The 72089-nt window shown below is 42.9% G+C and overlaps 1 protein-coding gene across 1 annotated transcript; it reads left to right on the top strand.

The window, feature by feature from the left end:
• The first annotated feature begins 26389 nt into the window (after positions 1-26389).
• Positions 26390-62275, top strand: NOM1 (nucleolar protein with MIF4G domain 1). The gene is made up of 11 exons (XM_073629938.1): positions 26390-27433; positions 32326-32450; positions 40990-41185; positions 46203-46526; positions 48608-48718; positions 51772-51936; positions 54084-54205; positions 55984-56116; positions 58151-58282; positions 58427-58536; positions 60471-62275. The coding sequence occupies exons 1-11, from the start codon at positions 26537-26539 to the stop codon at positions 60640-60642; spliced, it is 2487 nt and encodes an 828-aa protein (XP_073486039.1). The 5' UTR covers positions 26390-26536; the 3' UTR covers positions 60643-62275.
• Positions 62276-72089: the final 9814 nt, after the last annotated feature.

Genomic DNA, 72089 nt, shown 5'->3' with positions numbered 1-72089 from the left:
CATGGCAGAGGTGGTGGCTTTCCTGCACCTCCAGGGAGTGGCATTGATTCCCTACTTAGACGACATTTTGATTTACAATCTGATACAATCAGGACCAATTACTTCTGAATATATCCAGAGTAATGGAGACTTTAGAAGCCCTGGGATGGGTCATCAGCAGGGAAAAGTCCTCGCTGACTCCTGCCCAGACAAAGTTGTATCTAGGTTTCTTGGTGGAGTCCTCAGAACAAAAGTTAGTTTTACCTCAGGGCAAAGTAGAGGGCCTCATATCAGCAGTCACATCACTGTCACAGGCAAGGACCATCTCCTACAGAGGTATCATGAGAATACTGGGTCTGATGACGGCATCTATCCCAGCAGTTCCGTGGGCACAGCTACATTCCAGGACCCTCCAGCATTTCCTCCTATCCTCTTGGGACAGGAAAAGAGACTCTCTGGACATAGAGATTGCCATTTCGGTCGAAGTAAAGGACTCTTCACTGGTGGCTTCTTCCTCAGAGACTTCAGGGGGGTCTCCTTTGGAGCCAAATTCAGCCTCTCAGGATAACTACGGACGCAAGTTCCTGGGCTTGGGGGGCCCACCTGGGGGATCTAATAGCTCAGGGGTCCTGGGATCCAAAGCAGAGAAGGGCCTCCTCCAACTTTCGGGAGCTTTTGGCCATAGGGGAAGCGCTAAAGGCTTTCGAGGGAAGGATCAGGGACCAGGAGGTGCAGGTCCTATCAGACAATGCCACAGCAGTAGCGTTTCTGAATCATCAGGGAGGTACCAGATCCACAACACTCCTATCCCTATCAGCGGAGATCCTGTCCTGGGCGGAGAGTCGGATTCTTTCCATCTCCGCAATCAACATAAAGGGAACATTGAATGTAGAGGCAGACTACCTCAGTCGGCAGCCGATTCTGCAGGGGGAGAGGGAACTGAATCCAGAGGTCTTTACCCTGGTAAGTCAGCAGTTCGGCGTTCCAGAAATAGATCTCTTTGCCGCAGAAAAAGCAGAAGGGTAAGGAGGGTAAGGGATAGATGCATTGGCACAAGTCTGGGACTTCCGACTGGCCTATGCCTTTCCCCCTCTGGGGTTAATTCCGAGGGCTCTTCAAAAACTGTTCCTCTCGGAAAGCAAATTGATTCTGATAGCCCCTTGGTGGCCCAAGAGAGCCTGGTTTCCAACCCTGCAGGGTTGGTCCATAGCCCCACCACTTCACCTCCCTGTCCGGTGCGACCTTCTTCTTCAGGGTCCAGTCCACCATCCAGACCCCAGCTTCTTCAAGCTGATGGCCTGGCTCTTGAAAGGCAGAACCTGCGGGAGAGGGGCCTATCGGACAGAGTAGTGGATACACTGCTCCTTAGTAGAAAGCCAATCACAAGGCGTATTTACGCCAAGACCTAGGCAATTTTCTCTCGCTGGTGTCAGGAGAGAGAGATCCCTGCTATTTTAGAATTTTTCCAGGATGGAGCAGATCTGGGCTTGGCAACCAAGACCCTTAAGGCGCAGGTCTCAGCCTTGTCCTGTTTCCTCGAGAAACGTTTGGCATTACACCCCCTGATCAAGAGATTTCTCTTGGTCAGAGAGAGGTTGTCCCCTGTTCAAATGTCTAGGTGTCCTCCTTGGGACCTTACCTTAGCACTAGATGGGTTAACAAGGGCCCCATTTGAACCGATAAATCAGATCCCCCTTAGGATCCTGACCTTTAGGTTGGCCTTTTTACTGGCAATCACCTCAGCTAGGAGAGTAGGTGACATTCAGGCCTTTTCTATTAAAGAACCATTTTTTACTTTATTCGAGGACAGGGTTACACTTAGGCAGGACCCCCTATACCTCCCTAAGGTAGCATCAAAGTTCCATAGGACTCAAAAGGTAGCGCTACCTTCCTTTTGTAGTAACCCCAAGAATGAAGGGGAAGTTTCCTTTCATTGTCTGGACGTCAGACGCTGTTTATTATCCTACTCAGAAAAAGTTAAGGAATTCAGAAAGTCCAGCCATCTTTTAGTTAATTCTTCTGGCCAAAAGAAGGGCCAACAGGCATCCAAGGCTTCTATAGCTAGATGGATTAAACATACCATTTCTTTAGCCTATGAGCAGTCCGGTAGGGCAGCTCCTAGAAACCTTAAAGTGCATTCCACGCGATCTCTGGCAACCTCCTGGGCGGAAAGGGCCGGAGCTTCGGTGGAGCAGATTTGTAGAGCCGCTACATGGTCAAGCCAGAACACGTTCCTGAGGCATTACAGAGTGGAATTACTATCCCCTCAGGACCTGGCATTTGGCAGGAAAGTCCTGCAAGCGGTTGTCCCGCCCTAAAGGTAGGCCTGAGCTACTTGCTCTTCTCTCAGGGTGCCGTCCTGGAAGACGACTTGAGAAAATAACCAGTTACACTTACCGGTAACAGTGTTTCTGGGAAGTCTTCCAGGACGGCAGGCCTACTTCCCACCCATTCTATTTAGGTATATAAAGCAAGAGAAATTCCCCTAGCGGACTTTAAAGGCACATTTGAGAAAATATTTAGAAAGGTATGTAAAGTAGGTAACAGTTTATTAATTACAAAAAATAATCAAGTAAGTCACATAATCACATAGTTAAAAACAAGGAATGCAGTTCCATAAATACAAAGATTAATGATACCAATACATTTGCACCCGACGCGTTTCGGAGTTACTTATGCCTCCTTCTTCAGGGGTGATTGTAGGGTTTGCAACAAGAATTTTCTATATGGGAAATAGTATGTATAACATAAACATGGTAAGTGCACAGTGAAAAGATCATAAGGACAAAATCTATAGTTGTATGAATCTGTATATATACACATACATTTTTCTGTTTACACTTACATTGGTATCTATGGATATAGATTATGCATTCCAAGACGAGTTTAAAAGAAACATAGAAGTATTGACGTACTGTCCATCGGACGCGTTCCCTGGTCGTAATGTGTGGAGCTTTAGTAAAGTATAACAGCAGTATTCACAAAGCCACTGTCGAGGTGGAGATAGGAAGGTATGGATATGTAAGATGGTTTTATTCTTCCTTCCAATGGGAAGGAGGGCCCATTGTTAACGGGCGTATGGTAGTTTAGATCTGAGATCACACTGGGGCCAAATGTGTATCCTGTAAATCATGAAGATATATATATATATGTAAGGATGTGCGTACATAAGGATAGCCAAAGTAATACATGGAAAATCCAAAAAATGTGTCCTACCTGGTCCGCCTAAAATTATAAAGAGCAGTAACTGATGGTAAGTATGGATCAAGTGTGGTCCAAGTAGCTGGAAAGTCAACATGGAAATGAGAGGTAAATTAAAACCCTGATTTGTGAAAAACAGGGGGGGAAAGAAAAGAGAAGGGGAGAGGGGGGGGGTGGAAGAAATAAGGGGGGGGGGGAAGGGGGGGGGGGGAAGGAGGGGGGGGGGGAAAGAGGAGGGGGGGAGATAGAAAGGGAGGAAGGGAAAGAAAAAAGAAGGGGAATAAGAAAGGGGGGGGGGAAAAGAAACAGAAAGAAAAGGATGGTAAATAAAAAGACAGAAAAAAGAAAAAATGTAGGGCATCCAAGTAGCATGAATGGCTAATAGTTTCAATGGAAGAGACTAGATCATTGGATGTATTATAAGAGAAAAGGGTAAACCCCAGAACATAACAGATAGCGGATGAAGCAAGTGAAGCATGACGGACAACAAGCAGGATTTACAGCCAATAGTTCCAACATAAAAATCCATGTCAATAAATATGTGGTGGGTTACTAACCAAGTGTTACAGCACCTCACACCGAAAGCGTCCTGTCAGCAGCAGATGACGCCTGGTGTGGGCTAGAGCCGGATATATAAAGCCGGGAGGGCTTTATATATCCGGCTCTAGCCCACACCAGGCGTCATCTGCTGCTGACAGGACGCTTTCGGTGTGAGGTGCTGTAACACTTGGTTAGTAACCCACCACATATTTATTGACATGGATTTTTATGTTGGAACTATTGGCTGTAAATCCTGCTTGTTGTCCGTCATGCTTCACTTGCTTCATCCGCTATCTGTTATGTTCTGGGGTTTACCCTTTTCTCTTATAATACATCCAATGATCTAGTCTCTTCCATTGAAACTATTAGCCATTCATGCTACTTGGATGCCCTACATTTTTTCTTTTTTCTGTCTTTTTATTTACCATCCTTTTCTTTCTGTTTCTTTTTCCCCCCCTTTCTTATTCCCCTTCTTTTTTCTTTCCCTTCCTCCCTTTCTATCTCCCCCCCTCCTCTTTCCCCCCCCCCCCCCCCCCCCCCCCCCCCTCATTTCTTTCCCCCCCCCTCCCCCTCTCCCCTTCTCTTTTCTTTCCCCCCCTGTTTTTCACAAATCAGGGTTTTAATTTACCTCTCATTTCCATGTTGACTTTCCAGCTACTTGGACCACACTTGATCCATACTTACCATCAGTTACTGCTCTTTATAATTTTAGGCGGACCAGGTAGGACACATTTTTTGGATTTTCCATGTATTACTTTGGCTATCCTTATGTACGCACATCCTTACATATATATATATATCTTCATGATTTACAGGATACACATTTGGCCCCAGTGTGATCTCAGATCTAAACTACCATACGCCCGTTAACAATGGGCCCTCCTTCCCATTGGAAGGAAGAATAAAACTATCTTACATATCCATACCTTCCTATCTCCACCTCGACAGTGGCTTTGTGAATACTGCTGTTATACTTTACTAAAGCTCCACACATTACGACCAGGGAACGCGTCCGATGGACAGTACGTCAATACTTCTATGTTTCTTTTAAACTCGTCTTGGAATGCATAATCTATATCCATAGATACCAATGTAAGTGTAAACAGAAAAATGTATGTGTATATATACAGATTCATACAACTATAGATTTTGTCCTTATGATCTTTTCACTGTGCACTTACCATGTTTATGTTATACATACTATTTCCCATATAGAAAATTCTTGTTGCAAACCCTACAATCACCCCTGAAGAAGGAGGCATAAGTAACTCCGAAACGCGTCGGGTGCAAATGTATTGGTATCATTAATCTTTGTATTTATGGAACTGCATTCCTTGTTTTTAACTATGTGATTATGTGACTTACTTGATTATTTTTTGTAATTAATAAACTGTTACCTACTTTACATACCTTTCTAAATATTTTCTCAAATGTGCCTTTAAAGTCCGCTAGGGGAATTTCTCTTGCTTTAAATTCGAAATTTAGGATGTGGCACAACCAGTAGATAATTGATCGATCAAATTTCTTGTTCTATTTAGGTATAATGCAATGTTTAGAGTGTGGTGGTGGTTATGTTTTTCACTCTCGTGCACTGGTGTGGGTCAATACTTTGTCACAACTGAGGAGCACCAGGAGGGGCGGGGGCCTTTAACCTCTTGATTGATTGTGTTTCCTGTCAGGTGGACCAGTCATCTCTCAGGGTGCCATCCTGGAAGACTTCCCAGAAACACCGTTACCGGTAAGTGTAACTGGTTATTTTTTGTCTCATCAGACCACATGACCTTCTCCCATTCCTCCTCTGGATCATCTAGATGGTCATTGGCAAACTTCAGACTGGCCTGGACTTGCGCTGGATTGAGCAGGTCTACAACTTTATCCCTGCTTTCCTTACACAGCTCTCTGGTCTTGGCCATTTTGGAGAGGTTGGAGTTTGTTTGATCGAGTGTGTGGACAAGTGTCTTTTATACAGGTAACGAGTTCAAACTGATGCAGTTAATACAGGTAATGAGTGGAGAACAGGAGGGCTTCTTAAAGAAAAAATAACAAGTCTGTGAGAGCTGGAATGCTTACTTTTTTTCAAAAATCATACAATGTAATTTTCTGGATTTTTGTTTTAAATTCTGTCTCTCACAGTTGAAGAGTACCTATGATAATAATTACAGACCTCTACATGATTTGTAAGTAGGAAAACCTGCAAAATCGTCAGTGTATTAAATACTTGTTCTCCACACTCCACACAATTTAGCGGCCCCTTCCTTTTTTTGAGTAAACACAGTGAGCGATCTGTACTAATCGCTCCTGTGTGCATTCTTAACTGAAGCATAGTAAACTATGTTTACTATGCTTCTGTCTGTGAATGAACAGGAAACTGCTCAGCACAACACTTCCCATTCATTCACTGTCCAGTGCAGCTGAGTCTGCAAAGAAAGGGCGTGGGAAGTCTCTGTCCTCAGTCCCTTTCTCGGTCTCAAAAGTGAGACATCAGGGGTCTCTTTAGACTCTTGATATTTCACCAAAGTCCCTAACAGGGCTGCTAAAATAAAAAATAATATTGTAAAAAATAATAAAAATAAAAAACTACTGACACGGTCCACTGCCCTATTGACACCAATCTCTGCTCTACTGACATCATCCACTGATCTGCTCATATACACGAATGTGCATTTGTGCTCTGAGGTGCACACCCTAATGCAACAGACTGCGCACATCAGCGACCGATAGGCAGCACTGGCAGCACTAATGGGCACAGATTGGCACACATGGTAAATTGCTGCTGTGATTGGCCCTTTACCCTGATCTTTGATCAGCTGAGTCCAAAACACGATCACGGGAGGATGTCCACAAACACCTTCCTGGCATTGGAAGCCAATGCTGTAGCTGTCTTTCGGCTATAGCATGGGCGGCCAACACTCAGAGCTTTTTCTATAATGTGCAAATATACAGCAGATGCTGCACAAACTGTTGGAATGCATTGTTCATGTATTTTGTGCAACAACTACATCAGCCAGTAGATGGCAATGTTTATAAGTTTTGTAGTTGCATCTATGGTAAACTCAATGTCTTTTCTGTTCCTGTTCCTGTTTCCTGTCTGCAGTTAACACCTTGGCGCCGGCCGCACGCAAATATGCGGACTCTCAGCGGGTGGGCTTTGGCGCTAAGCGGCCGCATGCTTGCGTGAATTGGTGCAAATACAGCAGTGTCGAGAGCACGCTTACCAGCGGCTAACGTAAAGTTCCTGATCACTGCTTACGATCGGGAGCTTTCTGATCATGTGACCACCATGACAGCCAATCACAGCGGTCACATGATCATAAACCCATCCTTACTTCCCGACATCCTAAACCTCTTAAAGAGCCCGGAGGCACCAAGAGATTAAAGTGGTTCTAAAGTCAGAAGGTGTTTTATCCCAATGTATTCTATGCACCCCCCTAATACTTACCCAAGCCCCATCTCGATCCAGCAATGATGCAGGAGAGTCTCAGCTGGCCGGGACTCTCTCTCGCTATTGGCTTAGACAGCAGTGGGGCGCCATTGGCTCCCGCTGCTTTCAAAGTATTTGAGCAAATGAGGAGAGAGAGGGGGCGGGGCCATGCCACGGCTCAATATCTGAATGGACACAGAGCAGCGGCTCAGCTCAGCCCGAGGGGAGCCTGATCGTTGTCAGTGGTAAAGGAGAAGCAGTTGCCACAAAGAGACGACCACTCCTGTTACCAGAGGCAAGTTTAGAAGGGATGAACTTCTGAAGGTGTACCAGAGCAGACACTTCACTAGCCGGGGACGGTGAAGTAAGTGGGAAAGCTTCAGTGGAGACTCATCCAGGAATAGGGTAGCTATGAGTAAGCCCGGGTTCACACCTAATGCGAATTAGATGTGCGTTTCCCCACATCTAATTCGCATAGTAGGAGAATGTGACTGGCTCCCTATGGAGCCGGTTCACATATCTCCGGGGCGGCTGCGGAGCGCACTGCACAAAAACGCTGTGCATCTTTGGCTCCGTTTCAGGGCCGAATTCAGGCATAGAATCGGCCCTGATTCGTCCCTGAAACGGGGAACAGGGACGCACAGCGCTCCTGTGCGATCCACAGCCCGGTATAGCGTGAACCCGGGCTAAAGCTTGAAGTTAAGTACAGCGGTTAGCTATGGGTGAAGCTTGAGGGATCCAGCAGGTAGCTGAGAGTCCAAGAAGTCTAGTGAGAGACGGCGAGCTGAGCTTAAGGATCTATAGGAGGATACTGTGATTTAAACTGGAAGATCTACAGTAGGATACTGTGAGAGAAGTTGTTACTATAGGAGACAGTATTGTATTGTATCAGTACTGTCGCCCATTATTTTGTAAGTGCTGTGCAGATAGCTGTGGCTATAAAAAGAACTGTATCATAGTAAAAATATAATATTAATAATATTTTTTTTTACCACATTTTTAGTGGTTTTGTATAGAGTATGTAGCATTTTTTGGTTACTGCCTGGCGCCATGAATTGTGGGCAAGACATGGTATCCAATATAAGCATACCTCCCAACTTTTGAACTTCAGAACAAGGGACACACGAGGAAAGAAGTGACTTGCGGCGATCATGGTCTGCTGTGGCAAAATGTGGGTGTTGCCAAATTCTTAAGAGTGGGACTTAAGGGGTGTGGTTAAACTGAACCTGGGCTTCCTTGTACCTATAAAATATAATTTGATTGCTTTTTTGAGCCTACCCTAAAAGAAGTTAATTAAAATAGTCAGGGACTGCTTAGCAACCAGCAACTGTTGAGACAATGAACACTTTGGAGAGGAATATATAATATACAGTATTGTGTATATAGTGCAGTAGTCTGTAATGCACAGCACCAGGGTTGGCTAGTGCTGCAGTTAGTGTGGGGTTTAGGATGCACAACGTAGACTGCAGGGGTTCAGGGTGTGTTCAAGGATTAGGAGTATGTAATGTACAGAGAACTGTAATTAGTGCCAGGTTTGGGATTACACAACACACAGAGAGCAGGGTCCAGGAGTACATAATGCAGAGAACAGGAGTATAATGCACAGAATGCAGAGAACAGGAGTATAATGCACAGAATGCAGAGAACAGGAGTATAATGCACAGAATGCAGGAGACAGGAGTGTAATGCAGGGAACAGGAGTATAATGCACAGAATTCAGGGGACAAGAGTGTAATGAAAGAATGCAGGGGACAAGAGTGTAATGAAAGAATGCAGGGGACAGGAGTGCGTGTTGCATAAAAGAGTCAGGTACAAAACAAAAAGAGTGTAGGAGTCAGGGGCGTGTAATGCACAGTGTTGGGGTAAGGAGAGGTCAAAATTCCCCCCACTCAACCAAACCCACAAGCAATACTTTCCCCCATAGTTCCTCAAAGACTGAGTTGCACGCTCACCGCCTACCCCAGGACAAATCCTTTCTCCTCCCCCCAGAACAAATACCACTATGCAAATCCCTCCTCCTAACACATAGTTCCAACCCACAGCACAAATCCTTCTGCCCCCAGTACCTCTCACAGAATAAATCCTCTTCCACCCCCCCAAATCACTTGTCCCAGCACAACCCCCCTATTTTAGTACAAATCATCTCCCACCCCATTCCCCTCTCCAAATCCCTCCAGCACAAATATGTGTTAACTTAACACCCCAAACGTAGGTCGCAAACACATTTGTCTGAACCGAATCACATGGTACAGTAATACGCTGTGATCCAGTTGCTGTGCATGCACTACTTTTGGTGCAGTCTGGGGCAATTTCAGCTCATTCAAATGAATGGGCTGAAATTGCACTTCACCTGTATCTCATGTTAACCACACAAGAACGCACAGCGTGTTCCTGTGCGATTCATGGTGTGAACCAGGCCTGGACTCCAGTGCCAGAACAAATACTGTCAGTTGGCTACACTAACTTTCCTGGCAGGGGGACATTAGCTTAGGCATCTGTGGCAATTGTCCTGCATCTCTTGCAGGGTGCTTGGGGTCCCAGGCAACACGATCACCCCCTCTTTGATTTGGTGGGGGAGAGGATATGTGATGTGTGCTGGGAGGGTGGGGGCAAAGATTTCATATCCAACCTTCTTTCTAGTGCCCCCTAGCACATAGCCTCTTCCCTGCCCCAGATCATTCCAAGTATAGTTCTTTGTTTCCACACATCACCCCCCTTCCCAGTCACTGTGTCCTGTGTGTACACTAATGTACATTTTCACAGACTTTAGATCAGTGCGTGCAGAGCAGTGTCCCTCCTCCTGTCTGTATACAGGAAGACATCAGAGCCGGGGAGGAGGAGGCAGGTTCTCTGCACTGTGAGAGGCAACAAGCTGCAAGAGGTGGGCTCCGCTACGGGACTCAGGCTAGATTGCACGGGACTCTGGGATTTACATCAAATCCTGGGACGGTCCCAGCGAATCTGGAACAGTTTGTAGGTATGTATATGTGAGACCCAGAGCTTTTATTTATTTTGTTTACAGGTCAATGGATCAAAACAATTGTATATATAAACAAATAAAAAACCTAACCTAGGGGAGGATCAGAGAAGACAGGATCGAGCTGCCTTTTTACATAATGTGCAGGATTAACCCCTTAGGTTCCACAGTGAGTATAACAAGCATGCTTTACTGCATATACAGACTGATTTTACTGTTGTGGGTTTAGTAAGACTAACAAAAAAGTTCCTGCAATCCACACTTAGCCTTCTACCAAAAAATAACTCAACAGTAGTTTGCTCTGCATCATATTCACTACAAAGTGGGTAATTTTCCACTTTATTAAAGCTGCACTTTCGCTAAAAAATAAAAATCCAGACGATGACCTTCCTTCTTCTTCTTCCTCCTCCACTGAGAAATTCATTGCATTTACTGCCTATAACATAATCCCTGAATGGGGGAGAGAATCCTGTGACTCATCAGACTCTCCCCCATTTACAGATCATGTTATGTGCAGTGTAATCAATGGAGAAGGAGGGAAGTGGGTACTGGGTCCTTTTCTCTCAAGCCGGAAGTTCAGCAGCAGGAAGAGGACGGGGCATCATCCCTGCAAGGAAGATTTTTACAGGATCCAGCTATCTGCACTACATGGAACATCCTTCATTACAGGAAACTTAGTTCACTAAAGGGAATTTTGTTTTAACGTTAAACTTCTGCTTTAAAGAAGAATTTGTGGTATGGCATTTTTTACATAGTGACATTGGTTTGACTTAGTCCAATGTAGCTATGGATATACACAGGGCTTTTTTTCTCAAAGATTAGGTGCAGGAACGCCCCCTTTCTGAGTCACCCCATTTCTCCTCCCCTACCCACCTCCGAGGACCGTTCCTTGGCTCCACCCTCTGCCCACCTTCCAGTACTGTCCTTTATAGAGAATACAGAACCAAGTATAAATTTTTGGTACCAAGTAATTTATGGAATTTGTTAATGATAACAAGAACAGCAGTAAAATAGATGCCCTGTAGCTGGCAACAACAATAGAACCTCCAGCAACAATAGATCCTACTCCAATTACAATGGGCCACCCACAGCAAAATATCCCCAAGCAACTATAGACCCCAGCAGCAACAACAATCTTCCCACAGCCAGCTTCAATAGACCCTCCAGCAGCCAGCAAAATAGACCCTTCCCTCAACAATAGATCTGTCCCAGCAACAACTGACCCCCCCCCAGCAACATAAGACCCACCCCCACCAACATTAGATCCCCTACCAGTAACAATAGACTTCACCAGCGACAATAGACCCCCCCCGGTGCAAAAACTAAGAGTTGAATATCAAATACTTACTGCAATTTTCCTTTCCTGACTGGCTCCATGTCAGCACACACATGGGTATGGGCCCTGCCCACCCCCACAATGATAGGACGTTTAACTCATAAATCTTAGCCCTTGAGCCCATACCCATGTGTGCGCTGACATGGAGCCAGTCAGGAAAGGAAAATTGTGGTAAGTATTTAATGTTCAGTTTTCCGTTTTCCTGACAGCTCCATGTCAGTACACACATGGGAGATAACTACAGAAAACACAAGGTGGGTATGCTTGCAGAACAATTTTAATCAATGTGAAACAAAGCCCACAACTCTCCGCCCAAACTGCACTGTAGTTAGGGCAGCTGGCTCAATACAATAGTGAGTACGAAAGGTATATCTTGAGGACCAAGTGGCCGCTTTGCAGATAGTTTAGATGGACACACGATTCACTGCTGCCCAGGACGTAGATATGCTGCGAGTAGAATGTGCTGTGATGTCACCAGGCAATGCCAACCCCCCCTTATAGGCCAAGGCTATAGCTTTAACTATCCAGGAAGCGATGAGTCTGCTGGATGCTTTTTGAGCCCTTGCTTTTTCCTGTTGGAACCACAAAGAGGTGATCCGCAGACCTAAGGGAGAATGTGGCCTCTATATAAGAGTACAGGGTTCTCCCAACGTCAAGAGGACTGACTTGGCTATTTCTGTCTGAGAAGAATGTCGGCAGAATGATTTTGTGGTTTAGATGGAATACCGTAGGCACCTTCGGCATGAATCCTAGCATTGGAACCAGGACCACCCTGTCCGCATAAAAGGTTGTGAAATGCTCCTTGTAGCCCAGGTCTGCTATCTCTGAGACTCTCCTTGCGGAGGTGATGGCAACCAGAAAGGCTGCTTTCAAGGTCAGGCGCCAAAGGGACATATTTTGCGAGAATGTATCCAAAGCCAGAAAGTCCAGGACCATGGGTAGGTCCCACTTAGGAAAGCAAAGTTTTCTTGGAGGCTTTAACCTCAGGACCGCTTTTAAAAATCCAATAACAAGGCAATTGGCGGCCCACAGAATCCCTGTAAAAGGCCAACTGGGCAGAAACATGACCCTTAAGAGTACTAAGACTTAAGTTCATAGCTAGGCCTTTTTGAAGAAAGTCCAAAATACTACTTATTTGGGGAAGCCTTGAGTGGAAGCAAAGTCCTGGAACTTGATTCACGCTTTGTTGTAAGTTGCGTTAGTGCTCGTTTTCCTAGACTTTAGCAGGGTACCAATTACAGCATTTGACCAGTCTGCCTCAATCAGCCTCTGCCTTTCAAAATCCAGGCCTGCAACTGCAGCCTCTGAGGACATGGATGAAGCATTGGACCTTGAGACAGTAGACCTGGGGTTACTGGAATTGACTTCAGTGGCCTCTAACTCAGTAGACACAAGAACAGAAATCTCGGACGTTTGGGTTAGTTGGGTATCACTGCCAGAACTGTGACTTTCTCCTTCATTAGTCTTCTGAGAAAGTTGAAGATCAGTGGTATCGGTGGAAAGGACCATGCTGCTGTCAGAGCATCTGTCGCTGCTGCCTGTGGGCAAGGTAGTCTGGTGTAAAACACTGGCAGTTTGGCATTTGCTGGGGATGCAAATAGGTCCACCTCCGGCTGGATAGCCCAACTCATTAACATCTGAAAGGTTTGTTGATCCGAGGACCACTCGTTGTTGTCTACCTGATGTTTTGACATATAGTCTGCTTCGAGATTGGAGGGACCCGGAATATAGGCTGCCCACAGATGAAGAAGATTCGACTGTACCCAAGTCATTATGGGCGTCACTTCCACCAGAAGTGAATGGCTGCGAGTCCTTCCTTGTTTCTGGATATAAACCACCGCCGTGGCATTGTCCATCTGCAACAGGACTGAACATACCCGAACTATATCTTGAAAGGTGAGATGGACTTGCGGTGCTGGCTCAAGGGCTAATATTTATGAGTTAAACGTCCTATCATTGTGGGGGTGGGCGGGGCCCATAACCATGTGTGTGCTGACATGCATACCCTTTCATACATGTAGTTTTGGAGGTGCCGGATTGCGTTCCCCTGCCTTCCTGCTGAAAAAAGCCCTGGATATACAGTGCAATACCTGAGGTATTAGACACTGCAGCTCCAGTGATCTCCACTAGCTCCCTGATCCAATGCTGAGTGGCTGTTCTGATGCATTGTGCATACAGGAGGTTGGCCACTTGGCAGGGGTGCCATTCAGAGAATGCTTTGCATTCTCTCAATGACGACAAAGCGTTCTCTGATTGGATGAGGTGTAGAGGCGAGGTAGTGACTTCACAGTCTCCACCTCATCCAATCATCTGTGTTTCGGATCACTCTTCAGAGAGCATTTGACAGGTAGTGAGGAGGCCTTGTATCTCCTCACCACCTGCTTTTACCCCTTGAACCCCGCACTAGTGTGCCGCAGCCACATGCATTGCACATGGTTGTGGGGCACTTGCAGAGTGGCCTCATTCACTTAAAGTGTAACTCCACTTTTGTTAAGAAAAAAACATTTCCCTCTGGGTGATCTATGTACATTGCAAGGATTATAACAACCATTGTTGCAGATTCCTACCTTTTGTTATTCTGAAGAAATCCCTGTGTGTTTGGGATCTTTCACACGTTTATTTGTTTTCATGGACTCCGCTTTCTCAGCAGGGATCGCTCCGTTGATCCCTGCTGACAAGTTCGTCTCTGCTCACTGTGCAGAGATGGACCTGTCAGAGCCCTGCTCTCCTCTATGGGGAATCGGATGAAAACGGATTCGCCTGTCCGTTTTTATCTGATCCGATCCACCAGGCGGATGGAAAATAGGGTTTCCATCCATCTGTATTTAGCGGATCAGATGTAAGCAGACATGTCGCCGCTGACATCCGTCGCTCCATAGAGGTGCATGGAGCGTCCGTTCAGGTCCGCCTGAAAAACTGACAGGCGGACCTGAACGGTCCACATGTGTGAAAGGACCCTTTTGTCTGTGCCTCTATGCTGAGTAGGTCTAATGGGAGTGGTTTCATAATTATCAGTCACATTTTTGTTGCAGGGGATGCCTGAAATCTGACTTGTGTCTAAGGCAAAAAAAAATTGGGAAAATTGGTGAGCCAATCACACAAGCAGGAAATTATGTTTCTGGGGAGTGGTCAGTACACATTCTGTGTAAAGAACAACTCCATGTAGCCATATTGCAATGCATTTATAGAAAATATCTGCTGTTGGCTGATGTCACAGAGCCAATCCAGGCTTGGGAAAGATCATGACCATACGGTTGAGATCCGCCCACATTCCTGGATCGGCACCCGGCTCAGCCACCTAGCAAGCCGCTGAAAGCCAGAGCCTGCTGCTCCCGCCTCCTCCACAGCCCAGCACTCCAGTGAGGAGGGGTGGGGGCAGAGCAGAGAGCCACCAGCTGTCTGCTCATGGAGCTCTGAGAACCAAGCGATCAGCGGTGTTTAATCACTCGGTTTTCAGTCTTAGAGCCGGTGGGAGACAGATGCAGCATCTGACCAATGCTGCATCCACCTAGGTAAGTATGATTCCAAAAAAAAAACATTCCCATACTTCTCTCTGCTGAAAGCGGCAGCATGTGTACCCCCAGCCACTGTGTCTGCAGCCAAAGGGGGAGTGGTTGGGGGGGCGATAAAAATGCAGCTCACCCACAAGGTTTTACTGCCTCTCAACCACTAGCATGAGACCTAACATGGTCATTCTCCTCTTTGGGGAGATGTCCTTTCACTTTCTGTTCTGTCTCTAATACCCCATACACACGATCGGACTTTCTGACAACAAAACCGAAGGTTGTTCGAAGGTTGTTGGCTCAAACTTGTCTTGCATACACACGGCCACACAAATGTTGGCCAACAATTCCGAACGTAGGAATGCGGTGACGTACAAGATGTTCGACGAGACGAGAAAAAGGAAGTCCAATAGCCAGTGCGGCTCCTTCTGCTCGAGTCCGAGCATGCGTGAACTTTTGTGGGACGGACTTGTGTACACACGATCGGACTTTCCAACAACAAAGTTTTGTTGGCGGAAAATTTGAGAACCTGCTAGCAAACTTTTGTTGGCGGAAAGTCCAACAGCAAATGTTCGATGGAGCATACACACGGTCGGACTTTCCGTCAACAAGCTCACATCCAACATTTCCCATTGGAAAATCCGACCTTGTGTACACAGCATTAGCCTAAGTTCACATTGGAGCGATTTGTCATGCGTTTTGAAAGAAATCGAATGACAAGTCGCAGTCTATTGGAGGCAATGACACTGTTCCAGTCTGTGCGATACCAATTTTGCGGCACTGCATCGAATTGCAAAAGTAGTTCCTGCACTACTTTTGCTGATTTCAGGTGTGACTTCAATAGACATCTGTGCATGAAGCCACCCAGATGTCTATCAAGTAGCACCTGAAATCGCGCTGACCTTGCTACTTTGAAATCGCACTATTTCAAGTGAAGTGGGTGCGATTTCGAAGTAGCATCAATGTGAACCAGGGCTAAGACAGGAAGTAGAGAGTAATTTCTCCAGCAAGACACAGACAGCAAAAAATAACCCAGAAGGGTTAACCCTTCTCTGCTCTACCTAAAACTAACAAAATATTGGCTGTACATACATTTTAATAAGTATTATAAAATAAAATTCTGTTTAATATCCCATTTAGAAATCTATTACATGGCAGATGAAAGTTTTGTCATGTACAGTATTCATAATTACAACACACTTATGTTTCCAAGGTCAATCGGGTAAATGCTTCAGGACCATATGGCATTTTAACTGATTCAACTTAGAACCCCCCAGAATTATGTGTATTTCAATTACCTTATGTTCATGCAGGTTCGCAATAGGTAGGAAATACTGAAAGCAGATAAATCAAATTAATACTTGGAAAAATAGGAGCAAGATTTATTTTTAAATCATGGCTGTTTCATTCTAATTAAATTTAAATGTATTTTATACCTCTCAAGAGTGTTAATATAATAAGTGGTCCTCTTTGAAGCTTAATATCCTTGATCCCTGTCAATAATTATAGTGGGTGACTGATAAAGTCTGATGACCAGCGTTTTTTTAATCTATACATTCTTATGCTGTCTCATTAACTGTAATGAATGGATTGGCTCTCGGTGCAGAATCAGCTGAAAGGCCCAATGTTAATCAAGGACGTGCAAAATAAGTTTCTGATCTTTTTTTCGACTTTGCCCATCACTCTAGTAACAGTTGCCATGGCAGATTCACGTTCTTTATTTATGGTTCTAGTCGGCTAAACTCTTCACTTCCTCCTATTTCATCTGTTCCCTTTATTTATTGCTGCAATGTATTTTTTATTGAAATTTCTTTCCTTTGGGTAAAGTCAAATGTTAAAAATACCAGCTTTGCAATGTTCTGTTATCTTGGGACAGGAAGCTGCTGATTCCCTGATATAGATCTGAAGATTCTCAGCTATATTGGATTTAACTCTACAAGTCCTGTACCCTATTAGTATTGTTATATAAAGGTATAGAACTATGGCAATTAAAAACATGCTCTCCTAGGACCACTAACATTTAAAGGGAATGTATAGTCTTTTCTGTGTTTTTTTTTTTCTTATTTTTTAGAAAACATCAGGTGTATGTTAAAAATGTTGTTGATATCTTTTAATCGGTTAAAACAGGGTTGCACCGATACCGGTATGGGTGCCGATACTAATCATTTGCACCAGTGCTCATATATGTGCAAATGCTCCAATACCTGAAACCGATTCCTTTGCGGTGTGATTTGAGCCCATACAAAATAATGAATGGGCTCAAATCATACTGCAAAGAATCTTATGTGATTTGAGCAAGAATGTGGTGCGATTCCTGTCCAAATCACATGCGTTTTCCCCCACCGCTCCTGTGTGAATCCAGGCTTGTCATAGCGACTTCAACCTGGGTTCACACAGGAGCAATGTGGGAAACCGCATGTGATGTGGACAGGAATCGCACCACATTCCTGTTCAAATTACATTCAATTCAATGCAGTGTGATTTGAGCCAATTTATTTTGTATCAGCTCAAATCGCACCATAATGGTATTGGTACTTGGCATCGGCAAGTACTTGACCAAAAGTATCAGTACTCGTACTCGCATTTAAAAAAAACAGTATTGGTGCAGCCCTAGTTAAAACCTTGTTTACAATATAAAATTCTATATATTTTATATAATTCTATATATACAGTATATAGTTCTATGTATACTTTGTGACTATAAATGCTTACCTCCCAACTTTCAGAGATGGGAAGGAGGGACAAATTTTAACACAAACTATGCAGGCAAGGGCCTACCATGTTTCTAAATATGTAGATCAGGGGTCTTCAAATTTTCTAAACAAAGGGCCAATTTACTGTATGGAAGCTAGATTGTGAACAGTGGAGGTAGAAAATGTCCCAGCATCAATGACTCAGTGATCAGTGGAAGTAAAATAAAAAATTACATAGCGTATATGGTTATTAGGGGGAGGAATAGTGTCTTGTATCAGTTAGATCAATGGTTCTCAACCTCAGACGTCAAGTACCCCCAACAGGCAATGTTTTCAGGTTTTACTTTACTTTGCACAGCTGCTTTAAATCAATAACATGGTATTGATAAGAGCTATTTTATATAAGGGAAGTTCCCAAAACATGGCCCGTTGGAGGTATTTGAGCACTGAGGTTGAGAAACACTGAGTTAGATGAATAGTGCCCCATCATTGCTGTCAGTAGGAGGAACAGTGCCCCATCATTGGTGTCAGTAGAGGGAATAGTGCCCCATCATTGGTATCAGTAAGAGGAACAGAGCCTGATGGTTGGTCTTAATGGTAGGAATAGTGCCCCATCATTAGTTCCACTGCGGTGGCAGGAATTATGCCATACTGTTGGTATCAGTGGGAGGAAAAGTGGCTCATATCAGAAGGAGGAGTAGTGGCAAAAGGGCTGCATCTGGCCCATGAGCTGCAATTTGAAGACCACTGATGATGACCACTGATTTTAAACCCATAAGTGCTTGTTTTTAACAATAGTTTTTCTTTATACTGGAGAGGAGAGAACGGCTAATATCTTGATCTCCACCTCAGCCAATCAATGGAAGCCTTGCATTCATTCAGAAAATACAAAGCCTCCCGTGAATGGCTGAACAGCTCTCAGCCCGACTCTATTTTGTTCCAGGAGCGGAAGGAAAACTTCCCATCCCACCCCACTGCTGGAACAAAGCACTGTATACTGTATGTAGCTCTTACAGCACTGCATCTGAAATAAAAGGTTTGTTTGGGCCAGCAGGGTTAAGGCTTTAAAAATATATGCTGTTTAAAGGCAAATCTTTTTTTTTTTTTTTTTTTTTTTTTTTTTTTTTTTTTTATAGAATGGGGATAGTTTGACCCCTGACAAGTTTTTATTGCTGTCTGTGTCCCCTTTCAGAGGGAATTCTGGGGGATTCTCCCTCTCTGTTTGTACTGGTGACTGTTGGCACTGAAAATGAAAATTTTACAAATGTCACAGGAAAAACAGGTCAGGGTTTTTTTTTCTAATTTTGCTGTCTGTGTCTCATTGGTAAGATTATCCTTCACTTCTTGCCCTGGAGACACAACATGAACTGAGTGGCATTCTCTCTCTAAAAGTTTGGATCTCCGATTAATGGTCACCGGGACAGGGAAGATGAAGAATCTCCCATGCAGGGACCTAGGCAACAATGAAGACCTTTGCTATTCTGCCTAAAACTAAGAGAAAACAGTTTGGGCTTAAGAGCTACAATAATTACAGAACCTGCTTCCTATGGGCCCATATCTCTCCTCCAGTCTGGAGGAAAAAAAATATTGGCTAAAGTTTTGGGAAGGAGGTTGAATACAGTCATTGCCGATGTAATACATGCTGATCAGGAGGGCTTTATGCCCAACAAGTCTATGGCAATCAATCTTAGATGGCTGTTTAGGGTCCAGGTTAAACTGTTGACCAATCTGTAGCAAGAAGAGCAAATTTGGTCAAAATGATATTGATGCCTCAATTGCTCTACCATCCACATAATTCCCCTGTGGAAGTTTCGCTGAAAATTTTCTGTATGGTCAATTCTATTTTTAGTTCCCTATTGTGGAAGGGAGGAAGTGTTAGGAATAAGTAAGAACCACTGCAAAAGCCCAAGTACAGGGAAGGGCTGTCTCTTCCGAACCCCTGGTTATATTACATAGCATCTCAACTCCAACACATAGCAGGTGGCTTGGCAAGGCTGTCCATATCCAGGGCAGGAAATCAGGATTCAACGTTGTCTGTCCTACTACATTTTAGTAAAGCCAACTCTCTTGCTGAGGGTCTAGAGGCACAGCTTTTTTCCAAACCTAACAATCATTATCCGACATATAGGCTTCTACAAAAAATATGGGAGAAAGCCAAACATTTACAAAAGGTCATGGGACATACAGGTTACAGTCCTATCTGGTATAATCATTCTTACCCAGAATTGGCTAAGTTGCAGCATGGTGCTAAGTGGCATGGGTATGGGTTAACGCATATTAAATATGTCATTATTATTGGTTTACTTCCATTCGCACAACTGCATGCTAGGTATGGTCTTCCCTCTAATATGCTGTTTTGCTATATCTAATTGAAACATGTGGTGAATGCTCAATGGTCTCTGGAGGCCTCAGTGTTGTCCCCAACCCCGCTATTTGCTTTATTGCAACAGTCCCAATCAACAAAAGTCTTTATTTCTAACTGCTATGCTATGCTCCTTGGGGTATACATGGGGAGGTATCCCAACTCAGCGTGTGAGAGGTGGAAGAGGTATGTTGGTGATATTCCAGGTGAACAATGGGAAGAGGCCTTGGAGGCTGTGAGTCTATGTTACCTCAATGTCCCACAGAGACTATCTCAATTATACCTTTTATTGAGAGTTTATCGCATCCCACTCAGTCTGTATTCTATTGGCTTGTGCTCTGACCCTTTATGTGCTAGATGTAATAGAGATGCAGGGCAGGGACTTAATACATTTGATGTGGAGATGTCTGAAGCTTCATCCCCACTGGAACACTGTTGTTGCAACGGTGAATACTGCCTTGTAGGTTTCCATGCCTTCAGATTCCAGACAGTGGTCTGTGTCTTGTAAGATTTGATAAAGCTTTGAATTTGAACATAGATTCCAGACAGTGGGGGGAGATTTACTAAAACTGGTGGGCTCAGAATCTGGTGCAGCTGTGCAAGGTAGTCAGTCAGCTTCTAACTTGTTCAATTAAGCTTTGGCAATAAAACCAGGGCGCTGATTGCAGAGCTACACCAGATTTTGCACTCTCCAGTTTTGGTAAATAACCCCCATGTATTCTTGGTATCCTAGATGCCATAATCCCAGATAAATATGTCAAAAAGTCAGCCTCCAGTGCCCTGTTTCAGGCTCATAGGCTCATTTTATTACACTGGATCTCTCATTCTCCCCCTACATCACAGATGTGGCTGACACAGATGGGCTTGATGCTACTATTAGAAAAACTGATCTATCTGCATAAAGGTAGCTCCTCCAAATTTGAGAAGGTGTCGGGAGGCTGGTTGGCTGTTCCTGGTTTGGCCCCAGCAGACCTACTGCATTTGGCTATGTTTACTATAGAAAAATGATGCTCTTGATCTACAAATATTTCAAAAATATATTTCTGTCTTGTTATGGTGGCCCTGGTGTTCAGTTTGCGCATGAGTGCCAGCCCAGAATGGAGAATGTTATATCTTATGGGAATAGTGTTTTAATACTGTCAAGCTGGAATGTTTTCTGTTGTGAACTATATGTATCTGTACTATATGGTTGTATGACTTTGTGACATCTCAATAAATCTTAACTGATTAAAAAAAAAAGAAAAAGATCTAAAAATAAACCTCTGATTGACAAAATGTTTCGACTTTGTCCCGCCAATTAAAGTGTTAAAATGACCTCACGGCTGCAACTTTTTGCAAAATAAATAATTAAGTAAATTAGTAAATACGCCCATTTTGCAAAAAATAAATTTAAAAATGTGCATTTATTTATTTGCATTTAAGCCTACAAAGCATTATACCCATGATCAATGGATCATGGGTACAATTCTTTGGCTCCTACAAACTCTTCCTCTAGCCCCTGATCCATACAGAGGTACGAACCTTCACCTATGAACCTGGAGGAAGTATCAGTGGACTACAAGTATTTATGCTCCATGGCGAAGTACAGTCCCTCTGCGGTGGTGGCAGATTTTAGTTTTTCATTCATTTCAGACTTTGAGTTTTTTTTTTTAATCACAGATTTCTGTAAATGAAAGACACAGCAGAGCATTCTGACCATATTTGTGCATACTGACCATGTTTCATGTTACACCCTATGTATAAAGTAAGTGTAACATGGTCTTAGGTCGCCTTTCTCAACCTTTTTACTCCAGAGGAACCCTTGAATTATCCATCTCAGTTGTATGTTGGATGTCAGAGCAAGTGGTCACAAACTAATCAACCCAAGCTGTGGTTAGTGGTTCTCCACAACACAACCCTCCATATATCCCTGTGACATTACGTATCATCGACAGGGCTTCCATCTTCCCTGGCCCCAGTGGGTCCTCAGGCTCTTCTTGTCCCTCTGTTCTGCTGTGGGGGGGGGCTGGGTCAACGGTGAGCTGTCTGCCCATTAGGCTTGACATGGACATCCGTTCAAAAATACGTCATTAAGGATTTCTTAGTTGAGAATCTGAAAGCTTATTGTGCTCTCACCTGTTTTTAAGTACAACATATCAGAATGTTAACTATACCATCAGAATGTATAATACAAATTCTTCTTGCATATATATCCCTGAAGAAGGAGACAATCTGTACTCTGAAACGCGTCGGGTGCAAGACTGTACTACATTTAAATGACGGTGATAATGTTTTAGATATGTCAAGCATTCCCTGTTTTTATATGTTTTCTACATATTTTGTTAAATAAATACTTTTGAGACCATTAAACGCATTTTTTTCTAATATATCGTGCCTTAAATGTCCACCACAAGGGGATTCCTTTCTTTTCTCCTCAAATATTGGATGTGGCACTAATTAATGCTCAACACTGCTGGCAAAGGAATTCTACTATGTATAAAGTAGGTGTAACATGGTCTTAGGTGGCCTTTCTCAACCTTTTTACCCCAGAGAAACCTTTGAAATTATTTTCAGGTCTCAGGGAACCCCTAATAACACCAATTCATTGGGAGTCAGTGGGAAGAGTACCTTTTACAGTGGTGGTCAGAATGCCACACATAGAGATAGTTAAAAAGATCATTGGTTGTCATGCCATTGATTCTTCCAAGTGGTGTTGGTCCTTGAATTATGCAGGCACCATCAGATGGGAGGTCAATTGGCAACAGCTCAAGGAACCCCTAGCAACCTCTGGAGGAAGCCTAAGGTTTTAGGGAACACTGGATGAGAATGGCTGGTGTGAGGGCTATTTCATACTTGCAGTGGAGTGTGGTGCCTTCTGAAGCGTGATCAGCATTCAGATAATTTTTCACAGGGCATTTGACAGGCTGTGAAAAGGAGTTCTAGTGCCTCCTCACTGCCTGATTTAACCCTATAATACCACACTACCATGCTGCAATCACAGTTGTGATGCTACTTCATTGAACTCAATGGACACATTTGACAAGTGGTACATGTCAAACTCTGCACCCTGGGTTATAAATCAGCAAAGCATTGTGCTGCGGCATGCAAACTGCCCTGTCCAGCTGTTATTTTACAGTTCAGGTTGGCAGCCCGGGGCAAAAAAACAATGGCTTTGCTGCCCGTTTTTACTTCCCATTCACTACCTATCTGAAAAGGACCTAAAAGATGAAGTTAGCTTTTAAAAATTTTGAAGACCATTTGGTTATTTTAGCAGGACTCCTCTCCCACTAAAAATCTGCAAAATGCGCCTCCTGGTCAGTATGTGAGTGACGCACTCTACAGCATTCTTGGACTGCTAACGCTGGTGGAAAAAAACACATGACGGCAGCGACAACAGGGGGAGCAGGATTACTAATCTAGAGCTAGGATTTATTATTTACCTTCTGCACTCTCCTCTGACAATTGTCAGAGTTCATCAAAGACTCCATACTTCCAGATATGGGGGAACACATGACAATACATTACCGTGATTCCCATAGTGTAGTGCTCACTGCCTGAGCAGCCAATCACATGGTGATAGGAAACATATATAATAGGGCTCAGTTCCATCTATTTTCAGCCATGTGGCTGGCATTTACTAATTTCGTTGGCCTTAGCTGAAAATAACTGCCACATTTTTGACAATAACAATACTTGTCCTGGTGTGTTAGCTTTGTGAATTGAGCCTCATGTCATAAGCCTCAGGCACACGGACATATTGATTTAGGAGGGGACTTTGCTGAAAGTGAGAATCCTGCATAAAGCCTTTTCCTGTACTGCATCTGAACTCTCAGGGACATACACCCGCCTATGTCTGAGTCAGTTGAGATGTGTATTATTCTGCACCTGCACCATTGATTACACACTATAGATGTTTACGTCTCCTCCAGACTTTCAGTCATTCATGCTTGTGAAGTTCTGAAGGCCGAGGTCTTTATACTCTGCCGCTGCCTACACATTGTAGATGTTTATATGTCGGCCCTGAATTCACTAGACAGCATCAGCAGCACACAGAGTCCATTTACCATCTATGTTGTATGCATGCAAACGTTAGCACAAATGTTTACATGTGTACCGGGTCAAAATCAGACCATTATGGCAAATGTTTCCAGGTATGGTTTTTTTATGCAGTTAAACCCTACTGACCAAAACAGAGCCGGGCCCATAGCATACAATACTGCTTAGGTCCGATCAGTATAAATAACAGATCTGATCGCAGCTTATATGCCTATATGCATGAGTTTATAGGCAAGTTTATACTCACTTGATTGAGATGCATGCTAAAAAATAACACATAATAATAATAATAATAGTATCAATAATAATGATCAAAAAAATACTACTAATAATAATAATAAAATAATAATCATTTTACAAATAATCGTAATAAATGTAAAAATATTATTAATAATGTTAATCATAATAATCATAATTCAAATAATCAGAATAATAAATAATATTATTAATATTAATAATAATTCATAAAAATAATAGTAGTAGTAATAATATTTAGTAGTAATCATAATACAAAATAAAAATAATAAATTAAATTTATTAATAATAATAATATTATTAATAATAATAATATTAATAATAATAATACAAATAATCATAATGAATAGTAATAATAGTAACATAAGTAATAATTCATAAAAAAATAATAGTGGTAGGAATAATAATAATAATAATCATAAAAAATAAAATATAAAAGAATATTAATAATAATCATGAATAATAAGAGTATTAATAACCATAATAATAATCATATTACAGATAACAATGGATATTAATAATAATAATTCATAAAAATAATAGTAGTAATAATAATATTATTAATAATCATAATATAACGTATTATGGGTTGTGATAAATAAAGTATACTCAGAATGGTCTAGAGCGGTTAGTGGGGTACCCCAAGGCTCTGTCCTGGGACCAATTCTGTTTCATTTATTTATAAATGATATAGAGGGTGGGATAAATAGTATGATCTCAGTGTTTGCTGACGACACAAAAATATGCAGGGCAATAACAACACAGCAGGATATAGAAACTTTACAAGAGGACCTGAATAAATTAATGGAGTTGGCTAATGCATGGCAAATGAAGTTTAACATTGAAAAATGTAAGGTAATGCACTTGGGGGGGGGTAAAAAAAATAAACACAAGTTACTCACTAGGGGGAGAACCCCTGGGGGCTTCCAGGATGGAGAAGGATCTAGGAGTCCTAAGAGAAGACAGACTGAGCAACAGCATGCAATGTCAAGCTGCAGCTGCCAAAGCCAGCAGAATATTAGCTTGCGTTAAAAAGGGAATTTACTTCAGAGATAAAATTATTATTCTGCCACTTTATAAGACTTTGGTTTGGCCTCATCTGGAGTTTTCCGTCCAGTTCTATTTACCAATCATCAGAAGGGATGTGCTGGAGATGGAGAAAGTCCAGAGAACAAAATGAATATGGGGACTAGAGGACCTCAATTATGAGGAAAACTACAAGCGCTAAATTTATTCTCCCTGGAGAAGAGACACTTGAGAGGAGATATGATGCCGATATACAAATATCTCATTGGTGATCCCAGCGTAAGTAAGAAACTTTTCAGTCCCAGGGAGTGTAAGAGGACACGGGGCCACACGATGAGACTGGAAGAGAAGCCGTTTAACCCTAAGCTGCCTAGGGGTTTTTTCACAGTCAGAGTGGTAAGGATGTGGCACTCTCTTCCACAATCGGTGGTGTCGGCAGGAAGTATGGATGGTTTTAAAAGACTCTTGGACAGGCATCTTAGCGAAAACAATATACAGGGATATGGGAAATTATTTTTATACACACACACCAACACAGGTTGAACTGGATAAACAGTTGTCTTTATTCAACCTTACCTACTATGTAATACAAATAATCATAATAAATGAATAATAATAATAATAATAGTCATAATAATTAAAAAAAATAATAGAAGCCGTAATAATAATACTATTAGTTAATATATTACAAATATTAATAATAAATGAATATCGATAATGATAATAATCATAATACAAATAATATTAATTAATAATAATACTAGTAATATTAGTATTATAATATATAATAGTATGTGTATGAATGTGAGTTAGGGACCTTCGATTGTGAGCTCCTTGAGGGCAGGGACTGATGTAAATGTACAATATATATGTAAAGTGCTGCGTAAACTAACTGCGCTATATAAGCACCTCAAATAAAATAAAAATAACATAACATAATAACATTAATAATAATAATAATAATAATAATAATAATAATAATAATAATAATGTATTGTAGACCAATTATCAGACACATGTACAGCTCAGAGTGTCCAGCGGGGGGCGCTGTGCCGAATGTGCTCCGTTCACGCTGTCACTGCAGCCGCTCTACAGGACGGAAGTAGCTCGTTGTCTCCAACATGGCGGCGCCCATGCGAGGCGTGAGTGCTGAGTGCTTGCTATGCTATCGGCTCAGCGCTGTATAATATAGGACATTAAAAAGGAAGATGAAGCGGAAGGTCCCTGCTGGGCCTCGGCCGGCAAAGATTCGGAAGCTGCAGCTGTCAGTACAGACGTTCGTGGAGAAGGCAGAGGGCGGCGGGTCCCAGAGCAGCAGCCGGGTATCAGAGGAACACTCGGGGTCTGGAGGCAGAGGGAAGAGCCGGAAGGAGCTGAGGAAGGAGAAGCGCCTGTCCAAGAAGCTGAGAAGGAAGGAGTACTATGAGAGGAGGTGTGGGAGCTCCCAGCAGCCTGCCCAACCCAAAGAACATGGTCCTCCCATGGACAATGATCCCCGGACACCCTCAGTCCACAGAGCAGAGGCTGGAGGACAGGACAGGCAGAGGCCTGCTGGGGGGAAGAAGCCGGGGACAGAGGCCGGGAAGAAGCCGGGAGCAGAGGCCGGGAAGAAGAAGAAGATGAGCAGAGAGGAGGCCAGGAGGAAAGCTCTGCTGGAGGCTAATGAGAAGGAGGAGAAGGAGATCAAGAAGCTGGAGAAGAGTCTGAGGATGAATAAGAGGAAAAATAAGAATTCCCTGCCCCAGGCATTTACTCAGGATGGTCTGGATTACATTCTGGGGGCACTGGAGCCGGGGGGCTCTGTGTCTGGGCTGTATGATGAAGAGGAGGAGGAGGAGGACACTGCTGAGAAGATCTGGGGACTTTCACATCATCCCCTGCAAAAAGATTTGAAGGATGAAATTGGAGAGAGTGAGGAGGAGGAGGAGGAAGAAGAAGAAGAGGATGGTCTGAAGGGGGAAGATGAGGATAATTCTCCAGAGGAACAAAGTGAAGAAGATGATGGTGTGGACCAGGAATCGGAGGAGGAGTATGATGAAGAGGATGATCCATTACAGCATGAGTCAGATGGTGGAGATGAAGAGGAAGTGACTGTCAATAATAAGGTATGATATTGGTGAGATGGTTGTTCAATGTTCAGAACACCTGTCATGCGTCATTGCTGTCTGTGTCCCAGTTGGGGAGATTTGCCCCCACTTCCTGTGCTGGGAACACACAAAACGAGGCTGTCTTTCCTAAGTGTGCGGGATCTCACCTTTCACAGCTGTCACTGGAACAGAACATATAGAAAAAAACAAGCTATGGATAGCGAGTAATCAACGCTACTTCGCCGTGAGGATGGACAAATCGATTACAAATTTGATGATGTGGATGATGTGTAGCAGTGGAAGGACTGGACTTTTAGCTGGGGGGAGGTCAGGAAGGATACAGTCACCGGCAGCTCTTCAAAGTGGTTGGGGATCCTTCAAGAACATGAAGAAAATCATAAGGGCGCCTCGTCAGCATTAGATAAAACGTTTATTCCGATAGGGGGGCCTCCTCTGCTCGCTCGTGGTTCCATACAGCGGCGTGTGTGACAGCCGGAGACGCCCTTGGATTCCATCCAACATAGTGGGTCCGGCTTTGTGGCTCTTTGCACCACAGTTCATCCCATCCTGTGTTGCCAGCTCACAATGCACTATGCATACAGAACCTCATGATTTTAACATGTAAGTGTCTATCGGAATAAACATGTTTGGTTTTATCCTATGCTGACCCGGCGCCCTTATGATTTTCGTCACTGGAACAGGATTTTTCCTTACTTTTTTAGGCCTCATTTACACAAATAGTTTGAGTTTTAAAGGGCTGGTTCACCTGTTCAGAAAAGAATGAAAATGTCAACTAACACCGTACACCCTTTCCAGCCTCCTCCTGGCCCCTGCTGTACTTACCTCCATGAGTGCTGAGCTGTCAGTGCTCATGCAGCTGGTGAAGTGGCCTGGGAATGTATAATCCCCACTCCTCTCCCCCCTTTTTTCTGCAGGGCTTCTGGGACAGATTAGCGATTCTGATTGGTCAGTGCTGCACAGAGGTAAGTACAGTAGGAACCAGCAAAAGTTGGGAGGGTGTTCACCTTTTTCATTTTTTTCTGAAAAGCTAAACTTACACTTTAAAATATGCGCTAACATAAAATTCTGCATTCTTTCCTCCACTGCAGGAGCTGCAGATGGCACATATAACTGGCAATAGATGTGATTGGCTGTATACAGCTACACTCAGGTATACAGCAATGCTTTCTTACATCAGTGTAAACACATGTATGTCCATATCACATATTCTCCAAATGCTAAATTTCCACATTCAGGAAAAACATCACGTTTTAAGACTGTAACATTGTAATTTCTCCACTTTCCACTGCATTAAGAATGATCAGTGTAGATTTGGTAATATGGGGTGGGAGTCATCTTGGAGTTCTAGAGTGCCAAAAGACTTGAACTGGCATACAGTCAGGTCATTAGCACAAAGGACTTACAGCGTAATTTATCAAAAAAGGGGATTGATCATTTTGCCTCTACAATCTAGCGGGTTCTTCTTGTCTGCAGAGGGAGACAGGTGTGACTCTGCAGTGGAGATCTGACATTCTACAGCTCTCTGTGGGGTTGCTGCTTCCTAAGTTAGGGGTTAGCTGTAGAGAGGGAAATGGGTATAGTTGTAGTTTAACTGTAGACATGAGATAACCATTTTTCTTGCCATGGTACTTGTAGTTGGGTTCTCCTGTCCACAGTCCTATTATGAGCCTCTTGTGAGTCCCTGCACCTACAGTGTACATTGCTGCGTGTCTTGCTCATGTCCATTCTGTCCCTTCCCTCAGGAAGCCAAGCCAGGCTTAAAGATTTATCTGTAGTTAGTGGTTATTCTAATAGAATAATATAAAACATCAGGTTTTTCCCTGGCCTTTTTTTTCCAAACCAGACTCTGCTTCGGCCTCCAAATTCCACTCTGTAGTCTCTTGCAAGGGTATTTAGAATAATGAAGGGACAGAAATCAGTACCTTCTGTTCACTGATCTCCTCTGCTTAGGTTGGACCAAAAGCTGTCAGCTCTAAGCACTTCCAGGTTCAGAAATGTCAAAATTCTAGTGGCAGTGGCCATGTAAGTAACAGATCAGGCACTCTGTCTTCAGTCTGTATAAGCTGGGGTTAGAGGAGACATCAGAGGCCTAATAGACCCCTGAGGTATTCATAAACAGTAACTGTCACTAATATGTACTACTGCAGAGGAGACATCAGGGGTTTAACAGATCCCTGATATACTTATAAAGAGTAACTCGCACCCTTTGTACTATTGCATAGAGGACTTGTGCGGGATGTCCACTCCTTAGTGATTCTGCATTTTTCTTTTTTGAACCACCTGGTTGCTTTTATCTCACCCAGCAGAAAAAAACCTAGGGGGAACTCTGCATAAGTTCCTAATCTTGTATGAGTTGGAAAATATAGATTTGACCACACAATGATAGTTTCCCTTTAAATTAGCTGATATTATCGGGCAGTGGGGTTTATTTACTAAAGCTGGAGAGTGCAAAATCAGGCTCACTTCTGCATAGAAACCAATCGGCTTACAAGTTTTATTGCCAAAGCTTAATTGAACAAGCTGAGGTTAGAAGCTGATTGGCTACCATACACAGCTGCACCAGATTCTGAGTGCACCAGTATTAGTAAATCTACCCCAATGACAAGAGTCTGTCAGCAGCTCCCTGTGGTACCAAATTTGTTGTTGAAATTTAGATTCTAATGCCCTCTCTGGGGGTTGACTGGCAAATACAGAAGCTTGGAATATGCCTTCAGACATACTGTTATCCCGGCCAACTCACAGTCTAGTCTGGGTCACAACACTTAAATCATTGGGGGCTGTGGTCAGATTTTGGAACATGGGAGATGCTAATGTGAACCCATCTTTAAGTGATAGTCATTTTAAAGTGGTTGTACTTTGCTGAGAGCAGCAGAAGCTATTGGCTCACCCTGCTGTCAGTCAAATTCTTTGACAAAGGAGCTGGGGGCAGGGCCGGTCCCACTGCCCGCATCTTTTGACGCAGGCAGTGAAGCTCAGAATCGAGCCTGCAGGTGTTCCACCATAGGAATAAGCTTCCTATGATGGCACACCAAGAAGAGGAGGCTGCAAGAAGCACAGGCAGGAGACCCCCCCCCCCCCCCCCACTGCAGCATCCCAAGCACTTTACAACCCACTCTTAAGATTTTAGAAAAGTGCTCCTTTGTCATCCCATACATATTGGTTGTGCATGGTCTGTCAACCAAGACTAAGCAGGCGTGTACCCCCCCCCCCCCCCCCAATCCTTCCTGAATAGCATGCTCCCAACACAAGGATTGAGCAAGCCAGCTCATTCAAAAGCTGCTCACGTGCAGTGTGTGATCTGTCTCTCTCGCTTTCTCAGTAACCACAGCGGCTGAGCTCAGGAAGGAATAGATTGCCCATGGGGCAGATGACAGAGCTGTATTCCTGTGATATTAGCTAATTGCGTTGCGCATCACTCGTGCTGTTTTGCATCATGTCTTTACATTAGTTTGCCCTGTATGTCAGTCTTCTGTTTTTCCTTTTTGTGTCCCCAGTACACTGTTTTTGTATTCATTATGTCATTTTATAAGCTTAGTACTTCCCTTATTCCTGTTCATGTCCACCCATAGTCCCGCCCAAAGCCCGCCCACAGACCATAAGAAGCTCTGCTTCTAGTAACCTTTAGTCATTGCTTGAAGAAGGAACCAATTAGCTGTTCCGAAACGCGTTGCATGTTGATGACCTCACTTCCGGTTTGTTGTCCACTTCCCACTGAGGTCACTTCCTGGATTCGGCTTCCATGCTGTCTCAGACAGCCTAGCTGTCTTCCCAGCGTCCAGGAGAGTCGTGGCTTCCATCTTCCATCTACCATCTACCATAGAATTACACCTCTGGATATCCCTGAGACTCCTTGGGACTACCAGAATGCCGGACCACCTGCCATATTACTAATATGATGTGCTCCTACCCATCCACCCTTTTGTAAGTGTTTTTAACCCTTTTGGGAAATTTAAAGTTTTACTTTTTCACTTAGAGGCACCTTTTTTTTTCTTTTAAAATCCCTAATGCTAACAGAGGAAGTAGTGCTGCCCTCTTTGCTGTACCGTCTAGTATAGATGTATGAATTACAAATCTTTTAGCTGGTATGACCTTTCACATATGTTTGTCTCTGTAGATTTACTTTCTTAGAGCTTTAGTTACTAGAATGTACATGCGGTTAGACCTAATAGTAGCTTAAACGATTAATCATAAAGTCAAGAAAATCCTTCTATTACATTTTAGGTTGTGTTTATAAAATGGACTCTGGTCCCTTATCCTTTAAACAGCACAAGCATGTGAAAGGTTCACAGAATACAATGCATTCCGTGAAAAGATAAGGGGAGAGGAGGAACACCATGGCTTCTGTATGAAAGCCACAGCTCCAGTATAGTGTGCAGCATTGATTGAATGTGAAGACTCCTACATGTGTACAACCCCCTGAGGCTGGGTTCACACTGCAGCACAGAGCGGCTCACAGCAGGAGTCCAGTGTGTTCCTGTTCATTGTTCCAGGTCCGATTTCAGTCCAAATTTTTGGGCTGAAATGGACCAGAAGACTCAAGGACTCCTGTGCAATTCGCACCAGAGATGTGTGAACCGACTCCATAGCCGGTTACAATCTCCTGCTATATGAATTGTATGCAGGGAAACCCCAATCCATTTTTTAGTGTGCATGATCTGGGCACAGGTTCACTTTAAATATTGGCCCATTTTAACTTTACTTGGCTATTTAGAGATTCAATGTATTTAAGTAAACAGTCTTCTATAAATTAGAGGAAATTGTATTCCGTGTGATAAGATGTCAGCTGTCTCTAGTACAGGTTAGAAAGTGAACAGAAGGATCTAATAGGTTGCTAGGTGAATGTTGTTGGTCTTCCAGTAAATGTGTTTTTTTATATTCTTGTTTCTTAGAACTCCAAAGATGTGGGCAATAAGTATGTCCCTCCCCAGCTTAGGCAGTCCTCTGAAGCTGTGGATGCTAAGAAGAGGGAAGAACTGGAGAGGCTGAAGAAGAGTGTGAAAGGATTGATGAACAGGTATCACATGACGGATCCACCTAAATAATGGTGTCCTTTCTCCTGAGTTGTGTGCTGTGTCTTGGCTCCAGGCCTGGAGTCCATCAACTACTTTTATAGTTCATATTTTTAATTGACAGGATGAAACTCCATGGACTTTAAATCACTCACAGGCTTCTGCTAATTAATTTTTCTCTTGTTGTGTGCGTATGCTGCAGGTCATTTGATGATGTATGGAGTTTACCCTTTGTAACTGCAAGTTGATATTTTTTTTTCCATTCTCATCACTGTCCTTATGCCATAATAGATACCTGGACATTAATCTATTGTATTTCCTAACTAATTGTTAATTAGCTCATGATTGATCAGCTGTAGATTTGTTGTTTTTTTTTTTTTTTTTTTTGTTTTTTTTAGAAAGGTAGGCTTTGCACCACATTATAAAAGAAAGGAATACTTTCGGTTATAATTGACCTTTACTTAAACGCTAAAGTATATCTATAGAAAGAAACTTTTTTTTATTTATTTTTTTTTATTTTGGATAGAGTGGATTTTTACTTAATATCTGTGTCTCATTAGGGAGCGTTTTCTTCACTTCCTATCCTGTAGACTCAACAGGAAGTGAAAGATTGTCTTTCCAATATGAAAGAATCCCCTCCCTAAAGTGATAGTAAACTCTCTGTACTACCACTTGTACCTACAGGTAAGCCTAATAATGAGGTTTACGCGTAGGTACTATGAATATTTCCTATACTTGCACCGTTTAGGAGATATTCAGCATGCATGCAGCTGATGACATCATCGTCTGGCTTACAGTGCGGGGCCTTCAGAGTCTGTGCCGAAAACAGCAGTTCCCGCACGCGTGGGAGTGGCGTCATCTCGCCCCAAGCCACTCATATAGCCAGAGGCCGCGAACCCGGAAGGAAGACTGGGGGAAGATGTCAGCATTGACATCGCGGAACGGGAGGGCTTTGTTCTAAGGTAAGTTTCTCATAATGTGCTAGTATGTGATGCATACTAGCACATTATGACATTGCCTTGCAGGAATTTTTTTTTTACTTTTTTTTTTTACTATTTTTTTTTTTTTTTTTGTCAAAATTTTGTCCCTCATTTCATTTTGGCTAACATTGCTGATCGGGACAGATACAGAGAGTAAATCGCCCTAATGGAGACACAGACAGCAATAAAAACTTGACAGTGGTTCTATCACCATTTTTTCCAAATCTAAAAAAAGTTTAAAGTTTAAAATGGAGTTCCACCCAAAATTGGAACCCCTGCTTATTTGCTCCCTACTCTTCCATCTCCGGCAGTGCCACATTTGGCATCTTTCAGGGGGAGGGGGGGGGACAGGGACCTATTTTTGACAGGTCCCCAACCCCCACTTCCGGGAGACGGCACCGTCTCTTGGAAGTTTGCCCCCCCCCCTTCCTCTGCCTCCAGGCCAATTAGAAAGAGCAGCGTGCTTCGCGCATGCACAGTAGGGAACCGGCAGTGAAGCCGAAAGACTTCACTGCCGGTTTATCCTTAATGGAGATGGCGGTGGCAGCACCCGACAGCCGATCCGAAAATCGTCTGGGGTGCCGACATCGCAGGCTCCCTGGACAGGTAAATATAACATTTATGTAGAGTCTGAAATGGATAAATAAAGAGAAATACTGAAGAAAAGGCTGCTACAGACACTTTTCAGTGCTGACAATGCTTATGAAGGTTTGGGGCCATGACACATCTGCAGAAGCACAGAGGGAATTCTTACTCGCACGTTGCTTCCTTAATGGCTAGATGAGCAAGATGTGACTCCCTTGCCAATGGAGACGCTGCAGAATATCTAAAGAGGATTAGTTGTTTGTTTTTGTTTTTTTTTCTTTTTATCAGCCCACTGGTTGATGGAAAATAAACCAAACCGATTCCTCCATCCACAAAAGTGAGGTGGATGGAGGAATCCCAACTGCTGCTGGGACATTGTACTCTGACAGCTGCACCGGCGCTGTCACAATACACTGATCAGCTGCTGTAGCCACTGATCAATAAAAGTTTTACAACTTGTTTATTCAACAGATATCCCTGGGGTCTCTGCTGAACCGGATGAATTTTGATCCATCTATGGCCACCTTAAAGTGTTACTGAAGGCAATTTTTTTTAAAATTAAAATAAGAAACGTGTTACACTCACCTGCTCTGTGCAGTGGTATTGCACAGAAAGGCCCTGATCCTCCTCTTCTGGGGTTTCCCGGCGGGAAGCTTGGCTTCTGCTTTTCTCCATGTGCCCCCCATAGCAAGCCGCTTGCTATGGGGGCACACTTGCATGATTGCTCCAGAACTGTGTGTGTCTATGGAGGCTGTAAAATATTTTTTTACCTTAATGCAAGGAATGCATTGAGGTAAAAACTGTTTTGGCTTTATAACCACTTTCAAGGATAAGTTCATGTGCTGATCATAGGTGCAATGCTTTGCAGGCTCCTAGTAAAAAAAAAAAAAATGCACATTTTTTTACCTGCAAAAACATTATTTTATTATTTTTTTTTTTTTTACAAATTTGACACCCCACTACAATTTAATATTTCACTCAAAGTTCCACCTGCTGGTGCAGTGCAGGATCGCTGCCTTTTATTTATATACACGAGTACACCGAAGGGAGTTTACAAAGATGGTTACAATGAAACCTGGTGCAGAATCACTTTTTTGTGTCATTGACAGATATTTACTATCGGTCTGTGCTAGGTTGTCCCGATACCACTCTTTTTTCTTTTTTTTTTTTTTGGGGGGGGGGAGTGGACAGTCAGTGTCAGTGTTTATTTTATGTATTTTTTATTTTATGTTTTATTATTTTAACAATTTTATTTTAGAATATTTATTACAATGTGTTTTTTTTGTTTTTTTTTTGTTTTTTTTTATTCAGTCTTAGGGTAGGGGGGCTTTGGTGAGTTGTCAGGGGTCTAAACAGACCCTGACACCTCCCCTTTGAGACATGGAAAGAGACTGAGGCTAGAGGTTCCCCAGTCCCTTTCTCAGCAGCCTCAGCTGCACTCAAGATGAATGAAGAGTAGACAGCGGCTCCTATCCATTCATAAACTGAAGCACCGTAAACACAGTTTACTATGCTCAGTTATGAATGGACAGAGTCAGTAATCACTGACTCTATTCATTCGGAAAAGGAAGGAGCCGGTAAATGACATATCAGCTGCTTTATTGAAAGCCACAGAGGGAGATCGGTGATTATAACTTCCCCACCACCGATTCTTCCTGAGTGTCCAGGTATCTAACTGGGCATCAGGAGCATTTGCACGAGTACAAGTACTCCTGAAAATACTGGGTATCGGGACCGGGACAACCCTAGTCTGTGCTTTCCTTGCAAAGTCCCCTTTTTTTTTAGTGTGTAATAGCATATATATAAATTATTTTTTGAACATATAAGTATGATGCAAATATTTTGATCTCCTTCATGCCCCTGTAGGGTAAAGTGACTGTGTCTTTGCATTTATAGCAAGGGCAGTGTGCTCATTTCCTGTAGTAGAGTTTTCTAAATATTTAAAGCTGAGCTCCATCCAAAAGGGGAAGCTCTGCTTGTCTGCCCCTCCCCCCCACCCCGCTGCCACATTTGGCACTTTTGGGGGGGGGGGGGGTACCCGCTCCCACTTCCGACTCACTTTGCAGCAGCGAACTGAGCCAGACGTTCGGCCCACCTCCTTTCCCCGCAGCCAGCCCATTCACAGAGTGCAACACGCTTTGCGCATGTGCAGTAGTGAACCGGTTTCACTTAGTGGAGATGGCGGCGGCAGCACCTGATAGCTGATTGAAAAAAATCAGCTCGGGTGCCGACATCGCTGGATCCCTGGACAGGTAGGTGCCCTAATATTAAAAGTCAGCAGCTACAGTATTTGTAGCTGCTGACTTTTAATTTTTCTGAAGAAGCCTGGAAGCTCCTCTTTAAAGTATACTTGTGAGACAAGTATAGGGGCTGCCATGCTTGCTTCCTTTTAAAAAATGCTAGAAAGCTGGCTGTATCTGTCTTCGGTATTTTTGAGGTACTGACTCATCATTTGCATGTTGTAAAGGTAGCCATACATGTCCTGATTACCAGATTCACAATATTATTATTATTCTACAGGATTTATATCGTGTCAACAGTTTACACAGCACTTTACAATATAAAAGGGAGACAATACAGTTATAATACAATAAAATACAAGAGGATTAAGAGGGCCCTGCTCAGTAGAGCTTACAATGTAATTGGGTGGAGCAGGTGGTACAAAAGTTTGTAACTGTGGGGAATGAGTTGATGGAAGTGGTAAAAGATTAGTTGGAGGCGTGATATGCTTCCCTGAAGAGATGAGTTTTAGGGGATAGCCGGACAGGTTGGGGTAGCGAATTCCAGGGGATGGGAGAGGCTCTGGAGAAATCCTGGAGACGAGCATGGGAGGAGGAGAGGAGGGAGCTTGAGAGTAGGAGTTCTTGGGAGGAGTGGAGAGGACAGTTTGGGTGATATTTGGAGACAAGATTGGTGATGTAGCTCGGGGCAGAGTTGTGAATGGCTTTGTATGTTGTGGTTAGTATTTTGAATTTAATTCGCTGGGTGATTGGGAGCCAATGTAGGGATTGGAGGAGAGGGTTGGCAGACACTGAACGGTGGGTAAGGTGTATAAGCCTGGCAGCAGCAGTCATGACAGACTGGAGAGGGGATAGCCTATGGAGAGCCAGGCCAAGGAGAGAGATAACAAGGGAGTGAATGAGGAGCTTGATGTTTTCATTTGTTGAAAAGGGGCGAATTCTAGAGATGTTGCGGAGGTGAATTCTACAAAATTTTGACAACTATTGGATTTGGGGCTGAAAGGACAGGTCAGACTCTAGGATTACACCTAGTACCCTGGCGTGAGGGGAGGGACTGATGGTTGCATTGTTGATTTTGATGGAAAACTCATGGAGGGGGGCACGGGCCAGGGGGAATATTAATAGCTCGGTTTTAGAGAGATTTCATTTAAGGAAGGGGTGCGACATCCATTCTGATATGTCAGTTAGTAAGTAATTCGAGAGGAGACTGAAGGAGTGAGGTGAGGAGTAGACAGATTTGGGTGTCATCGGCGTATAAGTGGTATTGGAAGCCGTGGGCAGTTATCAAGTGACGAAGGGAGGAGGTGTAGATGGAGAAGAGAAGGGGTCCAAGAACAGAGCCTTGGGGGACCCCCACAGAAAGGGGCAATGGAGAGAAGCAGACAGAGTTGTATGTAACACTGAAGGAGCGCTGTGATAGGTAGGCAGAGAACCAGGATAAAGCAGAATCTTGGAGACCAAGGGAACTGAGTTTATTGAGAAGGAGCGGGTCTCGGAGAACTCAAGTAGTAGCGGGTATGGAGTAGTGGCTATTGGTTTTAGCAGTTCGTAAATCGTTATTGAGTTATAGTAAGGCAGTTTCCATGGGGTGCTGCGCGCAAAAGCCAGTCTGTAAAAGCAGACTGTAAGGGGTCAAGAAGGTTATTTTCACTGAGGTAGGAGCTAAGACGGTTGTTGACCAAGCGTTCTAGAAGTTTAGAGGTGAATGGGAGCAATAAGATGGGTCTTAAGTTGTTCAGGTTGGTAGGGTCCAGTGAGGGCTCTTTAAGTATGGGAGTGATCTGTGCATGTTTTGGAGGGGAGGGGAAGGTGCCACTAGAGAGGGAGAGAAGATGTGAGTGAGGGAGCATAGGATAGAAGAAGGGGTTGACCGTAGTAGTTGTGAGGGAACAGGATCCAGGGGACAATTGGTTAGGTGGGCATCTGAGAAAAGTTTTGTAACCTCTTCAGTAGTAGCCAGTTCAAAAGAGGAGAGTGTTGAATGTGCTGTTAGGCAAGGTATGTTTGGTGGGGAAGGTGTCTGCACAGTGGAGGTGTCCTCACGAATTGCATCAATCTTGTCTTTGAAGTGATTGGCAATCTCTTGGGCAGTGAGTGAGTTAGTGGGTAGAGGGGGTGGGGGACAAAGCAGAGAGTTAAAGGTTGAGAAGAGCCGACGGGGACTGGATGACAAGATATTAATAAGAGAAACAAAGTAGGCTTGTTTGGCAGCATGGAGGCAGGAATTGTATTTTAGAAGGGCATATTTATATAGGGTGAAGTCTTGTAGGCATTTGGTTTTACGCCACAGTTGTTCAAGAGCACAGCAATTTACGAAAGGCAAATCAACTTTGCACTACAAGTGCAAAGTGCACTTGAAATTGCACTGAAAGTGCACTTTGAAGTGCAGGCGCTGTAGATCCGAGGGGGACATGCAAGGAAAATAAACAGCATTTTAGCTTTTACATGATTGGATGATAAAATCAGCAGAGCTTCCCCTCATTTCAGATCTACCCCTCAGATTTTCAGCGTCTGCACTTCCAAGTGCACTTTCAGTGCAATTTCAGTGCACTTTGATCTTTTAGTGCAAAGTCGATTTGCCTTTCGTAAATAACCCCCCATGTCTCTTGAGAATTCTAGTGTTGTCCGTTTGCCAGGGTTGTAGCGGTCGGGGCCTGATTCTGATTGTGGTTAGAGGAGCAAGTGCATCCAGTGATGATGAGAGTGGACAGGGGAGAGATTATGTCATATAGGTGGTCATTAACAGAATAGAGAAGAGAAGGGTTAAAGTGGTGAAGGTTCCTACAAGTGATCGTTTGCTGCTTGGAGGGATGGTTAGTTGAGGCAAGGATACAGTGAAACTGATGAGGTTGTGTTTAGAGAGAGGAAAAGGGGGTGTTGGTGAGGATTGCAGAGATGGGGGAATTCAAGGTCGAGGGTATTACCATTGGAGTGAATGGAAGTATGTGTCCATTGGGTTAGGTCAAAGGATGAGGTCAGTTTGAGAAGTTGAGCTGTAGCTGGGCTGTTAACAGTGACAGGAATGTTGAAGTCACCAAGAATGATAGTGGTTATTTGAGGCGAGAATGTAGGGTAGCCAGGCAGCGAAGTCATCAAAAAAATGCGATACTGGTCCAGGAGGCAGATAAATTGCTGCATCCTCAGAGAAATGCGGAGAAAAACAGACGAAAGCAGTGCATCTCAAAAGAAGAGAGGGATAGAGAGGTAGGGATAGGAAGGACCTGGAAGGTGCTTTGTGGGGATAGAAGGAATCCTGCTCCACCTCGTTTCTGTCCTCACTCCGGGGGAGTAAGTCCAATGGAGGCCACCATGGGAGAGGGCAGCAGGAGAAGAGTTAAAATTTTGAAGCCAGGTTTCAGTTATGGTAAGTATGTTAACGCCATGAGAGATAAGGTCATGCACAGATGTTGCTTGTTCCAAAGGGTGCATGAGATTGGGGGGCTGGTTTGAGAAGCAGGGGGATAAAAATTAAACTGAGCGGATTGCTGTGATTGCCAGAGGAGGATGGGTATTGGATATGTGGTTTGCAGTTGGAAAATGCCAGGCCAGGATTAGGAGAAATGTCACTTGAGACTAGAAGGAGGGTGAGGAAGGCAAGATGGGAGTGGGATGTGCATGAGCGCACATGTCTAACGGCTCTGGTGTTTGTCAGCATGTGGGTGCAGCAAATGCAGGAGATGATGGGTGCAGTAGTAGGGAGAGGGTAGGAGCGAGGGCAATATGCGCATGCTGTAGGGTAGAGAGGAGGGGTAGAGTAAGGATAAATTGAGGATAGAAGACACCGATATGAGAAGGAAGAGACGAAGGCACTTGTTAGTGGATAGAGAGTGGGAATCTGACTTCATATAAAATAAATGTCAAATGCTGGTTTGCTTGTTGTCTTTTAGAGTGGAGCAGAGTTCTTGTTGTATCTTCATCCAGCTTTAATTATCCTGCTTTTGTAAAACTGCACATCACTCGTGACAGTGCCTCTCAGGAAAGAGCCATAGTGTCTGCACCTCCCCATAGGCTGCTTTAAATTTATAGGGAGACTGAGACTGGATTGAGGAATCTCCACTGCCATCTATTGCATTCAGGCAACTACGGCTCTCTAAATACCTGAATATTGACTGCATTTGAAAGGAAGCAGTCACTGTCCTTCCGATAACTTTTCATTTGGTTTTGTTGAGCTGTGTGCTACTTGCAGGGCCACCCACTGCTTGAATTTTGGCAGCAGGAATCAGCTGAAATTCAATCCTTCTATGGCCAGCCTAAGTGAGAGTCAGAATTCCTTATCTCTGTATTTGTTCCCAGTCGATGACAGGAAAAGCACTGAAGCCAAAAAAAATAGCATTCTCCAAAGAAGAGGTCAACAGCAGCAGCCTACGTAATTCTCTTGTGACAGGTGTACCTAAACTTTATCTCTGGAATCCAGCCTCCAGAATATGCTGGATTTTTGCTGCAGCTGGCAATAAAATCATATGTAAATTAGACAAATCCCTTAACAATTTTACCAATTAAATGAAAACCCCTAAATTCTATTATGACTAATCCCTAATACTACAATAATCCATGTAGTAGAATATTTATGTTTCCTTGGGAGCGGCAATTCTCAAAGTTCACAGTGCTACGTTGAACATAGATATGGCCGTTCTCCTGTACTGGGAAGTAGTGATCCAGTTAAATATTTTCCTGAAAACATTAGTGATCTTTTCCACATGTTGTAAAAGAATGCTGACCTTTTTCTTTTCTTCCTGTAGACTGAGTGAACCAAACATGGCCTCTATCAGTGGACAGCTTGAAGAATTGTACATGACCAACAGTAGAAAGGACATGAATGATACCTTAACCAGTGTTCTCCTCAATGCTTGTATTACTCCGGCCAAAATGCCAGACCGACTAATGATGGAACACGTGCTTCTGATTGCTATACTACATCATACAGTGGGGATTGAGGTAACAAGATTTGCCAACTGTTATCATATATTGCCTTAATGGAAAATATGGTTTTAAAGTGAAATATTTATCTCTTTGCACTGTCATGCCAAGAAGGATTTGACCTTAGGCTGTGAGCTAGAAGCTGAATGCTTTAGATTCTATGTAATTCACAATCCCAATAAATCATGGAATATTTCTGAATTAAAGCGGCAGCGGGTCCCCAGTGCATTTGTCATAATGTGCAAGTATGCTCAGCATATTATAATAGACTTTCCTCCTTAGTTTGGCTTCTACCAGTGCTGCAAGGTCCACTTCTCCTCTTCATCACTCTTTTGTCTCTGTTGCAAACTTCTGCTCTTCTTTCTTCAGCCATTGGACTACCACATTTACCTTCAGCCCATGTATGCTGGAACTATATCATTCTAATTCCCAGCTCCATTATTAGCAATTTTCACTGCATACGAGCTGCAGGCTGTGTACATAGAACAAAAAATGTTCGTAGACAGGTAAAGAAGTTGTTTGTGAGATAAAATGTGCAAAGCCTCTGCTACCAAAAAATGTTACCTGCTAGCATTTTTATTTAAAGTTGTGGTGAATAGTATTATTAGTTCACTGGCTGACTGTAGTTGCTCCCTACATTTAAAGGATAAGTAAGATCCTAATGTACGTTTGTTTCTCTTCAAAATCTTCAGTCCAGTGATTTGCACCTCCTATAAAGTACATGGCTGCTCTCAACTCCACTGATTTCAGTGGAAAGTCTGTAATTTCCTCGTAAAACTGTTGACAGGCCGTCCATTAGTGTCGGTGGAGTTTGGTGGGTATCGAGTGGGTTGTGCGGCATTGTCGTTGGTAGGGATGCACCAATACCTGTTTTGTACCATTACTTGTGCTCAAGCACTTGCCGATACCAATTACTGATACCTCTGCGGTAGAGCTGCACGATTAATCGTTAAAAAATTTCAATCTCAATTCAACCCCCCCCTCACGATTTTAATCAAGCATTTCCACGATTCTATGTAAACAGTGCAGAGCCATTCTCTGCTCAGAGCTGTCAAAAAAAAAAAAAAAAAAGGCATTGTTCTATCGAGAAATGCCTCCGATGGGTCTGCTCATGCACAGTACACAATGTCACTCCAGCTGATATGCTGATCAGCTGGCGTGACCTCAGCACAACACATGCGCAGATCGTCAGAGGCAGTATTTGACGATCTGCAAAAAGCCGAGGGAGAACATACTTGTCAGATTATGCCTCGCTGTTGTGGGGCGGGTTCAGTATGTTGAAGGGCAGGTTTTGTGTGTGTGTGTGTGTGTTTGTTGCACCCCGCACTTACATACAGGCAAAACCTGCCGTGCAACACACACACACAACACAGCCTTCAGCACACAGAAAACCCGCCCCGCAACAGCGAGGCACAATCTGACAAATACGTTCTCCCTCCGCTGTTTGCACAGCATCGGATAATGCTTCCGATGGACTGTGCATGCGCAGACCCAGCGAAGGCATTTTTCGACAGAACACTGGCAAATGTTTATCAACATCCCTCAGTGCTGAGAGATAAAGAGAAACATTTTAACATTTCGTTTAGATCAAAGGGAAGAACTTCTGTCTGCAAATGAGGTCAGTTTACTACTTAAAGACTAAAGCCCCGTACACACAATCGGATTTTCCGAAGGAAATGTTGGATGTCAGGCTGTTGGCGGAAAATCCAACCGTGTGTACACTCCATCGGACATTTGTTGTCAGACTTTCTGCCAACAAATGTTGGCTAGCATGTTCTCAAATTTGCCGCCAACAAATGTGTGTTGTCGGATTTTCCAATCGTGTGTACACAAGTCCGTCAGACAAAAGTCCAAAGTACAAACATGCATGCTCGGAAGCAGAAGCGGTCAGTCTTGTAAACTAGCGTTTGTAATGGAGAATTAACATTCGTGACGTGGCAAATTATGAAATCTCGAAATGCAGCATTGTCTTTATAGTGCTTCCTAGGTGATCTTCTAAGACCCCTTTCACAGTGGGGCATTTTTCAGGCGCTTTAGCGTTAAAAAAAAGCTCCTGTAAAGCACCTGCAAGAAGCCTCATCTGCAATCCCAATGTGAAAGCCCCAGTGCTTTCACACTGGGGCGCTGCGCTGGCAGGGCATCAAAAAAAGTCCTTCAAACAGCTTCTTTGCAGCGCTTTCGTGTTTTTGCCACTGGGCTGGGTGAGCCGATGGACCGAGCCCTTTCACACTGCCAGTGCCTGAAAAATGCCTGAAAAACACCCCAGTGTGAAAGGGATCTTAAGCGGTGCTTTACCAGCGTTTTTCGGGCGCTGGCAGTGTAAAAGGGCTCAGGCTTTTACATTGGGATTGCAGATGAGGCTTCTTTCAGGCGCTTTACAGGCGCTTTTTTTTAACGCTAAAGCGCCTGAAAAATGCTCCATTGTGAAAGGGGTCTAAGACAAATCCGTACTGCCTGCTCACTTTTAAACTCAAGTTGAAAATCTGTATGAGCTTGTAAATGGGGAAGGGGTGTCCCATAGTAGATTGGAATAGGCTGAAAGCAGCCTCCCATGTCACTACTTGCTGGCTGAAAGTGTTAAATATGAAACAGAGAAGGGAAAGATGGTGTGACTTTCCTATTTCCTTTTTGTGTGTATAATTGGTCTTTGGTTGTTCAGACCTATGCACAATACAGGCTATTCACAGCATTGCAGTAAACTTCTTTACAGATATTCTGAAGGAGTGGCTTTGAGTGTGCCACCTGATCCATGGAGATGGAAATATGAGATATTCATATGCAGTGTTTCTAATTCCTTCAATAAAAAGATTGCCATACATTAAACAAAAACAGCAACTGCCCCTGTTTATAACTAGCGTAATAAAGTGCACATGGAAAGGCTTTACCGAGAACAAACAAAACAAATTTACCCTCTGCATACTGACCAGCTAGCCAGCAAAAAAAATTATTACACAGTCTAACAATTTGTGTTAAATTCCATACATTGAAAAAAGAGCATAGCCTCAGATCAATAAATATACAAAACAAAGATCAATGTCATCATCCCGATTGAATAAGTGTGAAAGAGCAAGAGGTAAAGGCGTGGAAGCAGGTGCTGTTACCTGCCTAGCCGCGCGAATACCCCATGATATGAAATTTGGAACTATCTCGGCATTAGCTAATGACACAAAAGTAAGGAGAAGGATAAGTAAAAAATATATAAACTTTAATAATTACAAACATTACAAATTTATAGTTACAAAATCGTGCATATTTGAAACATACTAAAATCAGTTACATACACCACATTGGACGTAAACACTGACGGAAAAGACCATAAAGTTTCTTGTACAGAGGGGTATATGGAATTGTTTCCTCAACCGGTTTCGCGGTTAGAACCGCTTCTTCAGGAGGGATAAGTCTAAAATTAATCATTTGGATTTAGACAAGATTAAAAATTACACAGCAAAAGGGGATAAAGAACATAATACAAAAATTAGAACAATGTGGAAAACGGGCTCACCAACTCAGACGTGTTCAGTGGAAAAAATGGGAACCCATACAGATCCCCCACGGCGGACACGGATTGTAGACAGGTTCTGATTAAATAGGTAATGACCAAGATGTAAATACCAATAAACAAAAGGAATAGGGGAGTGCTCACCCGGGTGAAATAAATGAAAAAGGGTGAAATGAAGGAATGACGGAGAGTGAAAAAGGGAAAGGAGGAGAGGAGAGGGAAAAAAAAGGGGGGGGGGAGCAGGGGAAAAAGGGGAAGGGGAGGGGGGAGAGGAACAGCAAGAGGGGGGGGGGGGGGGAAGGGAGGGGAGAGGGAAAGGGAAGGAAGGGGGGGGGGAATGGGGAGGAGGAGGGAGGAAAAGAATGGGGGGGGGCGCCAGCGGGGAGGAAAAAAGGGGGGGGGACTGGGGATGAGGGACAGAGAAGGGAGGGGAAAGCCAGGGTAAAAGAAGGATGGGGAGGGAAGGGGATAGATGGTGTAGTTATTCCCCTTCCCTCCCCCTCCCTCCCCCATCCTTCTTTTACCCTGGCTTTCCCCTCCCTTCTCTGTCCTCATCCCCCCAGTCCCTCCTCCCCTCCCTTTCCCTCCCCTTTTTTCCTCCCCCACTGCGCCCCCCCCACTTCTTTCCTCCCTCCCCCCTCCCTTCCTTCCCCCCCTTTCCTTCCTCCCCCCCCTCCCTTCCTTCCCTTTCCCTCTTCCCTCCCTTTCCTCCCCCCCCCTTCCCTCCCTCTTGCTGTTTTTTTTCCCCCCTTTCCTTTTTCTTGTTTCCCCTCTTTTCTCCTCCCCCCCCCCCCCCCCTTTTTTTTTTCCCTCTCCTCTCCTCCTTTCCCTTTTTCACTCTCTGTCATTCCTTCATTTCTCCCTTTTTCATTATTTCACCCAGGTGAGCACTCCCCTATTCCTTTTGTTTATTGGTATTTACATTTTGGTCATTACCTATTTAATCAGAACCTGTCCACAATCCCCCGTGTCCACCGTGGGGGGATCTGCATGGGGTCCCATTTTTTCCACTGAACACGTCTGAGCTGGTGAGCCAGTTTTCCACATTGTTATTATTTTTGTATTGTGTTCTTTATCCCCTTTTGCTGTGTAATTTTTAATCTTGTCTTGCCCAAATTATTAATTTTAGACTTATCCCTCCTGAAGAAGCGGTTCTAAACACGAAACTGGTTGAGGAAACAATTCCATATACCCCTCTGTACAAGAAACTTTACGGTCTTTTCCGTCAATGTTTACGTCCAATGTGGTGTATGTAACTGATTTTAGTATGTTTCAAATATGCACTATTTTGTAACTATGATTTGTAATGTTTGTAATTATTAAAATTTATATATTTTTTTACTTATCCTTCTCCTTACTTTTGTGTCATTAACTAATGCCGAGATAGTCCCAAATTTCATATCATGGGGTATTCGCGCGGCTAGGCAGGTAACAGCACCTGCTTCCACAAATTCCATACATTCCCTTAAAAAAAGAAGCAAACCTCAGACTGTGTGCGTTGAATATTTTATAACCTTCTTGTGACCTTCTTTTTAGGTTGGTGCGCATATCTTGGAATCGGTAGTACAGCAGTTTCATGACCTGCATCAAGACATTGGTGAAAGTAAAGAGTGTGATAACCTGCTGACCATTATAGGACATCTGTACAACTTCCACGTCATTGACGCTCGCCTGGTGTTTGACATACTGAAGTTACTGGTGTCCACGTTTACAGAGAGAAACATAGAGCTGATCCTGCTGCTTTTGAAAAATGTTGGCTTCTCCTTGAGAAAGGATGATGCTCTGGCTTTGAAGGAGTTGATAAGCGTGGCACAAAACAAGGCGAATGCTGTAGATAAGGAATTCCAAGATCAGACTCGGGTAAAAAAAAAAACAATTTATGTATTCATTTATTGACCTAAGAGTTTATACCTTGACTAGGATTTTATATGTGTGGTTTAAGAACAGGTCTACCCAAAACTGTTTACTGGTTCTGAACAGTTTAATTTGGGGATGTCCAGCCTTTTTAGCTTTCCTGGGCCACATTGGAAGAAGACATACAATAAGGATAGCTAATGAGCAGAAAAAGTCAGGCAGATCACAAGGTAACGATCATTGATATAGATAATGTACATATCTGAGTAACGAAAAACATTTTTTTGTAATATTTTTTATTATAAAAGTAATACAGGAGTAAAAGTAAAAAAGAACAACATAAAACTAGTGCAATATACTGCTTTTCATAAACTAACACATCAAAATCTGGTGAATGGATGCAGTAGCAATTCCCAATTAATTCTCAATGTGCTCGTCAGGCATTTTGGTTCTAATTTTGCCCTTCATGTGATTCATACTTGAAAATAGTTGCTGGCAAATACAGGTTCTGCCGAAAACTGATGACATGAATAAGGAGTGATTGTGAAGATAGATTGTGGGATATTTGTCTTTGGGAAGATAAAACTTATAAAAGTCCAGTAAAGATACACTGTCAAATTTTTCTTCGTCCACATGTGTTTACTAAGTGTAAACACATTTTTCCCAAAAATATCCCCCCCCCCCCAAAAAAATTTTTTAACCACTTCCCGACCACGCTATTGCCAAATGACGGCTACAGCGTGGTCGTCCAGTTCTGGGGAAGGGGCGTCTGATCACAGATCGGGGTAAAGCGCCTATCACAGCGGCTCTTTAACCTGTGATCATCTGTGTCCAATCATGATGTAAACACAGTTGCCGGTTATCGACATTCTATTCCTCACACTGTCGCAGCCTGAGGAGAGAAACTGTAACTGGCGAGTGTGAAAGGGGACATCTACGCTGATAATTAGTGCAGTCTCATCAGTGCACATCAGTGAAGGAGAAAAATTACCCGTTTGCAAAATCTTATAACTGAAACTAAGGAAAGAATAAAAAATGTGTGTGGAAAAAAAAAAATGATAACTTCATATGGGTGAAAATTTGCCTGGACAGGAATGGGGTAAAAGTGCCCAGTAAGTAAGTGGTTAAAGTACGCTTACGATTCTGTGTTGGGCTGTATTCATAGCTGCCTTGGGCTGCAGGTTAGACACCCCTTGTTTAATTAGTTGCCACTTTGTTCACAAGAAAATTATTTTGTTTCCTTCCCAATTTAACCCAACAGTGACAAGCTGAAATTGGTCCTCTGTATAAAGCATGATTGTATCCAAGAGAGCAGATCTAGGATTTAAGAGAAGATCTTTTTTGGAGTCTTTTTTTTTTTTTTTAATTTTAACCAGGATTGCTTTATTGAACAATCTGTGGTACAAACAAGACCAATTGGTGACAGTGTACAAAACCGTACAGCAAACCATTAGATAGCACTGATGACAAATGGCTCTTGTATCTAGAAAGGCATTAAGGATGCACATTTTGGAATCTTTTAAAGCAAATCTGTGCTTTTACACCTGTAGGAAAAAATCACAGATTCAGTTTCCAGCAGGACATATTCTGCTTTCCTTCAACCCCACCTACACAGTTCAGCTGCCTGGAGCAATAACAATACCCGATACTGTGTGTTTGGAGGAATATGTGACTCCCTCCTTCCTCCCAATGTGACATTACATAGTGATTTGCTCAGTGCTGTCACATGGTGGCTGAGAGAGAGCCTGCAGCTGAGATCACGATAATTGCAGTCCATGTTTTCATTCATATTGTCACTTATGTATTCTAATTTCATTTATCTACAGTAGTCTTTATTTGTTATCTCATGCAATGTAATTGTTGATTGCAATGTTCGGGGGAAAGGTGAGCAACAGACTGCTCAGCCTAACTAAGCCTGATCTGAGATTGGCTGCTATGGGTTATGCAAAACAAACTTTGTGTTTATTGCAGCAACATTTTACATAAAGCTGAACCTGTGCACATTAAGGTTTAGTGTGGCCTTTTTATATAGGTTTCACAGATGGTGTAGTTGTTTATTTTTTTTTTTTTTATTTATCAACCCGCAGGTTAGATTTATGCTGGAGACGATGCTCGCATTAAAGAACAATGATATGCGCAAGATACCAGGCTATGACCCTGAACCTGTGGAGAAGCTGCGTAAATTACAACGCTCTTTGGTAAGAATCATTTAGAATTCAACCAAAACATTATTTAAAGTGGTTGTAATCTGACATAGGCACATATATCTGTTGTGTTTACTTATCTCTCTCCAAAGCTCCAAGTGGCGCCTCTTTCTGCTGCTCCATTCCTCTGTTATCAGCATGACAACTTTTGACAAGTTCTCTGACACAGGAGATAACATAAAAAACAAACAGAATCTTGCGAGCCACCATGTGAAAATCCAAATGATAATTAGAAATGATTAAAGGACAGCTGCTAGCATTGATCACGTCCCATATGCTCATGCCATATGTTTTATACCAATATGATGCTGCGCTATCCAAGTGTAATCATACGGTAACCGTACCAAACCATAATATTACTGGCTGCAGTTAAATAGTGGTGGTGGAATATTCTATTCCTCTATAAAAAAATCTAGTGAATGTAATAATGCAATCTTATGCGATTATAAGTTGCGATCATGAACAATAAAAATTGCAATCCTATGCGATCCTCCCAACGACAACCTGTGTAGCATACACACCTCTATATACACATGTAGCATTCATATGCAATAGAGAAATTAGCAACCCTGTGCGATAATTACAGTACTGCGATAATTGCAGTGACAACCTGTAATTTACATAAATCTGTATAAAAGTGCATCAATATACAATTATCAATATAGAAATAACGTGAACTGTGTTTAAAGTGCTCTTGTGCCAAACTAATTCATGCATTAATCTTTATCCATAAAATCGCAGCATAAAGTCCATTCATAAATACTTCATTCTTCTGGTGCTCATTACAGATGATAAAACAGATGATATAACAGTAAAGTGCTCGTGTCCACTCTTGTGCTCCCCTTTGGTGTATGCGCTCACCTTAGAGCATATGACCTTGCACCTAAGCTCGGTCAAAACACGCTTTTAAACCACCTCTGGGTTTATGGTCAGCATTTAGATCCTTGGATGGTTGCTTGCAGCAATATTCATATGGAAAACAGAGGAAACTGGATAGTGTATTACCGTTTTAAAAGTTTTATTTAAAATGACAATATTCCCTATATTGGGGTACTCACATTTAATAGGTGCTATGAGTGCACCACTCTGTATCAAGCCAAACAAATATAAAGGCGCCGTGCTGATGTGTCCTCTCCCACTCTGAGAACACTCCACTGTCTCACAAACCATCCTGTCCCCTCCCCAATATGTGTCGATACCGGGAAATGTTATATCTTCCAGAGAATTCCCCCTGAGGAAGATACGACATTTCCCGGTATCGACACATATTGGGGAGGGGACAGGATGGTTTGTGAGACAGTGGAGTGTTCTCAGAGTGAGAGAGGACACATCAGCACGGCGCCTTTATATTTGTTTGGCTTGATACAGAGTGGTGCACTCATAGCACCTATTAAATGTGAGTACCCTAATATAGGGAATATTGTCATTTTAAATAAAACTTTTAAAACGGTAATACACTATCCAGTTTCCTCTGTTTTCCATATGAATATTGCTGCAAGCAACCATCCAAGGATCTAAATGCTGACCATAAACCCAGAGGTGGTTTAAAAGCGTGTTTTGACCGAGCTTAGGTGCAAGGTCATATGCTCTAAGGTGAGCGCATACACCAAAGGGGGAGCACAAGAGTGGACACGAGCACTTTACTGTTATATCATCTGTTTTATTATCTGTAAAGAGCACCAGAAGAATGGAGTATTTATGAAAGGACATTATGCTGCAATTTTATGGATACAGATTAATGCATGAACTAGTTTGCACAAGAGCACTTTAAATACAGTTCACTTTATTTCTATATTGATTATTGTATATTGATGCACTTTTATACAGATTTATGTAAATTACAGATTGCCACTGCAATTATTGCAGTATTGTAATTATCGCACAGGGTTGCTAATTTCTCTATCGCATATGAATGCTACATGTGCGTCTTGCAGGGAGTTTAGCTGTCTACAACCAGTTGTGCTGGCCCTCTTGGGCATGCGCCCATCAACCGCATAAAGTAATCAGCACTGGGTCCTAATGCGCTGCCATGGAGACAGAGACCAGCGCTGTCAATAGCAGGAACAGCAACCCTGGTTGTTTGGCCACTGGTCTGGAGAGGGAGGATTCCCCCATCCACCTGCAATGTGTAGATGGGAGAATTGGATCATATTTTTTTCAGTGTAATGATCAAATGAAAAAAAAACCCAAATCAATGTACAGAGCGGGGGAGGGAGAAAGATAGGGGAGAGAAAGGGACAGTTCAGTGATCAAATGCAGTGCTCAGTTAATGCAGTGCTCACTTATTCGAGGGACGAGACTGGAAGTTGGTGGATCAGGCATCATTCACACAGCTTGGAATGTGTAGCTGTGACTGCTGTTCTTCATATCTCCCGCTCACATCTCCCCTCTCTCACCTGAACACAGATAGGAGAGTGGGCGGGTCGGCCAGACACAGGGGGAACAGGGAGGAGGGGCAGCTGTATGCATCGCTCCTCTCCCGTCCGTTGCTGGGAGGGGGGGTGAACTCGCTGGGCTGTGTGAGATGAGTGTCAGAGACGCTCAGCTGCAGCCCCTGGCTCCTAAATGTACAGACATTCTCCTGTCCTACGGACGGGAGAAATCAGTCAGTTTTCTCAAACTGTCACGGAGATAATGGGAGGCTGGCAACACTGCTTGGGCCCCCCCACAGTGGTGGAACTGCAGGGCCCAGTCGCAAGTGCGACTTCTGCGACCCTGATTGTTCCGCCAATGGAACTTATCCTTTAACTCTTCCCTCCTTTTTGTCTGCAGACAAGAGAAAGATCAGTGCCCCTTGGGCAACAAGTTGGATTATTTGTGTGCAATAACAAGCACTTCCCCTTGTCAGAAAATCTTATTATTGCCACAGTGGAAGACCTACATAGCCCATTTCTCACTCAATCATTGCAAGTGACACGCAAATCAGGCTCTAATCCAGCCATGAAGTAATTTATTTATATTTTCACTTTTTTATATCTTTTTCTACAGTAGTCTTTATGATCGTAGCATATTGTTACATGGTGTTCTTGTTGACTGTTTTTGTGAAGGTTCACAGCAGTGTGTCTGGCAGTGACACTCGTCTCCGTGTGTCGCTGGAGAACCTCTTGGAAGCTGAAAAAGTTGGAAGATGGTGGATTGTTGGGTCATCGTGGAGTGGAGCACCAATGATCAACGAGTCTTCGGGGAAGGTGCCAGCACAGTCTCTTGGCAAGGTATGGAAACTCTAGGGATTGGACCCATGAATATAGTATAAATAACACCTTTTTTTTCTTTAGAAACAGTAATACTGAGATTTATTTTAGATGTTTATACAGTGTGTATGTATGTATGTATGTATGTATGTATATATGTATATATATATATTATAGTGTATGTATGTGTGTATATATAATTTTATATGGGGTTTATGTACTCTCCAGAATGTGCATATGACTTCTTACGACTTTTACAAAATAGGTCTCTCTTTTTGCTGTTTGTTTTTCACTGTATTTATACCTTCAAGGCAGAGAGTTCCTTTTTGGTAGTAAAAGTTGTGTTCTGTTTTCTGGGTAGTTAATATGTACATAATGTACATATGTTTGGCGCAGTAGGAAGTGGCAAGTTTGTGTGTTTTTAAAGGATATGAGTAAGTCTGTGAAATCTTATGAAGTATGATGTCTTTACAGCTATAAAGCAAAAACACCCTTTTAATATAGCCATGATTTGGCATACTTAACCTTTTATCAAGCAGTAGATTGTTCATATATACTGCTATGGAGAATTCAGAAAAAGGCAACACCACTGTTGTCCCCTGCCTTATTTTAGGAATACGCATAGAATTAAATGGTATTGCTGCTAACCATAAAGTACAGTAGAGCAAATAAGAGTACTTTTTATATCAAAAATAGTGGGCAAGCATTAAAGTTGAGATAGATGTAGTGGGCTAATTAGATTAAGCTATGGGAGGGGGATAATAGGTAAAAATTAGAGGCCGGTTAATGGGTTGGTTTAGGGATTAATTGTTTTGGGAATATTAGGAATTTTTTCTTTGGATAATTTGCTTTGCTGGAGGATCTTTAAAATGATTGTAAAGGCAGTAGTTTTTTTTTAGCTTATTGCAGTAAGGTAAGAAAAAACCTTCTGCATGCAGCTCCACTTGCTTAATAACATACCTGAGCCCAATCTCAATCATCGATGTGCAAGAGAACGCAGGCTCTTTTGGCTCTCTCCCTCTGTCTCAGATACAGCAGTGACTGCCAACGATGAGGGAGCTGAGCGTGCATGCTCGGGTGCCCCCTAGAAAGCAGCTTGCTATGGGGACACCCATCGGGGGAGGAGGGAGAAGCCAAGAGTGCCAGTGGGGAACCCAGGAAGAGGAGGATCATAACTGCTCAAAACCATTGCACAGAGCAGGTGAGTATAACATGTTTGTTAGTTAAAAAAAAACAAGACTTTACAATCACTTTAAAGAGGAAGTAAACCCTGATTTGTTTGTTCTTACTTTCTTTTCCCCTGTAAAGTAAAGGCATAATGAGCTAGTGTGCATCGCACACTAGCACGTTATGTGACACTTACCTGCAATCGAAGCCCACACCATCCCTGCTGCAGGCCGTGTCCATCTTTGCCCCTCTTCCTCTGGCCGGAGCCGCGTGTCATGCACATGGGAGCCGCCAGTCACGGCACTCGCTACTGAAGAAACGGCACGGGCGGCCGTTTCTTCACAGCGCATGTGCCGATGACATAGTCAGTGCAGTATACAGTAGATATCTCCTAAAGGCTGCACATTTAGGAGATATTTACAGTACCTATAAGTAAGCCTTATTCTAGGCTTACCTATAGGTACAACTGACACAGAGAGGTTTACAGCCTCCTTAAGTGTCAGTGCATATTTTTTTGGGGTGGGGCACTTAAAGTAAACTTTATTTTTGTATTATTTTATTAATGTTAAAACCCCCAGATTTAGAACTACTGTACTTGACTCCTAGCTCTGAAAACTCACATATTGTGGAGGGGTATGTTTACTTAAAAATTGTATAAAAACAAGTGATGTACAGCCAAGAGAACCTGTACAGAAGAAACGTATTACTGTCCTAGTTCTGAAAATGCTGGTTTTGTGGGTGTCTGTCTTGATTCAGAATTTTCTGATTTAGGGACCATGAAGATTATTACAGCTAGCAAAGTCAGAGAAAAGTTACAATTCTTGATCTGCATACAAGTTGTGGAACAATAACTTGGAAGGTGCTGAAACCACTGGATCAGTTTGATAGCCAGTGAATAAGCATTTGTGTAGGAGATTTTAGAAATGGCAGTTTCCATATTTTTTTAGTACAGGTCTCTGCTAATGAATGAAATACATTTATGATAATGTGCTCTCTTTAAGGTCAGTGCAAAGATCATGGAACTGGCCCGCAAGCAGCGGATGAACACAGATATCAGGAGGAACATCTTCTGTGTTATCATGACCAGTGAAGACTATCTGGATGCTTTTGAGAAGTTGCTGAAGTAAGTTTTTTTTTTGTTTTTTTTTCTAGAAAATTACCCAGAACCCCAAACTAATATTAATATATAAATATATATATATATATATATAGAGCAGGGACCCTAGGGAACAAAACGGCGGTCGTTGCAATATTTTATGTCATGCGGAATTTTCGTGGCAATTTTTCAAACACGATAAAAAAAAAAAAAAAAACGCTTTCATGATTAAAACCAAAACGCAATATTTACCCCAATGTTTTTGTATAATGTGAAAGATGATGTGAAGCCGAGTAAATAGATACCAAACATGTCACACTTTTACAATTTTATGTGCACACTCGTAGAATGGCACCAAACTACAGTGCTTAAAAATCTCCATAGGCGACACTTAAAGTGTAAGTAAACCCTCCTGTTGTTTTCAGCCAAGGAAGCTGCCATCTTTGCCTCTGTTTAATCTACAACTGCCATGATGCTGCACATGTGATCAATTATGACACCAGCCATTGGATGGTTTGACAGTTTGGTTGAGAGCACAACCAATGGGAGTGCTGCATTTCCGTGCCGGAAATTAAACTGTTTTATGGCTGGGTTTACTACCGCTTTAAATGTTTACAGGTTACCATTTTAGAGTTACAGAGGAGGTCTAGCACTAGCATTATTGCTCTTGCTCTAACGATTGCAGCAATACCTGTGGTTTGAACACCGTTTACATAAGCGGGCGTGACCTACATATGCGTTTGCTTCTGCGTGCGAGCACGAGGGGATGAGGGCACTTTACAAAATATATATTTTTTTAATTATTTTATTTTATTTTTTAACACTTTCCCTTAAATTTTTTGATCACTTTTATTCCTATTACAAGGAATGTAAACATCCCTTGTAAAAGGAATAGGGCATGACAGGTCCTTTTTATGGAGAGATCTGTGGTCTATAAGTCCCCACATCTCTCCTCTATGCTGGAAAGCATGAGGTTTTCTCCCACACCCTAAAGACATGCTGGTAGGTTAATTGGATCCTGTCTAAATTGTTCCTAGTATGTATGAATGTGTGTTAGGGACCTTAGATTGTAAGCTCCTTGAGGGTAGGGACTGATGTGAATGTACAATGTATATGTAAAGCGCTGTGTAAATTGACGGCGCTATATAAGTACCTGAAATAAATAAATAATAATTAACAAAAAAATCAGTCTCACGCTTTCCAGCAGTGTGCTGGACGTCACTTTTGTCGTCCAAGTGTCAAAGAAGTTCCCCGGCCAGCTCTATGCAAACCGCTGCTGATGGATTCATTCTCCGGCCCCCAGCCCCGCCCGCTCCCCCCCCATCGCACGGGAGAGACCAGAGAAGCACTGAAGGGCAGCGGGAGGGAGGGGAGAGAATGTGGGGAATCGCCAGCTGAGAAAAACAAAGATATCTGGATGATGCCTGTAGTTGCAGACATCATCCAGATATCTTTACTCAAAGTCAATGACGTCATATGACGTCTACCCGGGAGAAGTGGTTAAGAACCGGTTCAATTGGTTTGGGTGTGAGGGAGTAAAATGTATTAAATACTACTGTACTCTGTTGCTGCTGTTACTGAACAGGTTTATTTGTCCTAATAAAAATGTTCTATTGTATGTCACAGCTGGGAAATTTGTAGTTTTCCAAGGGTGTGAAGTGCTACGTGACACAACTTTGGCTGGTAGGGATTGCCTAGGTTATAATACATCAACAGCTGGCAGTTAGTGGGTTGGCTATTTCCCAATCATCTTGTAATATATTTGTATATGTGGACTCTTCACAGTTTCATTCATGTCCTTTTAGGCTAGGTTTGAAAGACCATCAAGAGAGAGAGATTGTACATGTCCTTATAGATTGCTGTCTGCAGGAAAAGCGCTACAATCCATTCTACGCCTTTCTAGCCAGCAAGTTTTGTGAATACGATAGAAGGTTTCAGGTAATACATGCCCTCAAAATGCAGTTCATGCGGTTCAAGACATTGACGTGTGCTAGATGATTTTTTTTTTTTTTTTTTTAGTAATTTCATTCCTTTCCTGCTGATAATCTTTTATAAGATAAAAAACAAACCTTATTCAGTGTTGTACTCACATGTTGGTTTTAAATTCTGCAGATCTTTTATCTTAAGAGCAGAGATTACACTCCTTGGGAAGGCAGTCAAATGACATAAGAATGAAGTTTCATGTCTCTAGATAGGTGTTACAAATAATACTGTAGAGCTATCAAACAAACTAAAGAGCTTTGTAATTGGATTCACCACTGGCTGTTTCTCTAATCTGAGGAAGTGGTTACACAGGCTAAGTAGGTTGCTATTTGGTGCTTTTGTAAATAGTCTTGAATTGAGCTATGACCTGACCAGGGCTGCAGTACCAACACAAATGAATCCTGCAGCCTTTGTTCTTTTTTGTCATGATGCAAAACATATTGGATGATACCAGCACAGAGTTTTACACCAATTTGGTGTAGTATACTCAGTGCCTGGACAAGGTCATCTAGAGCCCAGGGCGCACATGCCAAATTGCACCCCAACCCCCCCCCCCAAGATGTATGAGCAAATGTTCTCTCCCCCCCCCCCCCCCCCAAAAAAAAAAGTTGAGTTTGACCAGTCTGCATGTTTACCATCAAAGCACAAATTCCACTCCCCCATCCTAGCACAAAATCCCCCCAAATCACCATTCCTAGCACACCTCTCCTAATCTCCCCTCCTAAAGCAATTCTTACCCCATACCGCCCCCCAAATTCCCTCTCCCAAAATGTCCTCCCCCCAATCTCCTTGTGGGCCCCCCCCAACTCACATGATACCACGGTGCCCTGGGCAGCCATCCCTTCTGCCCACCCCTTGTCCCGTCCCTGAGTATTGTGCTAATTGCACTGGATCCTGGAATGCATGCAGCAGGAACATGGCCACTGCTTGTGTGCAAATGGTCTAAGGCAGTTAAATCAAGCTTTAGGGCTCATGCACACTGGACGTTATAATAACGTTATAAAAATGCCAGTAGCTTTGCAGTGAGTTTTTCAGTGTTTTTGCAACAGCGTTTTTGAGCAATTATCTGTGTTTTTTGACGTTAGAGCGTTTTTACAGCTGAAACCTCTCAGAACCCACTAGTTTTTTGGGGATTTTTTTACAGCCCAAAAAACGTCCCTGCCAAAAACCGTTGATGACAGTCTATGTGTGCATGGACACATAGGAAAATATTATGGGGAGTTTATTGACTGTAGAAAAAAAATGTCTGACGCCCAAAACAGCAGCTGTAAAAATGTCCAGTGTACATGAGGCCTTAGGCTGGGTTCACACTTATGCGAATTTGGATGTCCACCACTGGAAGTGCTGGTGTGGGAGGGAGCTCGTCCCAGCTCCTGTGGTAGCTCAAAGTGAAAGAAAATCTCCCTATATCCATACTATCCTTGAGATCAGGTGTAAGTGGCAACCTCAGCCTGGACTCCAGCAACGGGGACATGGCCTGGCTGGAGTCCAGGCTGAGGTTGCCACTTACCCCTGATCTCAGGGATGGTATGGATGTGTGGTTATAGGGAGATTTTCTTTCACTTCCAGCATTTTTTTATGTTGCGTTTTATGTTGCGTTTCTGAGGTCGAGCTTTGTACAAGAAAAAAGAAGAGCTGAAATGAGTATAAGGTTTGTTTTGTCAAGTTTGCCCCAGGATAGAAAATGAATCTTATGCTGAGAATTACATGTAGGCCGCTGCTGATTTGGCCTCCTGAGAATGCTAGGTGCCAGGTTTTTATGCTGGCATAGATGGACTGCGAGTCATTGATCCAGAACAATTATGTTAATCAGACGTTATGACTCTACAAGTTCCATTCTTGTTCAAGCTCAGTGAAATATTGAACCCAGAGACAGACTGAGCGTCTATCTTTATAATGATAGAAAATTCAGACACCAGTATTTGTTTTTGTTTTTTTTGCTAAACCTGAGCCTAACTATCCATTTCTTTTATTTGTATAATCTCACAGATGACATTTCAGTTTAGTATGTGGGATAAATTCCGGGATTTGGGAAATCTGTCAACAGCCACATTCTCTAATCTCATCCAGTTCCTGAGTCACCTGATTAAAAAGAAATCTCTTCCACTCTCTATTTTTAAGGTAGGAATGATGTCTCCCTAGCTTTAAACCACTTTCAAAGTGCCTTTGACTTTGGTAATGCATGTACTGTATATGCTTTTCTGTTCTTATATATAAGTTGTATATTTAGCATTAGGATAATATTTTCTTTTACATCTTGCACAGGTCATAGAGTTCAGTGAGCTGGATAAAACAAAAGTCTCTTTCCTGCGTCAGATTCTAAGCAGAGTGCTGGTGGATGCTGAAGCTGATGATCTTGCTGTGATCTTTGGAAAGTAAGTAGATGCTTTGCTGCACTTCGTTTACCTCTGCTTTCTGTGAAAAGGCAGTACCTTTCCTAAATCCTTTTAATGAACTTGTATTTTTTTTGTTTTTAATTATATTCTGTTATGACTATGGAATTCTCTAAGAATCCCTTGATTTCATACTTGTTTTTTTTTTTATTGTCCGACATATTTTTGGATGCTTGATGACTATAACTCTTTAAATTAAGCCTGTCCTCTTATCTGTATCTAAAAGTACTGTAGAAGAGAAGGCTACACAGGATGACCGCTATTTGGCCACCTACCTGTGCCCGTCTGATACCCGCACATTGCTACTGAGTCCCCACCTTAAAGTATAAGTTCACATTTACAAAAAAAAAAAAGCTAAATGCACTTTTTTTTTTTTTTTTTTTTTGCAAGTAAAAAAAAAATATGCATTCATTATTTTTTTGTTAGGAGCCTGTAAAGCATTGCGCTCACAAACCGTAGATTGTAGGTGTAATGTCACGGTCCTGCAGTCTGCCTGTGTAGCTGTCTGTCTGTGCCTCCAATACGGGCAGGCAGTTACGCAATGACAGGAAGACCCAGTGAACTACTAGAGCGGTCAACAGCGCCCTGGTAGTTCAAGCCGAGAGTCGCAAAGGTACTTGTAGTTTTCACATTCACAGAACACAATGAATGAATGATGCTGATGGTCGGGGGGATGCCCCTACTTCTTTCCTTTTAGATTGTGATAGCGCGGGGGGAGAAGATCCCCCGCTCACTGTCAAAACGGGGGTTTGGGGGAGTTGGGTGCAGGGGCCGCTGCATTTGTAACACTTTGCATGTTACACCCTGAACATGGGTGTGACATGTAACCTGTTACAAAAGAGGAACTTATTCTTTTAAGGCAAACCCCCCCCCAACCACCCATTAGCCCATGCTTCAATGAGAGTTTCTTGCTGCTCGCTTGAAGGAAACTTTTTTTTTTTTTTTTTTTCTGCAGCCCTCACACAGGTTTTTTCTACTTATGACATATACCATGGAGGCTGAGTTACTTTGCATTAGCTCTTTGAAATGGATGGGAATGGTTGGTGGTTTCAGAATTCTTCTATACAGTAGTGTCCAAAACGTTTCTCCTTCATGCCTAGTAGATTACATAATTGTTACTCGAATCTATTGAAATTCAAGCATTTTATGTTTAATGAAATCTAAATTGACTTTTACAGAATTATATAGGCCAGTGCTGATCACTGCTTCTCAAAATGCCGGTTACAATGAAGTTTTGGCTTCAGTCTGAGGTCACTGAGCCAAAACAAGTACAACAGTTGGCACTTGCCTTTTCCAAGTCTGTGACTCTCAAATAGTGCAGCATTTTCAGGAGAAGTATGGTAGCTTCCATTGCAATCCTCCTTATGAAAATGCTAGATGCTTGGTTGCTTGTCTTTTTGTAAGTTTCAGTCCCAGTCCCAAAACAAGCATGGTGTAACTGTCAGGACCATTAATCCCTTTACTTGTTCCAGTACAGAAATTCAGACAACATTGACATTTTCAGAATCAGAATGACAGTCTGTGAACTAGAACAGAGTTCAGTAATGGCAGCCTCTGGTAATCTCTCATGGTAGTGTCCCTTTTGAAGTCATTGAGTGTAAAACTAACCCCGAAACTTCCAGCATGGTTGTGAGAGGTTGTGCTCTTAATGCCAGCCATCAAGCTTCTCTGTACCTGACTGTAGGAATTGCAAAGCCAGAATTCAGCAGCAGGTGGCACTGTAGGTGAGATGTGGAAGTTTTAGGCCTTGGTCCCAGAGAATTACCCTACAGGGGGAAGAGAGCACTTTAATAATGCATGGATGGCAATATGGTAGCAGGGACATTTCATATTAAAAAATAAAAATCCTCTTTTCTATTTAAGATGGCTTTTTCATTGCTTGTCATTATAAGAACTGTTTTCTTTTTTCCCATCAGAATCTCTGACAACCCCAAGCTTGGAATGCTGCGTGAAGGCTTAAAACTCTTTATTTCCCATTTCCTGCTGAAGAACATACAGAAGAGTGCAGAGGAAGCTGAGCTGCTGCGGCAGAAAGCGGATATAGCCATGAAAGCCCTGCAGGCAAAGGATAACAAACTGCGGCTATAGAGACTTCACTTGGCCTTTCTTACAGAAGATAAGAAACCATGTTACTGAAGAGCTGGATCTGATTTTATAAACAAATGAATAGTGGATAAGTCAATTTTTGGTGGACTTTTTTCGAACAGGTCCAGACCTTCACATAGAACATTGTAAGACCCCTTTCACACTGGCAGCGCCCGGACGTTAGCACTAAAGCGCCGCTCGTTTCTTCGGCCGCTAGCGGGGCGCTTTTTACCAAAAAAAAAAAAAAAAAAAGTCTCATTTTGCGGTGCTTTCAAAGTGGTTTGGAAGCGTTGCCCATTCATTGCAATGGGCGTTTTGGGAAATCTATTTACACCGATCCCAAACCGTCCCAAAGATGCCGCTTGCAGGACTTTTCATAACGTCCCACAACCGCTCTGCCCCAGTGTGAAAAGACACACTGCAATGAATGGGAGGCAGTTTTCAGAGGCTATTTCTAGCGCTAAAGTGCCTGAAAACCACCTCAGTGTGAAAGTATCCCAACTGAAGGATTGTTTTATGACATGGAATGCTCTATTGGGCCTGCACAATGCTTCCTCCTTCCTGTTCTTGCTGTTTTGACAATTGGCAGTGCCTATGACATCAAGCATATGGATTGGAGTTGGCCAGTCTTGCTTTGATCCATACAGCTATACTTTTTGGAGCATGCCACTTGTCAAACTGGTTATGGTGTGCCACTGAAGTGGCCATGTATTTCCCAGTGCACCTTTCCTTCAGGATGTGCACAGAAGCCCTCCAGTGTCCACTAAGGCTAGCCATGTATATTAAAATTTTTGGTCAGTGAGCCTAGGTTCACACTTGTGCATTGCAGGACACCGCATGTGATTCGCACAGAAATTGCGCCGCATTCCTGTGCACATCACACGCAATGTCTGCACAGTGCAATTTGAGCCATACATTTCGTATGGTTCAAATCGCGTCACGTTAGCACCAAAATGGTGCAGGACCCTCTTTTTCCACACCTGAATTGCATCGCACAGGCGTTCACACATCCATGAGATCTAATTCTGGCATATTACGGGAGAGGTCTGGCTGATTCTTTTGTTTCAGTCAGAATTCCTTATCTGCTATACTGACTTTAATATATAGTCTCCTGACAGGAACAAGGAATCGAGCGCACTGGGGGAGAATGAGTGACCTTATATATGTATAGTATATTTACATATCAGTAATCAATATTTATTGCCCTCCATTCAGAACTAAATCAATAGTTTTGGGTGGACATATTTTTAAAGCCCTAAACTATTATTCAGCCTGAATTATTGCATGATTTCTCTCCCTTTCATGTGTCAATGAGCAATAAAAGCGCGAGAACTATATGCTGTGGTCCATATAAATTGTAGCCAACAAGAAAAAAAAAAAAAAAAAATCTCTCAGGTCCTGAAGGGGTTTGAAAATAAAATTTATAACTGTGCAACTAGCAGGTTGGGCAGCCTTTTGATACCAAATGTGGGTTTTGGATTAAGTACAATATTTTTTACTGAGCAGAAATGTTTCCTGTCTTTGAACTGAAGACGTGTATACTTTACCATAATATGGTAAACAAATGTCATTTTTGTTTTTGGCCACTAGATGGTATCCTGTCAATAAAAAAACCTGTTTATATCTGTCGAACAAAGCGTATGGCGCTGGTTACTTCTAATGTATCTCTTGCGAATTGTTTAAGTTTTATGTAACATTTTTAAAGAGTGCACAAAACATATAAGGAAATGGAGTGGAAAAAGCGCGGTAAAAGTTCCAAAATTGCGGAATAAAGTTTATTAGCACTAGTGCAGTGTAACAATTTTCCATGTAGTACATTTTGCCATAAACGGCCACATTGTGGTATTTTGTGCTATATAAATGTACAATCCAGGCAGGGTTCTGGCGAAATCAAGGATCATCCCACTGAAGTTTAGCAATTAGTGTTTTTTTCTGTGTCCAGGATTTGATGTTCCAACACTTGCACCTCTGCATCTCCAAAGGAATATTCATCAGTTTCCTTACAATTGCACCTCCTTCCTAAATAATCTTCATCCTGCTGCTTGCAGGTTGGTGATGTGGGGGATATTCAGACACTATGGGGTTGATTTACTAAAGCTGGAGAGTCGTCCGTCCCCCCCCAAGCTCATACAAGCCTCTCTGGAAGATGTCCCCAGGTTTGAATGTACAAAACAAACAACCTCCCGGATGTACTCACATCTCCTTATGCCGCATGCACACGATCGGACTTTCCGCCAACAAAAAATCGGATTTTTTTCCGAAGCATGTTAGCTCAAATTTGTCTTGCATACACGCCCAAAATTCCGAACGCGAGAACGCGGTGACATACAAGAGGTATGACGAGCAGAGAAAAAGGAAGTTCAATAGCCAGTGCCGCTCCTTCTGCTTGATTCCGAGCATTCGTGAACTTTTGTGTGATGGACTTGTGTAAACACGATTGGTATTTCCGACAACAAAGTGAAGTTGGCGGAAAAGTTGAGAACCTGCTCTCAAACATTTGTGGCTGGAAGAGGCAATGGCTGTGCTGCTATCAGTCTATCCAATAAGGACAAGAGACACCAGCTAGAGCTAGAGGTATACTCGTTCCCGGTGTTCTATCGGATAGTGCCCGCCATCGAAAAGTGCCCGCGCATGCGCAGTATTGAATTGCACTCCAGCTGATTTGCCAATCAGCTGGCCTGACTTAACCATGGCGCATGCACACACCGTAGGAGGTTTCTCTCGATGGGAGATACCATTTCACAGGCACAATTGAAACCTACGGAGACCGTAGTTGTCAGATTGTACATCGCTGCTGCTGGAGGGCGGCTTGTTGCTGGGTTGAAGAGCTGGTTTTGTCTGTGTTGCAACCTGCCCTTTCACACAGGCAAAACCGTTTTTTTTTTTTGTTTTTGTTTTGTTTTACATACTGTCACCAGTGCAGTACAGTGCCATCATATGACTGGTGTGGTGTTGGTCAGGGATACTGACTGGTAACAGTATGTTAAAGAAAAATGTAAAGGTGATTTTTTTTTTTAATTTTATAAAATATTTTTAAACCTTTTTTTTTCTTCAACTTTTTTTTTTTCAATACTGTCATCAAAGTAGTTCATAGTGAAACTGTACTACTCTGCGGGGGGTCGGTGGTGATCAGGAATTTAATATTTTTATATATATATATATATATATATATATATATATATAATATATACTTTGATTGCTGTTAGTGATGTTTTGAACTGTCGTGAATGGGTTACATTCATAACCACTGTAATTACCATCGTGTGCTGCGATTGTTCCACAGCTATCACGTGGTACAGGGTGCTGTGATTGGGCCAGGTACCATGTGATAGCTGTGTGCCAATCACAACACCGCAATACTAACCACAACTGTTATTAGTGAAACTCATTCATAACAGTTGTGTTTACATTGTGATCATATGATCGCAAAGCAATTGTGATACCCTGGCTATTGCAATCCACGGTGTCTGGTAGACACAGCGGTCGCAGGAGTGGCACGCTGCCACCCTTGCGGTGCTGCTCTGCTGCAGTAAATGTACTGTGGACGGGCAGCAAGGGGGTTAATAGATCTGTCGCTGTCCCCATCTACGCATTTCTATCTTTTCAAAGCAATGGTAACTGGTCCTAGAGTCCTACGCATGAACATGCTCCAATGAAACAGCTAAAAAGATGTCATTTATTTAAAGCGTAACTCCATTTTTGTTGAGAAAAAATAAACATTCCCCTCTGGGTGATCGATGTACATTGCAAGGATTATAACAAACTTTGTTGCAGATTCCTACCTTTTGTTGTTCTGAAGAAATACTTGTGTGTTTGTGCCTCTGTTCTGAGTGGGTCTAATGGGAGTGGTTTCATAATTAACTGTCAGGTGTGGAGCTGCACAACACTAATGAGGAAATCTGCTGGGCCTGCATCCCTTTAGACGTGTTCTTTTTAAAACTATCTCTCAAAAAATGACATTTTTGTTGCAAGGGATGCCTGAAATCTGAATTGTATCTTAGGCAGACTTATGGGAAAATTGGTGAGCCAATCACACAAGCAGGAAATTATGTTTCTGGGGAGTGGTCAGTACATAAAATGTGTACAGACCAACTCCAGGTAACCATATTGCAATGTATTCTCAGAAAATTACAGCGGCTGCAGATTGAAAATGAAAGGTAATTTTTAATAACATTCAATTACAATATGATTAGTAATTTATATGAACTATATTTTTTCTTTATTTGCTATTTTTTTTCCCCACCAAGTTGAGTTACCCTTTAAAAATTATTTTTCAGTATGCTGTGTGAATGGGAACACATAGCAAATATAGAGTGGCGCTTCTCAAATTTAACTGCAAAAGTTAAAGTACACTTTAAAGTGACACTAAACTCAAAATTATGTTCAAACTCAAACTTTTTTATTGTTCTCAACCTCCTCCAAATTCCTTTTTTTGTTCCGCTCTGATCTGACTTGTTACAGGGTGAACTACATTCATTATGCATGGTCCCTCTCTGTAAAAACGTGGCCACTCTCTCGTGCTTGCTCCCGAGATGGACTACAGACTATGGGATTTGCATAGTTGCCAACAGTCTCGAAAATCCGACCCATGTCTCTCTCTGTGATTGTCCCGGACAGAATCCAGAAAATTGACCTCTATCACAAATAATTTGGCACAGGTGCCTCCTGCAGCTCGGTTTTTTTCTGCCTAACAAAGGAGAAGGACCTAGGCTCCCTATCTGGACCATTGTCCTGGGGGTTTTTTCTGGATTTTGCCATTTTGCGCAAGATTTTAAGATCCTGTGATCTTCTATCAACAGCCGGCTGGGTGACAGGCTGGATAAATATAGATCCTTGTAGTCTCCCCAGCCTGGAAATCGAGCGTGTACAGGCCCTAGCTATGCGCTGGGTCGGCTACGACATGCCCCTCAGGCTCCAGGGGTGGCCGGTGAGCTTCAACCTCCGGGGCACACATATGACCGGACTACAGATGTCTTTGTCACAGTGTGCCATGGCCCGCAGCCCCTCCATACTGCTCGGGTGTGGTCTGTGATGGGATGTCCCCAGCTCGTCCGGAGGGTAAGTACAGCTCTTCCTGTCTCGGCAGGACTGAGCAGCTGGGCATTCCCTGGGAGGTCGATTAGGGGGTCCCTCTTCTCCCTTTCTCCTCTCCCTGTCCCTGCTTCCCCCCCCCCCCCCCCGTGGGGGATGCTGCAGACTAGCGGTGTGTGTACCTAGGCAGGGGTCCTCCGGGGGGGCTCTTATCCCTGATGGGGGGCTGTGCTGGCTGTCTGTGTCCCTGATACTGTGTTTCTGGGTGTCTGTGGGCTTCTGTGTGCTGCCGCCATAGCGCTGTTCGGCGCCATTATCTAGGTACATCTCTGTGTACAGTTGTGATGTCGGCCATTTTCTGTTAGCCCTGTGAAAAACGTGGGTGGCGGCTATTTTCCCGGAGCTTAGGGGGCCATTTTCCCTGTGTTTTTGTCCTATGTACAGGATGCCCGGCGGCCATTTTCTTGTAGCCTGGCGCGCTTTTTCTCCACACAGAGTTGTTCCCTGGGCTCAGAACAGTGTGGTTTTCGTTCCAGGACACCTGTGCATTCTCACAGGATACAGCCAGCAGCAGCACGGCACAGCTCTCAGTCAGGGTGGTGAGTCCTATGGTGGGAACCCCTCAAGCGAGCAAAAGTGCTACCGGATGAAGGTTTGCCCCCGCCCAACACACGGGTGGGGGGTCGCCTTCGAGAGTTTGCAGTTCGGTGGGCCTCTCAAATAATAAAAAACGCAGAAGTGATCAAATACCACCAAAAGAAAGCTATATTTGTGGGAAAAAAGGACATACATTTTATTTGGGTACAGTGCAATTGTCAGTTAAAATAACACAGTGCCGTATAGAAAAAAGTGGCCTGGTCAGAAAGGGGGGGTAAATTTTCCCGGAGGTCAAGTAGTTAACCACACCTTCTTTAAGTCATGCCCAATATTTAGCAAAATTAAAACCACGGCCATTTTTTCTCGCACTGCGTTTCGAGCACTGCATTTTTATACAAATCCCCTTGAACCATCCCCACAAACGAATGATTCACCCCTAATTATAATGCTCCCCCTACACTGGCTTTTTGGACATACAGAAGAAACAAGTGCCCATAATTTTTTTTTTTGTTTTTTTTTTTTTTGCATTGTTGGTAACTATGGATTTGTGTACATAGAGTAGTGGATGTGTATGGATTATTTTTGGAGAATATTGATATTGCTTAGTGTCAATTGAAGGGATACAAATCTAATTCCGTGATCTACTACAGATGACCACTAGCCGGAGCATCTTCAAATCTGCATAGGAAATACACTAAGCCTGCGTTTCAGAGCGAGTTCAGGGGGCGATTTGTAAGACATCTGTGGGGGTTCATGCACAGATGTCTTGAATTTTTAGGAAGAACTGGAGAAGGGGATTTTAATGATGCCACAAATATGACAAGGTTTGTGAAATACGAAATATTTTATCAATATAAAAATATTTAAAAAGGGTGAACAATGTTGACTCTCATTAACAAACATGTATACAAATTATCACAGCATGATAATGAACAATATAGTGCATATAAAGCTGTATAAATGCCTGTTGGCTCAACATGTTTCGCTAACTGCTTCTTCAGGAGCTGTAATGCATATATTGGCTACAGAAAAAATACAGAAGAGAATACATTTTTTTTAATTTCTCATATTGTTTGTGAGAGTCAACATTTGTTCACTTTTTAAATATTTTTATCTTAATAAAATATTTGTTATTTTACAAACCTTGTCATATTTGTGGCACCATTAAAATCCCCTTCTCCAGTTCTTCCTACAAAAATTTCTATTTGGGATGTGGGTGCCTTTGATTTCCTGAATTAGTGCGATTAGTTTAATATATAGATGTCTATTGAAATCACACAACCCCCCCCCCCCAAAGTTGCCAAAAGTAGTGCAGGAACTACTTTTGGAAATCAGTGCAGGAACGCAAAATCGGCATCGCACCCATTCGGACGGTGACGTTGCCGGCAATAGGCTGTGGATTTGGCATGTCAAATTACCCCAATGTGAACGGGGGGCTAATTGAATGTGTGTGTAATGGAAATATACAATAGCATTCTTTTAATAACATTTCAGCAAGTGTACATTTACTTTCCTTACACAGACTAGAACATAAAAAAAAAAAAGATAAGAGGTTATATGAGAAATTTGGAAAAGCCGTGGAAATTGACATGTGACAGACTGTCCTGCACTCCCCAAACATGCGACTTCTCCCATTATAACAGAGTATCAGCTTCCATGTAACTTTCCTAGCCACATTTATGGCAGTATCAGCACATATCCTGCCAAAGGGGACCAATGATTCCTCCTCCATCTGCATTCATTAAACTTTGCCGAGACATCAGGCACCTTGTGGATTAGCAGCACTTAGTAAATACTGCCCATGACTCCTCACTCGGAGACACTTCGGTGCACTCACAAGTGTCAGGTGTGCTTTCTTTCAGTTTGTAAAACAGCAAGCCAGTGATGGAGGAATGCGTTAAAGTGGCTGGGTCAGGACAACGCAAACATTATTTTTCCAGACTTTGCTGTGAACTTTTTTCCAAAAACAAAAAAAAAAAAAAAAGTCTCTTTTACTTTCTGGAAACTAAGAGTTTGTGGAGGGGTCCTGTGGGTATCAAAGGGCATATCAGGTTTTCCTGTACTTGTAGGAATCATGTCCTAGTAGTAGTAAATGGGAATAGCCTATGTCTACTCATGTTGCATATGAGGAGCCACTAGGCTTATATAGAAGTTATTAAGCCCCTAAACCAGAATTAAAAGATACATTTAAACTATCTGAAAATGCTAGTTCCCTGGCTGTCTCTTGCTTCAACACTTTCTAAAGCCTGGTTCACACATATGTAGGTAGCAGTTTGCATATTGCAGGTGCATTTTGCATTTCTCTCTGTGCAGGCCACAATATACGCTTTTGATCCATTGAAGTCTATGGAACCAAAAAAATGAGAAAAAAAGTCCCTGTTCCTTTCCATAAAATGCACAGATGTGAATTACATCCATAGGAAACATTGTTAAATGGCCTGTAGTGTGTTTCTGCAGAACTGAAAACGCACTGAAAAAATGCATAGGTGTGAACCAGGTCTTAGTCACAGACCTCGCATAAGCATGTAGCAGATGAAGTCAGAGGGAAATCGGAACACCATCGACATGCCTTGATGGGTAGATGTCAGTCTAAGGGAGTGAGCATTCCAAGGCAGGCTGCAGTTGCGGGTACACCATTCTAGGCATAGCTCTTAACTGTCCCTGATTTCGAGGGACTGTCCCTGATTTGGAAAAATGTCCCTCTTTCCTCCTTATTTATCCCTCATTTTGGACTGATCTACACTATATTACCAAAAGTATTGGAACGCCTGCCTTTACACACACATGAACTTTAATGGCATCCCAGTCTTAGTCCGTAGGGTTCAATATTGAGTTGGCCCACCTATGCAGCTATAACAGCTTCAACTCTTCTGGGAAGGCTGTCCACAAGGTTTAGGAGTGTGTCTATGGGAATGTTTGATCATTCCTCCAGAAGCGGATTTGTGCGGTCAGGCACTGATGTTGGATGAGAAGGCCTGGCTCGCAGTCTCCACTCTAATTTATCCAAAAGGTGTTCTATCGGGTTGAGGTCAGGACTCTGTGCAGGCCAGTCAAGTTCCTCCACCCCAAACTCTCTCATCCATGTCTTTATGAACCTTGCTTTATGCACTGGTCCAAATTATTTGGGGGAGACGAGATTATGGTGTGGTGTTGTTTTTTTTAGGGGTTGGGCTTGGCACCTTAGTTCCAGTGAAGGGAACTTTTAAGATGTCAGCATACCAAGACATTTTGGACAATTTCATGATCCCAACTTTGTGGGAACAGTTTTGGGATGGCCCCTTCCTGTTCCAACATGACTGCACACCAGTGCACAAAGCAAGGTCCATAAAGACATGGATGAGCGAGTTTGGGGTGGAGGAACATGACTGGCCTGCACAGAGACCTGACCTCAACCCGATAAAACACTTGTGGAATGAATTAGAGTGGAGACTGTGAGCCAGGCCTTCTAATCCAACATCAGTGTCTGACCGCACAAATTTGCTTCTGAAAGAATGGTCCAACATTCCCATAGACACAATCCTAAACCTTGTGGACAGCCTTCCCAGAAGAGTTGAAGCTATTATAGCTGCAAAGGGTGGGCCTGCTGAATATTGAACCCTACAGAATAAGACTGGGATGCCATTAACAAATTTCAGAGGGTAGTATTGGGAGCATTAGTAGTAGGTTGACTAAAGCACCTAAACCCAAGGTAAGTTCATTAACAACCAACCAACAGGGAGATAGTACGTGACCGGACAAAACTACGAGGCTTGTTCACTAATGCCAGGTGTCTGGCTGACAAGATGGGAGAACTAGAGCTGCTATTTTATTTAGGAGGATTTAGATTTTGTGGGAATTTCAGAGACTTGGTTTAACAGCTCTCATGATTGGCTGGCAACCATTCAAGGGTATTCCCTATATCGCAGAGATAGAGAGGGTAAAAAAGGGGGAGGAGTATACCTGTATATCAAGAATGATGTGCAAGTGAATGTGGGGGACGACATCACTAATGGAGCAAGGGAGGAGGTGGAATCCTTATGGGTAGAGCTTCAAAGGGAGGAAACCAAGGAGAAAGTAATAAAAAGGAAACACCAGGGTAATACAAAGACACTGAATATTCAAAAAAGCCAACATCCCTAAACTGCGCTCCTTGCTAGAAGATATTATATGGGATAAAATTCTAGAAACAAAGAACACAGAGGAAAAATGGGAGTGCTTTAAGAGCATATTGAATAAAGGTATTGGCCAGTGCATCCTAATGAGAAATAAATTTAAGAGAGCTAATAAAAGTCCTGGGTGGCTTAACTCCAACTTAAAAATGCATATAAAAGCAAAGGAGAAGGCCTTTAAAGAATACAAGATTGAGGGGCCATCATCAGCATTCCAACTTTACAAAGAATTTAATAAGAAATGTAAGGTTGTAATCAGGGTGGCTAAGATAGAACATGAAAAGCACATAGCGGAGGAGAGTAAAAAAAAACAAAAAACAAGAAGGTCAACTATCAGAAATCTGAGGCGTTAAATGTCTCCATGCCAACTTCATTGGACACTCTGCTGAGGGCAGATTTCCCCTTTAAATGGGCGGGATCATGCATCAAATACTTGGGTATTAGCCTGCCAAGTAAGATGGAGGATATCTTTCCTCTCAACTTTCCCCCCCTGCTGACTGACATTAAAAAGGACCTTCAGACCTGGCATAAGGGCATGTTTTCCTGGTTTGGACGATGCAGTATTATAAAAATGAACATTATGCCTAGATTATTATACCACCTGCAGGCTCTTCCAGTTACGATTCCGAGCGCCTTCTTTAGAGCGGCGAACCGAGCGATAGTCATGTTCATCTGGGCTCAAAAACCCCCACGACTGGCACAATCCTTTTTATGTCTAACAAAGCTGCTGGGAGGAATGGCTCTCCCAGATGTGAATTTGTACCACATGGCCTGTCATATGACGAGAATCATAGACTGGTGTCAACACGGGATGCTAAAACAATGGGTCCAGGTGGAGCAGCTCCTGTCAGGAACAGAACTGGAAGGGTTACCTTGGTGTCAGAAGAATCTATCAAGCCGTACTTTAAACCACCCTATGGTGGGCAAGATATGGCGGTTGGCCCAAAAAGCTTTTCAAGAGCAATCGGTCGTGCCCAGCCCTTCTCCGCTCACCCCAGTAACTGGGAACTCGACCTTTAGCCCGGGACTCAGTGATCCCAGATTCCAGGACCTGAAAGGGGTCAGTAGATCTCAGCTCTGCCACTTCATCAGCAATGGTAAGTGGATGTCCAGGGAACACATCATGGAAGACCCTCTTCTAGCAAACCTCACATTCTTGGAAATGTGTTTCTCCAGTTAGCCCACTTTATAGGATCACAGCCCACCCCAGTGCTCTATGAGAGGGCCTTGACGTCCTTTGAGCTGCTCTGTTCGGAGCAAGAGCCAGTCCGCCATACGATCTCGTTAACAACATATCAAATTCTCATCACACCTCCTAAGGGGTACAGACCTCCTTACATAGCCAAGTGGGAACGGGATTTGGGATTACAGTTAACTTAGAGCCAAGTGGAGAGAATGTTTCTTTTCTCATGTAAGACCTCGGTGTGTGCCAAACAGCAGGAATCAGGGTTTAAGGTGTTATCTAGGTGGTATTATACCCCAACCAAGTTACACTGCATGTTCCCTCAGAGTTCGGACCAATGTTGGAGGTGTGGGGAGGAATCAGGCTCTCCCCTACACATCTTCTGGTCTTGTCGGTCCCTAACCCCATTTTGGACAGAGGTCCATTGCATTATACAGAAGTTTACGGACCAGGAGCTGCCCAGCACTCCTAAGTTCTTTCTCTTACACCAT

This window comes from Aquarana catesbeiana, linkage group LG05 (genome assembly GCF_042186555.1).
Source record: "Aquarana catesbeiana isolate 2022-GZ linkage group LG05, ASM4218655v1, whole genome shotgun sequence".
Classification (NCBI taxonomy): Eukaryota; Metazoa; Chordata; class Amphibia; order Anura; family Ranidae; genus Aquarana; species Aquarana catesbeiana.
This window is presented reverse-complemented; position numbering and strand designations above follow the sequence as displayed.

Coding starts and splice junctions, on each gene's coding strand:
- NOM1 (XM_073629938.1), top strand. CDS start 26,537: ATGAAGCGGAAGGTCCCTGCTGGGCCTCGGCCGGCAAAGATTCGGAAG. Junction 41,186..46,202: donor ATCATACAGTGGGGATTGAG/GTAACAAGATTT, acceptor CCTTCTTTTTAG/GTTGGTGCGCATATCTTGGA. Junction 46,527..48,607: donor AATTCCAAGATCAGACTCGG/GTAAAAAAAAAA, acceptor ATCAACCCGCAG/GTTAGATTTATGCTGGAGAC.